The sequence below is a fragment of the Phascolarctos cinereus genome, unplaced genomic scaffold (genome assembly GCF_003287225.1).
Source record: "Phascolarctos cinereus isolate Bilbo 61053 unplaced genomic scaffold, phaCin_HiC Scaffold_2;HRSCAF=192, whole genome shotgun sequence".
NCBI lineage: Eukaryota > Metazoa > Chordata > Mammalia > Diprotodontia > Phascolarctidae > Phascolarctos > Phascolarctos cinereus.
The window spans coordinates 341,573,944-341,646,032 of record NW_027555625.1 but is presented as its reverse complement, the minus strand read 5'-3'; the positions used below and the strand labels follow the sequence as shown (position 1 = coordinate 341,646,032).

Below are 72,089 nucleotides of genomic sequence, written 5' to 3'. Positions count from 1 at the left end.
ACCACGACATCAGGAAGGTGATGCCATGATTTGCAAGTGAATTGGATTTGAGTGAAGGAGGTCTGTGCAGTTATCAGCTTCACTTTCTCTTCCAGAGCTGTCTGGGTCTAGTGGCAAGATATAGATCAGGATGATTGGAGATGGCCACCCCCCACCCCCAAGCAACTCAGTGATATTACTAGTGCCCAAGTATTAGAGAGCAGGTGTGGGTTGAGTAAATCCATTATATTGCCCCCTTTCTTCTAAAGTAATTGTAAGATGATAATCCTAGATACTTTAACTTGGTGAGAACCTTGCTTTAATGAAGAGCAACAAAGGAGCAAACTTAGGAGCAACTAAGCATACTTGGTCACACCCTAGTGCTGCTTATAAAACGATCAAGCTGTTTTGGCTTCAGAGGAGAGGAGAAAGCACTCCAACTAAATCCCTGAGAAGTCATCCAAGAGGGTAGGGGGAGGAGTAGAGCCTTGGACTGTTTTCAGTCTCCTCCCTACCTCCCACCCCTAGCAACTGATGTCAGTGTCTGAATTTGGAGCTGAGAACAGACTGGATGCAATAAGGAAAGTGGGTTCAAAGGGGGAACCAAGGTGGCAGAGTAGTAGGAAGCAGTGTGCATAAATTCTATAACATCTAGAAAACATGCTGGAATGAATCTTGTTGGAGAAATCCAGAAAAAAGTCAGAGTAAGTCATTTGTCTAGTTCAATTTGGCATAAGGAGACAGACAGTGAAGTCTGTGGATGAGAGTAGTGTTAGGCCAGGAACATTCCCATGCCCAGGAAAAGGCTGTGTACAGGTCAAGAAGAGATCCCACACCTACCCCAGGCCACCCTAGACCCAGATGGCATTGCCCTGGACAGATGAACTGGACTGAGTCACAGATCCAGGGTAGAGTAAGAGGGGGGCTTGTGGAAGCAGGAATGTTCTGAGCAGTGTCTCCAGATAGGAGGAAGTTCAGAAGCAAGCAGCAGCAGTTTGGCTCAAACTTGACTCAGAGCAGGGTCTCACTTCTAGTATCTAGCCCAGCCTATAGAGAATAACCAAGCCAGAAACCTCAGACCAAAGGGGAAACTACAGTTCTGTCATTCTGAAGCAACAGACCTTTCTAGCTAGGGGCAGAGTCCAGCAACAGTCTACTCTTCCATAGAAGAGTACCAAACACAGATCAGGAACTTCCAGAGCTCAGACCCTAAGGCAACAAACGACTTTGCCCGGGATCAGACCACTTTGGAAGCACAAGAAGTATAAAGATTTGCCCAATCAATAAACTCCCTGAAAATTAGATTGAACCAAATAGAAAGCAATGACTCTATGATGCAATAAGAAATATTAAAGCAAAGTCAAAAGATCAAAAAAGGAAGAGGAAGTGGAGAAGAAGAAGATGATGATGAAAGGTATGTAATAGCAAAAACAACTAACCTGAAAGACCAAAGAGAAAAAAGATATAAGAATCATTGGACTAACTGAATGGCATCACCATAAAAAAGAACCTAGACATCATGCTTCAATAAATTTTATATGAAGACTGCCCAGAACTCTTGGAACCAGAAGGCATGGTGGAAGTAGAATTTACTTCCTTAAAGAAAACCCCTAAATGAAAACTACATCATAGCCAAATTCTAGAGCTTCTGGGTCAAAGAAAAATACTGCAAGCAGCCAGAAAGAAAGAATTTAAGTACTAAGGAGCCACAGTTAGGATCACATATGATTTAGCAGCTATGACTATTAAGGTTGGAGAATGTGGAATATGATATTCTATCTTATCCAGCAAAATTGTATAATGCTGTAGGGGGGAAAATGGATATTTAATGAAATAAAGGACTTCCAAGCATTCTCAATGAAAAGTCCAAAGTTTCAAAGAAACTTTGAAATTTAAACAGAGGAGTGAAGAGCAACATAAAAAGATAAACATGAATGAACAATGATAAATGATTAAGCAAAAACAAACTGCTTACATTCAAATATGGGAAGAGGATACATGATGATCCTTATCATTATCAGGGTTTATAGAGGGAGTCTAGTAAGACAAGACCTGGGAGTGGTTTTATTATGTTTTGATGATCTTAAGAAAAGAGTGGAAAGAAAGGGGAAGATGAAGAGGAATACACCATAGGGAGGGCAAAAGGGAAAGGAAGGTTAAGGAAAATTAGTAGGGTGAACAAATATATGTTTATATGGAGCATGGGGTGGAGGGGAACAATTGACACTTAATCTCATCTAAACTGGTCAATGGAAAATACACAAATGTTAGAGTTAGACGGGCTCACATTTCCACAGGTAGAATAATGCAGAGATTCAAAGAACAGCAGCTCCAGGAAGTAGTACACTGTAGGTGGGCTTGGGCTTAGCCAATAAAAAGTAAGTTGATGGTTCCATAAAGACCCCCAAATCAAGATAAGAGTCAAGCCAGCTCAGACCAGTTAGGGTCAACCTGAGGACACCTGAAAAATGTTAGTGCGCCTGCTTAATGAACTTCATTACCATTATCTGACACACCCCGAATAAAATTAGAGCCTCATCAACGAGTCATAGGACGTATGACCAAGGGAGAGGGAACATACTTGAGCATATCAAGGCAAAACGTGTAAGGAAAGGTTTAACCTGGGAAAGGATGGACCAATCCAGTCCTGGGAGGTGGCGAGAGGAATTCAACTGCATAAAAGCACACTTGCCCTTGCACTCAGGGCCCACCCCTCCTGAAGAGGGGTGGAGCCCGTTTCTGGCCAGAAATGTCTAAATCCTCTGGACTTTCTCTGTAATAAACTTTCTTGATACTAAATTTTTGGTGTCAAGCCTATTTCTAACACATACAAAGCTGGGTACAGAAATACATTTCACTCAGCAGGGAAATAGGAGGGAAAGAAGAGAAGGGGGAGGACGAACTAAAAGTAGGGTTGATAAAGGGAGAGATTAGTCCTAAACAAAACAAATTCTAAAGATGTACAAAAATATTTAGGTTTTTTTTTTGAGGTGGCAAAGAATAGGAATCTGAGGGGGTACCCTCAGATTGGGCAATGGATGAACAAGTTATAGTATTGTTGCTTGTCTTTGATTCTCAAAGAGGACCAAAGGCATCAGCGGCTGGGTGATGTCTTGACCTGAAAGTGAATTGGAGGCAGAACTCTGCAAAGTCATCAGCCTCTCTCTCTCCTCCAGAGTCTTTGGAATCCAGTGGCAATACAAAGACAACTAGCCATTGATAGCCTGGATGAACTGGGAGACCTTGGTCTTTTTAAGGTAAGGTCTTTCCTAGGTCTCAGTTTGTCGAAGGCAACACCCATTCAGCAATTAAAAGCTAGGTAAGAATTGAAGCAAAAAATGGCTTACTTTTCCTTCACAAAAGAATCAGTCTGGGAGGGGAGGACTCTTAGAGAAACAATTGCTATTTACACCCACTCTGAGCCATCAAAATCTAGACAATGAGCAAGTGAGGCTTGGGTTGGATGTGTTGGCCAAACAGTAAAAGCCAGAGTAATTTGGGTTTAAAGGCATAGTCACATAGAGCCATTTGAATCATAATGGGCTTTATCGAAGCCGGGTTTTCCACAGCTATATTTCATGAAATCATAAACAAAAACTACTTGAGACAAAAGGTTAATTGTCCCAGTTTTTTTTTGGGAGAAATACCTCCAATGATAAAATAAATAGAGAAGAAAAAAATATCTAGCCCCCAAATCCCAAGATCCCAACTTATAGTATATACATGTGATGGAATACTATTGTACTAATCTACCTCCTGATAGTGAAGTAAAGGACTCAAAATGCGGAATGATACAAATATTAGGACATAGCCAATGTGGAAAAATGTTTTCATTGACTATGTGTATTTGTAATAGGTATGCTTTTCTTGTGTTCTCAATTGGTAGGGGGAGGGTTTGGGAGCAGGTAGGTGATGAGATAAATTATTATTAATAACCAATGATTTGGGGAGATCTGGACTTCTCCTTTTTCTAAAATCCTCATTTTAAGGCTCAGTCTCTGAAGGACATTGCTGATAATGAGATTGAATTAACTTTCTAATCAGTCTTGGTCAGACTGACCCAGTTGGGGAAGCCCATTGTGTTCTACTGAGGTTTGGGTGGGAATAAACTCTTGGATTAGATTTCCCAAGACTGGGCAATTTAGAACTAAATGACACGATCAAGGTCATATTCCCCCCTAGCCCCTCATTAGAATAGGTTCACCTCTGTTATAATACTCATTCTTCTCATTGTTAACCAATCAGATTTGATTGCCCCCTCTAGAACACCCATTCTTGAAAGGCATATAAACTGTGAGTGCACTGCCATGATTGTCTTTGGCATTTGAGAGTGTTACTGACCCACTTTATTGGTAATATGCTGGCACTATTAATAAAATGATTAATTACCCAGAAACTATGTCTCTCCTGAATTTTTTAAACTTCACAGTGAGAGGACAGATCTTGGCTGATTAAAACAAATAAAATTCAAAAAAAGTTTTGCAAACATTATAACACTATGTAATAAAAAAATGTTTAAGACTCTGAAATCTCCAGCAGAAGGACTTCCAGGTGATATGAGTAATCTCTTTTTCTACACATGCTTGTGGGAGAGTATGTCATAGACATTTGGGAAGTTGTTTTGTACCAACTGTTTTTACTCTACTACCTTAGTAAATATCTCTTTCTAAAGGCTAATTAAGTCTAGCTGACTGATTGATGAGTTAGGTAGGTGGCTCAGTGGATAGAGTGCTGAGCCTGAAGTCAGGAAAACCTGAGTTCAAATCTAGCTTCAGATACCCACTAGCTGTGTAATCGTAGGCAAGACACTTAACCTCTATTTGCCTAATCCACTGGAGAAGGAAATGGCAAACCACTCTAGTATCTTTGCCAAGAAAATCCCAAAGGAATCATGGAGAGCTAGACATGACTGAAATGACTGGACAACAAAACCAAGATGACTCTTTGATATCAAATGATAATTGTGGAGAGAATATCTCTAGTGAGGGCTTGTGGGCTACAGAATTAGAAGAACACCTCTGCATCTCATGGCTAATCCTAGGTTCTAATAGGACATAATATCCATACTCTGGGGATCCTACTTGTCAAAGTGAATGAGAATACTCTTGACCTTGAGGCCTGTACCTCAAACAGTCTTCCTGACTCCTGGCCCAGCACTCTATACACCATAGCGCCACCTAGCTGCGCCAGGAAGGGAGACATACATACATACACACATAACATACATACACATATATATACGTATATGTATACATTTAAAAGGAAATGCTTTGTAAGTATCATTCTTGCTATAACATTTAAGTAAATACCTTTGCTAAAGAACTGAATCCATTAGTTGATTGTTAATTGTATAGGCACACTGGTGGTGACTCATGAGCTAGCCATCCACAAAGTTATCCTTGTACCCTGGGATTAGTAACAGCTACCCCTCTGCTGACCCAATCTGCAGGTGTGGTGAAAGTTGAGGGACATTAGTAATTGCCATGAGTATTATTAAGTGATAATTCTTTGAGACTTTCCTGGGAGTTGTTTATTTAAAGTATGCATTCTTAGATCTCAGTTCTCTATAAAAGTCATTTATTAAGCCTACTGTGTGGCTTTCACAGTTTGTCTTTGGGATATAGAAGTGAAAATTGAGCTCTGTGACACAAGATGAAGCCCCTAGTGGTAAGATTAAGATTCTTCTTTCCAGAAATGGATTTTTCCTAATTGTTAAAAAGCTCCAACTATTCAACCTCCTTCTCCAGTCTCTGCTTCAGTTTATCCACTACTGAAAATGATCTGTATGTGTTTAATCTCTGTAGCAGCTGAGTCCAAGGACATTGAAAGTAGGACTTCCCAAATGTGGGCTCAAGACAAAGGTGAAACCTTTGGAATTGGTGGAAGACAGGGTAGGATTTTGTATGTAGGCATATAACTCAGCCCCTCCACCCCTTCCCGCCCCCCTTTTTGCTTTTCATGGGCTTTGTCCTTGAGGAGTATTACAAGTCTGTGTGCTGTTTCACCCAATTCTTTCCACATGGTCAATAGTAAAAGGCAAAATAGAAGAGGGTATTGGTTGGACAGGCAGCTGTTGCCAGCTGCTTGCTACCCAAAACTATTTCATGATGAAGTTAGAACTGAGACAGTTCCTGGATTGCTGCAGTGACCACAGCAGAGAACCTTGGGGCTAAGATGGGAACAAGGCATTAGTGCAGTCAGATCATTGAACAGAGACAGAAGTCCAATAGAACTAGACTGGACCAGTAGCTTTTGTGAAACCTCAACCACTGGTTGGATTGTACTGGGAGAGCAATCCCAACATTCTAATATTCCCCCACTATTTTCTCTGAGAGTATCCAGTATTAATAATTAATTATTAATAATTAATTATATTATATATAAGAATTAATAATTATCCAATTACCAGTAATCCTGGTAATTGGATAATTCTCTCTCTTAATTTATCCCATAACTATGGAGGTTTGAGGGAGATGATCAAGCTTAACAGTGGGGGTTAGAGTCATATCAATATTTTTTATAATTTTTAATAGTTCGGAATATTACCTTTTTTTTTCATACCCTGAGATCAATGTTGAACCTATGGCAGCATACCTGAGACAGAATGTATTGTGCAAGTTCAGGGCACTGACAGGGGGAGAAATGTTAAAAGTCTGTGGGTTCAGCACCAGAGAACAACTAGTGGGAACTTTGTATAAGTGTGTGTGGGTACCCTAACTATGTGCTGCCCAAACCACATGGCAGGTGGCTTGAGTGTAGCACCACCTGGTGGCCATATTTTATGCTACATGCTCTTGCTGGTTAATCAGTCTAAGGCTAGTCAGCTTCTCTTTAAGCAGGAAACAAGACATTTGTGGGCTGTTATTGATACTGCAGGTCCTCAGGTGTCACTTGGGATATCCACAGCATTCGTGGGCAGTTTGCAACACTGTCACATATTTTTCTTCAATTTTTTTGTCCAAATAGAGCCCCTTTGCTACAGTTATATTCTACCTTGTATTTACTACTTCATATGCATATCATATCCCACCTAGTAGGATATCTTCTCCTTAAGGATAGGGACTAAGCCATTTTCCTGCTTTCCAACTTTAAATTTTTCATTTTTCTATCTCCAGTATCTAGTACAGTTCTTAATACACACCAGACACTTGTCAAATGTTTGTTGAACAAATGAAGAGGCCAGATAGCCACTTATCTGATAGGTATTGATGTAGTAGGGCTTCTTTTCTACTGAGATCTTCTACAACCCTCCAGTTCTGAGGTTCCGTGGATGAATGAATGACAAGCTCATGAATGCTGGTCAAAGCTTACCCTTAAGAGGGATAAATTACTTTTTCTCTGCCCTTTAATCAGAAAAGGCTTATTGGAAGAAGTCAGCTTAAAAAATAATTTTAGTGATTAAATGGAGGTAATATAGTAGACACAAAGTGGAAAATTATCAGTAACAGGGTTTGTCACATAATGAAACGTGGAGTTTCAATTTAATTTTAAAAAATGGAAAAAGAGGTCTTCAAACTATAGACCAATAAGCTTGACTTTGATTCCTGCCAAAACTCTAGAATTTTTTTTTTTATTAATGGGATGGTTTGTTAGCATTTATAAAAGATCTTATCACTAAGACTCAGCATGTTGGGTTGTTTTTTTTTAATGAAGAACAGATAATGCCACACTGGCTTAATTTTCTGTTTTGAAAGTATTACTAAACTGGTCAGGAAGGCCTGGGTTTAGATTCTGCCTCTATTACTTGCTATCTGTGTGATGATGGGTAAAATTAAAAATGACACAATGAAGTGCTTTGCAAACTTGAAATAAATATTAATTGCCAAGGAGAAGCTTCTTCATCATACTCCTATTGGGTTAAGTAGGATACCTACTTCCTGGGAAGTCATGCTCCTAATGAATCCATACCATCCTAGGAAAGGAGAGGGCACTCCTATTCAGTGGTTTCTCAGATCCAGCTTCCAGTAAGATTTACCTGATAAAAATGGTCTACTTTTGAACATTGGCTTGACTCTATTTGGCCTTTCCTTGTTCACTCAGGCCTCTGAGTAGCTGTATTCATCCTGAGGAAGCAGCTCAGGTCCTCTTTAATCTACAGGTTTCCTGGGATGGTTCAGACATCTCCATCCTAGAAAGGGCTTGGGGGATCAAGAGATGGATGGCATTATTAGTCAAACTGTCTTGGCATAACTATGGTGAATGTATATTTATCTGGAAGAAGAATGGGGATATTCTAGATAACTTGGTAATAATACTGAGTTCCTGGCTGAAGAGAAGAGAGGAGGAGGAAGAGGAGGAGGAGGAAGAGGAGACAGAGAGAGAGAGAGAGAGAGAGAGAGAGAGAGAGAGAGAGAGAGAGAAAGTATTTAGCTTCCATGAAAGAAGGAAATAATTATTGATTTCTAATCTGTCCTCTAAAGGAACAAGGATTTGATATTACTACTCCCCCACCCAGCTACCACCCATAGGGACTCTCAGGGATGGGGATGTCCTGTATTACTTCAGCAAACCCCCCAACAAAATAAATGTTTCAATATACCAAGAAGAACAAAAAAAGAATTGTATATCATACTTCTATGTATGATTTTTAAAAAAATATATATTAAATATAACACAGCAGTAACAAAACTGCCTTGGTTGTCTATGTTCGTTTATGAAACTCTTTTTGTTCTCTTCTGTGTGTTTTTGTTAATGTTTCATTGATGCTGTTTTCTTTTCTTCCCTATCACTGTCACTATCCACCAACTCCCCACCTTATAACCCGTAGAAGTCCTCTCTTGACACAAAAGCACAGTCAAGAAAATTAACCCATTGGCTAAGTCTGACAATGTATATCTGGCCCTTCACTTCTTCACTATCAGTTTCTGAAGTTATGATTGGCTACTGCACTGATCAGAGTTCTGAAGTATTTCAAAGTAGGGTTTTTTACATTATTGTGATCGTTGTGTAAACTGTTCTTGTTCTGTTCATGACAATCACCATCAAATTCACACATAGAAACACACCCCCATTCCTGATATTTTATGTATTTGTAGTTATCTTAAATGACATTTTTTCTATTTTTTCCTGCTACATTTTATTATATTTGTTAAGTTTGGTAATTTTGTGGATTTATTTTATATTCTACTTTAAGTTATTTATTGTTTCATTTACTTTTAGTTGTTTCTCTATTTTCTTTAAGTAAACCATATCTGCAAAAAGTGATTATTACTTCATTGGGGTTTTTTTGCTTATGCCTATTCCCTCAATTTCTTTTTCTAGTCTTATTGCTATAGCTAACCCACTTATTTTTTTAAAAAATTAATTAATTTTTAGTTTTCAACAATCACTTCGATAAGCTTTTGAATTTTGAGTTTTCTCCCCCTCTCTTCCCAAGACGGTGTGCAATCTGATACATTCCTATTAAACATATTTTCACATTAGTCATGTTGTAAAGAAGAATTAGAACCAATAGGAGGAACCACCACAAAGAAGAAACAAAACAAAACAGAAAAAAAAGCATAGCTAACATTTCTAGAATTATATCAAATAATAGTGATAACTTTTGTATTTTTAATCTTAGAAAAAAGTTCAGCATTTTTGCTTTTCAGATATTTTAGCTCTTGATCTTCTTTTTCTAAATTAAATTTTATTTTATTTTCAAAGAAAATCAGCTTTTTTCTTCCTCCCCCTTCCCCCTCCTCTGCCCTGCCCCTCCAATGAGAAAGCAAGAAAAACAAAGCCTTTGTTAAAAGCATGTTTAGTTAAGTAAAACAAAATTTCTCACTGGTCATATCTAAAAAAAGTCTCAATCTGCAATCTGATCGTTACCTCTCTGTCAGGAGGTGGACAGCATGTTTTATCTTGAGTCCTAAGGACTTTTAGTTGGTCACTATGTTGGTCAGTGGTTGGTGATATAGCTACCTATACATGTGTGTGTGCATATACATAGAGATATAAAACTTGGAAACATATATGTGTATGTATGTGTATATTTCGTTTTAATCAGCCAAGATCTGCCTTCTCACTTTCTATCCCAAACCTCTCTCTCACCGTCCCCATGTAGAACAGAAGAAAAACAAATGCTATTTACACACATCAGTCAATCAATCGAAACAACTTTCCACTTTGGCCATGGCTTAAAAAACATTTGTCTCATTCTGCATTCTGAATTCTGCATTTCTTTATCAGGAGAGGTGTAGGGTGTCACCTCACTAGTCTGTGGAATCTTGGTTGGTCATTATATTGATAAGAGTTCTGTACAATAGTATTCCTCAAAATATGGGTACCCTGCCAGATTCCCATTCTTTGTAACCTCAAAAGGAGCTATAAATATTTTCATACATCCTTAGAATCTGTTTTGCTTAGGACTCTCTCCCTTTCCACCCTCTCTCTAATTCCCTCTCCTTTCTTCTCCTCTTTCCTTCCTATTTCTCAGGTGAGTAAATTTCATTTCTGTGCCGAGCTCTCTGTGTGTGTGTGTGTGTGTGTGTGTGTATCTTTATTTTGATTAGTTCAGATGAGAGTGAGGGTCAGGTAATTAACAAGTTCCTGACCTGGGTTTGGGTCTGAGCTAGAGTAGATTGCTACAGGATTAAGCCTTTATCAGCCAGCTGGAAAGCTCTATTGGCTCAGAGGGGTAGAATTGTAGGCTACCTTTTGGTCCAGGATTCTTGGATCCTGGTTATTTCTCTGCAGGCTGGGTTAGACTTTGGAAATGAGACTCTGCTTTGCCTCTGATTTCTGAGCCACACCACTGCTGCTGCAACTGGCTTCTGAACTCCCTCTGTTCTCCATCACTGCCCATGGCCTCCGTACCCCTGAATGCCATGGCCTGCACAGATCGCTTTCTCATTCCACCCTGGATCTGTGACTTAGGGCTGGTTAATGAGCAACAAAGCTGCCAGCTAGCACCTGTTCCCACCTCAGTGCCTTTATATAGGTGTGAGGCTGCCTTGGTATGAGTCTGAACCCTCTTGTCTGGGTGTACAGCCTCTCCCCAGGTGCTGGAGTACTCCAAGTGCAGTGTGCTCTTGGCCTGACCACATTTCCAGCATCTGAAGACCTTCCTTTCAGTCTCCTTAAGCCTAGATGAGCTGGACAAAGGATTCACTGTGATTTTCTGGATTTCCCCCTCAAGATTTGGTCTGGTGCGTTTTCTAGATTTGTTAGGATGAGTCACTAGAAAGGAGTTCATTGCATTGCTTCCTTTCACTCTGCTATCTTGGCTCTGGTTTTGTATAGAATATAGCTACAAAACATTTTTATAGAAAAAAACATTTTATAGAAAAAATAAAATAATTGATCATGAGTGGACTGTGTTAACATTATACAAATTACATTCCTACTTAAATTATTTAAATTATTCCTCCATATAACTAATAGCTTCAAATAACACCCTTCATTACCCATGGATATTTTTATCAGAGGTCCAATTAAAGAGGCAAACTCAACCAAAACAGATGGGAGTTCGGATGTAAGCAGGGAATGGAAGCCTACTCAAGGGATGTACAGGACAGGATGTTGAGTTGGATGCCAAGGGTACTGCTAGATGCTGGTACTGAAGCACACAGATCCTCCTCCCAAGGGTCGGGGAAGGTCCTTTTGCCTGGTTAGACCCCACTCTTGACTCCAGGAAAAATGGTGACTGTAGACTCACTATAAAGAAAACCAGAGGAGTCAGGAGTTAGAAAAAACAACAACCCAGAAATTCATTTTTAATCTGGATAGGATCAGATGCATGCACTGGCACACTTCAAGTACAGAAGTACAAGATAGCCGGTTGGTATAGCATTGTAGAGCAGTATTTAAAGACTAAAGCCACAAGACGGGGAACAAAGGGACAGTTTGGGAGAGAGGAGCTCTTGGAATGGATGGAAACCGATAGAACGAAGAAGCAGGATGTTGGTGAAGGCCAGCAATCTCAGAATCAGTTTAGGCTCATTTAGGGTGGTGTGGGTTGTTCCAGTCACAGAGTTCAGTCAGAGGACAAACCCAGAGGCATCTGGGTAAAAGCAAGACTTTGGCTCATGGTTCTATTTGGTGATTGGTCAGCTTAGGTCTTCCTTTAGAAATGGGAGTTCTGCCAGAATTGTAGCAGATTCAAAGTCATTTTGACAGAAAGTATAACAGAACTGAGAAATACCTATCTATGTTGCATTCTCTTTTAAAGCTCCTTTCTAAATTAATTGTGTTGTACAATGATGGAATACATTCTGCTTTCCAGACAAATAGAGACTCTGCAAAAGGCATCTATCTGTGCCTATTTTTTGAGCTCTGAAATTTTATTGCCCGCTTGTGGCATGAAGCACAGTTGATTTGCAGATGTGAAGTTTATAGTTGTCTTGTTTTAAAGCCTGTGTACTAAGAAGTAAAAAAAGGCTTTTCAGGGACCATCTATCTGTCTCTCCTACCTTTAGAGACACAAACTCACAGCTTGAGAAGAAAAACTGCAAATCTCTTTGATGGTTATGTACCATAGAATTCAGGGCTGAAAGAGTCCTTAGAAATCATTTGGTTCAACTCCGTTTTACAGATGATATAACTGCGTCAGAGAGATTAACTAACTCTCTTAGTGTCCTACAGGTGGCAAGTAACAGAGCTGGGATTTGAATTTGGGTCCTTTGATTGTAAATTCGAAGTATCTTTTTTTTTTCTTTTTGACTAGGTAAAAGAGGCCATGTTTTGCCTTATTTCTTAACTAGCATTACTCACCGAATGGGTAAAACTGAGACCTGGGAAAGACCCAAGTTCAAAAGTTTAGTAGTCTCAGCAAGGTCTAACTTCTGGGAAATTCCTTCTATGTAATGTTACTGTTTTTTTATGAACCCCATTTGTTGTAGCTCCTGAATGTCATCTAAGAGTTGTTTAAACTCTGCTTACTGTTCAAATAGGACAAAGTTAAGTTTCTTTAGTTTCTTTAATGCTTCCTGTTGTGCTACATGTAGCTGCTACGTATTATCCATAAAGGATTTGTATTGCCATAAATGTGTCATGTATGTTTCTCAACATGATTCTGTGAAGTGAATAAAGTTGATACTGACACTTTTTAAAAACTGACATGTATGGTTTCCTTTTGGATACAGGATATCAGCAGTCTCGAAATCATTCACCCTGCAGATGAGAAGTAAAGAATCCAAGCAAACATAATGGTAATCCAAGTTACATAATGGTAAGAAGCTTTCCATTATCTATGGGTATGTGACTTCAAAGTTTACTGGCATCATGAACAAATGGTCCAGTAGAATCTCTCGTAGAATTTGTAGGGTTTGCCTGAAAATCCTGTGTAAGACTTCAGGATTTGGATTTTGCAAAATATTTTTGGAAAAGTTTTTGCCATCAACATCTGTCAGGATTGAATTTTGGATATGAGTCACAATCTCAGCTGGATTAAGTCTGGGAAAAGCCAGAGTTTCCATTTTGGGGCTCTCCTAAAGTTTCAAACCTTCAGCCATGGTCATGTGAATGTCTAGTAGGAGCAGTAGGACAGTGGAGGCTCTCATATCCACAGCTCAGCCCTTTGAAGACCAACAAGCTTCTCCCCTGACCCTTACGACTTTTCAAATCTGCTAGGACCAGGCTAGCCAGAAGGTCAGCACCTTCCATGGGTGATGTATTCTTAACCAAATAAATAATAGAAGCAGTTGCAAAAGATAAAGCAGATAATTCTGATTACATGAACTAAATTAATCCACCTAGGATGAGAATGGGAAAAAAATCTTTACATCAAATTTTTCTGATCAGGATTTGATATCTGAGATTTCTAAACAATTGGCATAGGCATATATGTGTGTATACATTATTTATATGTAATATAAATAATTTACATATATATATATATATATACACACACACACATATATAACTAAAAGCCACTCTCTAATAGATAAGAGATTAAAGAATATGAAAAAATAGTGCTCAAAAGACATATTTTGAACCAAACACAAAATGCCCTTTTTTATTTCTCCTGATTTCTAGTTAATTAGCTTCCTGCATTCTTTCTTTCCAAATTCTGAAGATTACCTTTTAGAATATTGGTTGCAGACATTTGGGCTTTCAGGTCACTGTCAATCTTATTTACTCCCTTGCCAGTTATTTCAGAAATATTTTTCAAGAGTGCTTTGATTGGATACTTGGCCACATTCCATTGGAACATTGTTATCAACTCTATTGGACAACAGGTTTCCTGAACTTTGTACTGTTCTTTAGCACAAAAGTATGAAACACATGGTCAGCAGGCCTGTTCCCAAGAGTATTTAAATTTAATTGGGAAATATTTAACAAACTAAATAAAAATACAATAAGATATAGATAATGTTAATATGTGGTTTTCAGTCAACTTATACCCACAGGGATCCTTATATATGGTTTAGTGGCTCCTGTTTCTATTTGAGTTTGATCACCATTGCTATGTGTACCTGTTGAGCCATGTATTAGGCCGTGTTCTTGGCAACTCCTTCCACAATGCATCCAATAATCCAGCTGAACACCCGATATGCCAACCTTTAAATAAGGAGCATTGACCTTTGAACTATTAGAGAGATTATGACTTATTTCTGCATGTAATTTCTGCCATGTTTGCTGTAATGTTTTCTTCCCAGAATTCACTATAAACCAGTAATGCTTATCAAGGAAATTTTTTTTTCTTCCCAAAACAAGGATGATATGGTGCTGGCAAGAAAAAAAGAGGCAACAGGAAAGTTAACAGCTTAGCTCTGCATCTCTCTGCCTCTCCAGCTTCCTTAGTCTCAGCATCCGCCAATTAGAGTCACGTGTTAAATCCAAGTAGACAGCTGATACCCAACATTACTGAAGCCTCCTCTAGGGCTGCATGGGGTAGGGTGGGGCTTTTGGAGAACTAGGAGGTAGTGGAGAAAGAGAGAAGGTAGCAGGTCGGGTGGGGGAGTTCTTTCTTGTTTTAAACACAATGGGTGTTGTATTTTGTTGAAATTTTTTCTTTACCTATTGATATGCTCATGTACAACAAGGCCTATCTACCACGTATAGGATTGTGTGTACCTTAGGGGGAGGTAGGATAAACATCTCTAGCCTCCTCTCCCCCTACTCTTCTCCAAGAGAAACTCTAATTCCTGCCAGGAGGGGAAGCAGGAAGTTGGAGCCAGAGGCTTGGACACTTTGTTCTCTTCTGAGAGAAGGGAGTACTGGCCTAGAATTATATCAGTCTACTCCCTTAAATATTATGAGTCTATGGGATACATTTTTCAGGTTTAAGCTAAACTTACGATTTCTATTTTTTTAAGAGAGAAAGGAGGATCCAAGCTTTATATCCAAGGCTTAGCCCTTGTGGGGCAGCTAGGTGGCACAGTGGATAGATTGCGGGCCTGGAGTCAGGAAGACTCATCTTTGTGAATTCAAATCTTGTCTTAGACACTATCTGTGTGAACCTAGGCAAATCATTTAACTCTGTTTGCCTAAGTTTCCTCATCTGTAAAATGAGTTGGGGAAGGAAATGGCAAACCACTCCAGTATCTTTGCCAACAAAACCCTAAATGGGGTCATGAAGAGTCAGACATGATTGAAAACAACTGAGCAACTTGACTTCTTTCTTACCAAATAGCAGTTTCATAATTAACACACATAGCAGCAAGCAAAGAAACCTACTTATTCCAGTCAAGGCAAAAGAGAATTCAGAGAAAGTATACAAAGGAGAGTATATGACACAATGGAGAGTGAAGGAGCTCTCTCTTTGGGAGCAAGGTAATGAGAGAGAGAGACACACAGACAGACAGACAGACAGACAGAACAGAGAAAGACAGACACAGACACAGAGACACAGAGAGAGCCAAACTTCAAGGGGATGTTTCCTGAAGTCTGTAGTGTAGCAAGCTGGGGATTGGGACATGATGGAGACTGCCAGCTCCTCTCATGTTGGCTTCTTCCTAGAGTCTCATTCTCTCTTCAACGACCTGAAGTGGGTTTGGCATTGTCCACCTTCTCTCTCAAAGCTGGAAACCAGAAGTGCAACAGTGACTGCAAAGCCTATTGAAAAAAGGACTACAGCCAGGGAGACTGAAGGGACTGGAGCTCTTTTCCTACCTTCTCTCAGCAGCTCCACTCTCCTTTCATGTATGCCTAGGCCATTGATCTCCACCAGTGAGAAGAGAGTCCTCATATGAATGGGTTGGGGGACTCAGGTTACACATGATTTTTGTTGTTCTTGTTATTATTATATCCTGGTTTTTGTTCTAAATATAAAGAAGCTGGGTGTTAACTAGAAATAAACAGAAATTTAAATTAGAGCAGAAAGCCAAAACTATGACTGAATGTTAGGAATTTCCCCATCTTTTGGCTCTGAACGATTGTGGTTGTACTATTAACTTTTCACTGACTATAAACTCTATAAAACAACAGAAAAGGGAACTATGTGGACCTGGGGACCATTTGAATCTAAAGGCCTCCCCTTTACATTTCAATATTCTTTGTCTTTTAGCCTATCCAGACCTTCAGTTTTTTCTGGTCTCCCCAGTGTACTGTTTCCTGCATTTGGTAAAGTAGAAAATAGGATGGGGACAATTCTTTTTTTAAAAAATGGGGAAAACCAAATTTGTTTTGGACACCAAGTGATACAATCATTTTGAAAATGAAAAAAAAACCTTTCAAGTTCTCCTTTAAGTTCTCCATCAAAAATGGGAAGTTTCTTACAAAAAGGAAAATTGTGAACTTTCTGGCAAATACCCTAATTTCAGAATTTCTGCTCCTTTGGAAAATCCATCAATTGAATTAGAATCACAGAATCAGAATTTGAGAGTTGAAAAGGACTTCACTGTTTACCTAGTCCTATCCATACATGATATCCATAAAACCAATCCAAGGCCCTCTCTCATTTGATTTCCTCTACAACCCCTGATTACATTAGGGTTTTGAAGGGACCCTTGTATCACTCCCCCTTCCCTTAAAATATAAACAATTCATCCTTATGAAATCCTTTATCATTGCTTACGTGAATTTACCTTTTCATGTACCTCTTGACTTCTGTGCTTGTATTTCAAAGTTTCTACTCAGCTCTGGTCCTTTCAATTAGGAACATTTGAATATTGATTGCATTGAAAAACTATTTTTTCCCTTGTGGAATTCTTTACAGTATTGCTGGGTAACTTATTCTTGGTTGTAGGTCTATATCTTTTTACTTTTTGAATATCATATTCCTTGCTTTCTGTTCTTTAAAGTGGTAGCTGCTAAATCTTATGTGATTCTGACTATATAGTTCCTTGATACTTGAATTCTTTCTTTCTGACTACTTGCACTACTATTTCTTTCATCTGGAGACCCACATTTGGTGGTATGACCTAGATGAAGATCCACCAAAAGAGACTGAGTAGGAGTAATAGGTAGAGTTAAGAAAAGAGTGAGGAGAAAGGAAGTTGAGGCACCCAATGTAGATGGCCTTTCCAAGGAGTTTAGCCAGAAACGGGATTAGAAATATGGGATAATGGCAGAGATGAAAGGATCTTGTGAGGGTTTTTGATGATTGGGGAAACTTAGACATGTTGGTAGGCAGTAGATAATCATCCTAGAAATGGGGAATTTGAAGATAAGTGAGGGAATGGGGGATGATAGAGAGAATGATTTGCTAGAAAAGGCAGGACAGATTGGATACCTTGTGCAGTTAGAGGGTTTTGCCTTGGCAAGGAGAAGCACTGTGAGACAGGGTTTGTGAAAGAAGGAATAGTAGCAGAAGACATTTGGGTAATGTGAGATGAGGAAGAGCAAGATGTGGGAGCTTTTGGCTAATGGCCCAATTTTTTTTTTCAGTGAAATATGAGATGAAGTTCTCAGCTGAGAGGGTAGAGAGAGGGGGTGCCATGATGGGTTTGAGGAGGCATGAAGAGGTTTGGAGTAACTGTTGTGGCAGGGTGGGATGGTGAGTTAATTAGGGAGGAGTAAAAGGATTGCTGTGCTATATCAACTGAGGGCCCAGCTGAGGTTATGAGAGATAGATTTGTAATGTACCGAGTCAGTATGGTTTTGTGGTTTTTTTCTAGCTTCTTTCAGCGGCTGTGTAGGAACAAAGACAAGGAATGGTGGGAGTGATCCAAGGCCAAGGCTTGGCAGGGCAAGATTGATGATATAATAAAGGGACAGGGGACTCAAGAGAAAACAGTTTGGAGTTGAACTGGTTCATTAAGAAGTCAAGATAGGGAAGGGAGGAAAGTGTAGCCAGTGCAGGGGAAGAACTGAGGGGCTGAGGGACTAGAGGTCATGGTGTAGACAAAGAACAGGGTTTGTGATTGTAAGGTGGGATCAAGGACATGACCATTTTGGTGTGTGCCTGAAGTAGGTTGTATGAAATGAGTAAGTTGAGGTTAGGGTGTTTAAGGAAATATCAGCATGTACATTGAAGTTCTCTAGTATGAGGTCAGGAGTTGAGGAGGAGGGGAAGACTGTGAAAAAAGAAGGGAATTGCGTAGACAACAGTTACTTGGGTTTCAATTGGTTGGTAGATATGGATTGAATGAACCTCAAAGGAGGAGAGGGACTTCTGATGCCAAGGTGGTGGAGGGAGGTAGGAACTCCTTGGAATCCTCCCAAAGTCCCCTTCAAACAAACTTGAAAACTGCCTCAGAACTGAGTTAGGAGTGGGGAGGCGGCTTACCAGCTCAGCAGGAAAGGTTGGTCTCACTAGGGTGGGAGGGGAGCAAGGTCTGAGAGCCTCAGCAGCAGCCAGCCTCACAGCAGAGGGCCTGCAGCTAGGCTCTAAGCCCCAGGCAATCTGCCAGTGAGGCCCCATCCCCATGCAAGCCAGCAGCCCTGGAGGCAAACCAGCAGTCTGGGCAGCACCCCAGCTCCACACTAGTGGCTCCACCTCCAGCACAGGCCACCATCAAGCCCTGGTCCCCATTGCTGACCAGTAGCAAGGCCCCACACCAGGGCCAACCAGCAATGAAATTCCACCCCTGGGCCAGCCAAGAGAGAGGCCCTGCCTGCATAACCCAGCGGCAAGGCCCCACCCCTGGGGCAGGCAAGCAGCAAAATCCCCTGCACAAGGGAGGCCAGTACAAGAAGCTTGGGACAGTGCAGGACCAGAGCCCAACTCTCACATAAAAATACTGTCACAAAATAGGTAGAACAATGAGCAAAAAATCCCAATGAAACAAAAAACAAAAAAGAAATTGACTATAGAAAGTTAATATGGTGACAGGAAGAATTAAAGCACAAACTTAGAAGAGGACAACTGTGTCAAAATGACTGTATGTGAAGCTTCAAAGAAAAATATAATTTAGTCTCAGGTCCAAAAAGAGCTCCTTGAAGAGCTTGAAAAGGATTTTAAAAAACAAATTAGAGGATACTACTGGCTGTGGGCACTTATAGGAGAGCTGAGTTCTTGGTTTCTGTTGCAGACCAGAAAGGAGAACTGAAGGTTATAGCCACTGGAGGGTCCTCAGGGAGCAAGAGCATTTCCAGCATAGTGTGCTGAGGAAGGGGGAGGGGGAGGGCCCTAGCTGTGACTTGGAAGGGAAAAGTAGTGCAGAGGTTGCGCCCAGGACTAAGCTAAAACAACAACAACAACAACAACATCAACAGTACAAAAGACCTGAGGCCAGAAGCACCATCCCCCCCACGCCAGCACTAGAGGTGATTATAAAAAACAAAACAAAAATGAGCAAGCGAAGGAAAAGGAACCCAACCATAGACAGTCACCATGAGAATAGAGAAGACTGGGGTTTGTCTTCAGAGGAGGATACTGAAGCAAAAAGAAGCCTCTCCTGTCCCAAAGAGTAACGTCAAATGGTCACCTTCACAAAAAGAATTCTTAGAAGAACTCAAAAAAGACTTCAAAAATCAAATAAGAGAGATTGAGGAAAAATTTTAAAAAAGTACAATGTAAGAAAACCAAGAAGATTATGAAAAAAAGTCAACCAACTACAAAAGGAGATCCAGGATCTTAAGGAAGACAACAACTTCTTGAAAACTAGAATCAGGCAAGAGGAAACCAATGATGTTATAAGAGACCAAGAAATAATAAAACAAAATAAAAAGAATGAAAAAATAGAAGAGAATGTGAAACATCTCATAAGAAAAACGACTGATCTGGACAACAGATCAAGAAGAGAAAACATAAGAAAAATTAGACTGCCTAAAAGCTATGATCAAAAAAGAAAAAAGAATCTTGATACAAACAGGAAATAATTAAAGAAAATTGCCCTAAAGTTTTAGAACAAGAGGGAAGAAATGGAAAAAAATCCACCAATCATCACCTAAAAGAGATCCCAGGATGAAAACCTATCAGAATATTATAGCCAAATTCTGAAACCCCCAGGTTAAGGAGAAAATATCACAAGCAACAAGAAAAAAAAATTCAAATACTGTGGAGCCACAATTAGAATTATATGAGACCACCTAGTAAAGTATAATCCTTAATGTAAAAAAAAAATGGACATTCAATGAATTGACAGACTTTCAGGATTTTGTCACAAAAAGACCAGAACTTAATAGAAAAATTTACATACAAGATCTAGGAGAAATATAAGATAAACATCAAAGACCAATTACAAGGGATTTGATAAGGACAAATTGTTTACTTTTTATATGTGGAAATGTAAACACTCTGCCTAAGACTGTCATTAGTAATTGGGTAGTTCAAAAGAAAGATTAGGCTAGAGTCGAGTATAATGTGATTCTAAAAAGCAAAATAATGTAGAAAAAAGTAAAAAGAGTAATTATCTCATACAAATGAGGTACGAGAGGAAGAACTGATACAGAGGAATCAGATGGGGGAAGGAGGGCTGATAGGGCTGGAACCCTACTCACATCAGATCCTTGGGTTAAAGAGAGAACAATATATACATTTAGAAGGGTATAGAAGTCTTCTAAATTTATAAAGAAATAAAGGGGTGAGAGAACAGGGAAGTACAGAAGGGTGTGTAGATTAATGGGAGTGGGTTAAAAAGGGAACAAAATATATAATGAGAAGGGTATAAAAGTCTTCTAAATTCAGAAAGAAAAAAGTAGGGGAGAGGATAAGGGAAGGATTCTAGGAGGGGGGATAGGTTAAGTAATAGGAGGGCAAGGTAGTGGATAGAAATAAAGCAGAGGAGTGATGAAGCATAGGAATGGAGTGAGAAGAATAGTAAGGAAAAAATAGGAAGAAGGAAAATATGCAACATGTTATTATAGTTTAGAATGTGAATGGGAGGAATTTACCCATAAAAAGGAAATTGATAGCAGATTAAAAATTTGAAATCAACAATATGTTGCTTTCAGGAAATGCTATAAAAATAAGAGATATACACAAACATAAAATAAAGGTCAGGAGTAGAATTTATTATGAAGGAAAAAACCCCCAGGGGTAATAATCACAATCTCAGACAAAGTTAAAGTTGAAATCAATTTAATTAAAAGAGAAAAATAGGGAAACTACACTACATATAAGCCATATTATTCAATATTATTTTAGGCCATTTCAAATAACTACACAGTTAAGAAACCTGAGCATATACCTGACAAAACAGACACAAGAACTGTACAAATATAAACACAAAACATTTTTGAAACAAAGTTAGACCTAAATAATTGAAGTAGTATTAATTGTTCATGGGTAGGTAAAGCCAATATAATTTTTAAAGTGACAATTTTTACCTAACCTATTTATGTAATGACAGCCCAATTAAATTACTAGAAAATTATCTTACTGAGTTAGAAAAGAATAATAAGAAAAATCATTTGGAAGAACAAAAGATCAGCATCTTCAAAGAAACCAGGGGGAAAAGATGTAAAGGAACCAGATTCAGTAATATCAGGCCTTAAATCATATTATAAGGTGAAAGCATTGTTGAAGTGTACAATGGATAATTTTGATCATTTTAAATTAATTTTTTTCTTGTATAAATAAAAACTACACAGCTAAAAATAGAAGGAATGCAGAAAAATGGGAAAAAACTTTCATAGACAATCTCTCAGATAGAATGTGATTGGGGTGGACTCTTCCTATGGTGTAGGAAATGATGAGCTGGTTGATTTAGAAAAACATAGAAAGACTTAGATTTTGAAAGAAGATGTTATCCACCTTCAGAGAAACAGAAGACAAGTGGAAATAAGCATAGTATGGTCTGATATATATGTGTATGTGTGTATATATGTGTATGTTTATAGATATCTATGTATATGCATGTGTGTGTGTACACATGCTTAATTGTAGCCTTCTTGGTGGAGAGTAGGTGGGGGGTGAGGGGAAAATAAATAAAGTAAAAAGTACAGAGCAGAGAACAAAAGAAAACCTACAAGGAAACAAAGAAAAGCTGGACAGCTTTGAAAACAATGTGTAATATTTATTATATAGATTTTATTGCAGTGAACATTTATTGCTTTATATTGGATTCTCTCTTATGTTCTACTGTATATGTAGAAATGTTTTTTTTTATTATTTTGTATCTAAGTTTAAAATAAATTTTAAAACTTAAAAGAAGCAAATTAGAGAAGTAGAAGAAAAACTGGGAAAAGAAATGAGAGTGATGTGGGAGAATCATAAAAAGAAAGTCACCAGTTTGGTAAAAGAAATACAAAAAATGGAAAAAATATACAAAAATTCACTGAAGAAAATAACTCGTTTAAAAAAATAGAATTGTCTAACTGGAAGAGGAGGGACATGCATGGTTTTCTCCTCTTCCTGGAATGAGAATAATCAGGTGCTGGATGCAATGGTGCCTCTCTTTCACTCTGCCTTATAGTAATAGTTATCTGCATGCCTGTCATTTCTCTTTATTAGACTGTAAGTTCCTTATTTCATCCTCATATACCTAGTGCTACACACACACACACACACACCCCTCTCTCTCTGGATACATACAAATGTCCACATCTGACATGAATATATATGTATGAGGAGAGGGGGAGAGAGAGAGAGCAAGAGAGCTTTGCACATAGTAGGCATCTAAACGTATGTACTAAGTAGTAAATCCAGGATTTAAATACAGGTCCTTTAACCTTAGATGTAGTATGCTTTCCAGTACAACAAGAATAAATAGGTTTCTACAAAATCAGTTACATGAATAAAATGTTAATATAATTAATAAATGTTATAAATAAATAAATGTTAATAAAATAAATCATAATTATTTAGTCTGAACATTTTGAAAAAAAAGGAACTAGAATAGAATGATAAAAGTTAGTGGAAGGTATATTTTATCTCTGGAAGAAAATTCTGACAATCACGGTTGGCACTTGGCTTGGAATTAGGAAGACTTATCTTCATAAGTTCAAATCCTGCCTCAGACACTTACTAGCTGTGTGACCCTGGGCAAGTCACTTAACCCTGTTTGCCTCAATTCCTCATCTATAAAATGAGTTGAAGAAGGAAATGGCAAACCACTCCAGTGTCTTTGCCAAGAAAACCCCAAAGGGAATCCACTCCCAGAGAAAGAACTGATATATGGAAGTATGTATTGTATGGTTTCACAGATATATCTGTTTCAAATGTTGGCCTTTTCTAGTGTGGAGTTGAGAGTGAGGGAAGGAGACAGCTCAGAACCCAAAATGTGATGGCAAAAACAACAGCACCTATTAAGCTCTCTTAAGTGTTCAAGCATAGGCTATCTGATCCTCTATCAGGGATGCTAGAGAGGGGATTTATGCATGGGAGGGAATATGTACTAGAAACTTCTAAAGTCCCTTTTTGTGAATCTAAGCATAAGGTAGAAGAGACTGAGCTAAGCCGCAGTGTATATGAAAAAGATTGGAGGGTTTTAGTTGTCCACAAATTTAACATAATAGTGACATATGTCTCAAAAAAAATGCAAATGCAATCTAAAGTAATATAAATAGAATTCTAATTTCTAGATATTTTTGGATCCAGGTCTGTTATTTCTGCCCACAATGCTTGGCATCATTGGTAATTGGAATGAGATGGCATCATGGTTTACATCTGGTGGTATATGGAGAGTCCTTTAAATGGAACTCAGAGGAAGCCCCCAGTGACATTGAATAATTAGCTCAGTTTTGCTAAATGAGGATGATAGGGAGGGCAAAGAAAGTGCCAGGTCTACCATTCCCTGGTTATTACTATCATGGAGAACCTGAATTGTTAGCATAAGAGAGTTGCATGTAAATTGGCCTAGCACATTTAGCAGCTCAAGCCAGAGTTCTTAGGTTTTAAAGACTGTGCAATAAAATTAGAGAAGTCTTTCTCTAGGGCAATTAGATCCCACCTTCTGGGAGAAGCCCCAACCAAATGATGTCATGCTTAAGCTATGGGTCTTCCTCACCCTATAACAATACAGGCTTGTTCAGATCAACTAGTGAAATTTGAATCAGGAGTTCAGGACAGGTCAGCTGCCTTCCTAGAAGCTTTGGGTATTGCTTCTGAAACTCAGGGTTAATAAGAAAGGAATCAATTTCCAGCCTGAAGGTATGTTAGTAAAACTGTACAGTGAAATCCATGATGGGTAGTAGTAGGGGCTCTTCAGCCTTACTCAAGCCTAAAAGCCTTTGTGTCATTTGGATATGAAATACTGCTGGACACTGGCAGCCAGACTGGTGTCATATCAGGAGACTCCAACCTTCCTATCAGGTTCCACAGGAGCAGACCACCAAGGGAAGGGGCATCTCGGGAGCTCTTGGAAGGTGCTAACTGTACAGGCCTTTAGGGTAATCTAGATGTAAATTATTGTGGATAAGGCCAAATGGAAATCCTTGGAATAGCCTGAGCCATCATCTCATGTTGTTAATACCAAAAATTTTGGTTCCTGGGGGAGAAATCAAAGATATTTCCTTCTAGTAAAGGGGATGAAGAAGGTGGAAGTAATTCATTATATCAACTCTCCTTAAAACAACACTGTGTGTGTCATGAGGAAGGTGATAGCAATTGGCAATTTATGGTGGAATAAAGGAAATTGAACAAAGTCATCATGTCCATTGTTTTAGTTGTTCCTAAAATTGTCAATTTAGTATACCAGGTAGCTCAGGCCTGTGGAAGGTATAGGCAATTTTCCTCAACAAGGCTTTCTTCTCTCTCACTGTGACTGAGAGGAGTTTGGAGCAGCTTGCTTTTATAGAGGATTAAATCCAGTGTACCTTCACATCCTTCCTCAAGGCTATTTGGACTCCTCCCCTTATTTCTGCATTCTGAAAAAGGCATTGATGTACACCATTACATTGATGCTGCAATGGGTGGTGTTTTATGTGAAGCACAAAGGGTGGGAAACAAACCCTCGAGAAATACCAAGATCCAGTCAACTCTACAAGTTGAAGAATACAGTGGATGGGAAGAGCCCGGATGATTCTTGACATGGTCTGGAATCAGCTACTGACACATTCTACAAAAGGAAGCCCTGAAGTTTATTGGACTCTTTCAGCAGTCATTAATCTGGCAACAAGGGATGCCCTGGAGAATAGAGGTCCTGGCAAGTCCTCCTAGGAGGCTAAGCTGCATGCCACCTGGCTACCATGTGAGAGAGCCTTGAGGGGAAGGTTATATAACATTTTCTTCTACATTGATTCCTGGGCATAGCCATGGTCTGAAGTAGGATGGGGCAATCAAAGGCTTTCTGCCACTGAGGTCAGCAGTGCTTCTCACAACATGCAGTTATTTGTGGGGCATGTCAGCAGCCATCAACAGGTTGAAGCTGTTATGAGAATGACTGAGATTGAGGAGTGAGTCTATTGTCAATTCTGACATAGGAATTGTGATGTCACATTACACTGGGCATGGGATTATATGATGCACCCAACCAAGTATAATAATAACTAACATCTGTATAGTACTTACTATGTGCCCTGTGTTAAGTGCTTTATGATTATTATTTTATTTGATCCCTGCCCACTTGTGCTCCTTATGCCTACCTAACCCACATGGCACTCAACCTGTTTCCAACTAATAGGTTGGAGTCTCAGGAAAAGAGTTTTATCCCTGCTAATCAATAGCTTAACTGCCAGAGTCAGGTATCCCTACCTCTCTCAGAAACCATGTACTTAATGATTCAATACCACCCTAGGGAGGGGAAAGGCTCCTTGGTCCAACCTCTAGGAAGACTTACTTGGTTAAAGACTTATTTGGTACTTATGGACATAACTCTGGTATTGGCATTGTTTGGGAGTGACCTTGCTTTCTAATATCACAGGTTAGGTGAAACTGTTGAGCAGCTATCGTTAATATATATTTACCTGGAAAAAAAAGAATCCACTAGCTGATTTGGGTGATAAAAATGATGGAGAATCCTTTTTGAGCTCCCATTAAAAAAGGGGGCAACCCCTCAGCAAAGGTCTCTAAAGGGGCAGACATTTGGTATTATTCCCCTAGCAGGATTGTTTTGATTGGTGGGCTGGGTAATACTGAGGGTTTGATATCGACATTGGCACCAGAACAGGTTGCCTGCAAGAAGTACAATGATTTTTTGGTTACTTTACTACAGATGACCATGCTCTGTGATGTAGATCAAATCCCTGATGTGTCTGATGTTACTTCTGTTCATTGTCATCACCTTACACTAGGAGACCCATTGTGAATTTCAAAGATTTGGCATCCCACACCATGTGGACCAGATCATTGAGATTTGGGATTTGATCTTTTCAAATTGAGAAGATGGAATCTAAGAGTCTTCTTCTTCCACATTTTATCACTGATTAAAATTTTGTTTTCCTTTTTAAAAATTTTTTCTCTCTTTTCTTCTAATACTGCCTAAGCTAGGAGGATATTTGAATCCTTGAGATTAGTATTGTCTAGCAATGATCTCAAAGCATTTAAATGGTGGAAGGTTATATAGGAGAGTTTTAGGACCTTGCCACCAAGAGGTGATGTGTTTTGGGATACCAGGGTACCCTTCTTCCCTGTTCCTCCTCTTGTTAGCCCATGTTGATTAGGCTAGTTCTTTCCCTGAAAGGCAAGAAAGCCATCTCTAACACTTGATTGGCCTAGGGAGTTAAGGCTCAAACTGAGTCACCATTGACAGAGCTTCCTGGTGTCCTTGGGCTGTGCTGATGGGCTTCTTCATCATCTGTCATCTCAAACTCAATGTCTAAAAGAGTGCTCCCAGGCTTATAACCTCATATATCCAATCTCTACCACATCTATCCAATCTGTTGAAAAGTCTTGTCATTTCTACCTTTACAACATCTTTTGTATACATCTTCTTCTCTTCACCAACATGGTAGCCTGATGCAGGCCCTCATCCCCCTCATGTCTATCACAATATACTTCTGGTTGGTTTCCCTGCTTCACATTTCTCCCCACTACCGTCTGTTCTCCAAATGGCTGCTAAAGAGATTTTCCTAAAGCACAAATCTCACCATATCACTTGATAAACTGCAGTAGCTCTGTATTACTTCCAGGATCAAATATAAAATGCTCTGTGTCACTGAAAACCCTTTATAATCCACCTCTTCAGTTTTTTCTTATACTTTAACTCTCCTCCATAAACTCTACAATGCAGCTACACTGGCCTACTTGTTCATCCTAAACAATACTCCATTTCCCAACTCTACCTTTTCAGTGACTATCTCTCATGCCTAGAAGGCTTTCTCTCTTCCCCTCTGCCTCTTGGCTCCCATTTATAAGTCACTTCAAATCCTAACCTTCTGCAAGGGGCCTTTCCTGTTCTCCTTCTACTCACCTCTAAACTGTACCCCACCAAGACACACACGTCTCTATTAATGCCTTCCCTCTTAAATTCACTTCCATTTAAACTGTATCTGTCTTGTATGTATATATATGTATATATATGTGTGTGTGTGTGTGTATGTGTGTATCTATATATCTATATCTATACACATAGTAGGCACTTAATAAATTCTTGTTGACTGAATGATTAACCTAAGAGCATAAAAATACCTACCTAGATGGAGTTAAGGCCCTTCAGACTTGTCAGAAGGCTAAAGGCTAAAGTCACCACACCTTGCCCTCATGACCAGATACATTTACACATTAAAAAGAGGCTGTGATGACAGGAGCAGTATATGCTGTATCCTTTCAGTGTTATGACTTAAGTAAACTTTTTGTTAACTGCTGAATGATCTACCAGTGTTTCCTTCATTCCAATATTGGACTTAAATTACCAGGATACCAGTCTGAGTCAGGCTTGACCAATGACCTTTATAATTCTATGTATGTTGGGTCACAAGGCCAGCTAGCTGGGAATCAGAAATTTGTTGTTGAGTTGTTTTTCAGTCCAGTCCTACTCTTCATGACCCCACTTGGGGTTTTCAAGGCAAAGATACTGGGGTGGTTTGCCATTCCTTTTCCAACTCATTTTACAGATGAGGAAACTAAACTTAACAGGACTAAGTGACTTGCCCAGCATCTGAAGCTGGATTTGAACTCGGGAGTATGAGTCTTCCTGACTTCAGAGCCAGCACTCTATCCACTGAGCCACCTAGCTGTCTGTAGGAGGTCAGGAATATTTGAATTCAAATGCAGCTTAAGACACTAGCTGTGTGACTCTGGGCAAGTGACTTAACCTTTGCCTCGATTTCCTCATCTGTAAAATGGAGATAATAATAGTACTGATTTCCCAACGTGGTTGGGAGGATCAAATAAGATTAATATTTGTAAGACATTGAGCACAATGCCTGGCACATAGTAGGCACTATATAAATATTAACTATTGGGGGTAGCTAGGTGGCTCAGTGGATAGAGCACTGACTTTGGAGTCAGGAGGACTTAAGTTCAAATGCGGCCACTTAACCCAATTGCCTCACCAAAAAAAAAATGTTAGCTATTATTATTATTATTTTATGTCACTGTTTCCTGTGTTTAGGATGGCAGATAGTCTCCTCACTCATTTGGCACTGTGAGCAGCATGATGGAAATGATTTCCTGATTTAATCAAAGAGAGAAGGAGGACAAAAACATTATCTATGTATGAGGGAGTGGACCACCTGGCATCTGGTGGTGCAAGAGCTGTGGGAGTGTTAGATAAATCCACTGTTGGGATAAGTTAAGTGCCCTGCTGAATCTGGGGGGGAGGGGTGATGGGTGCAGAAGAAGAAGTGAGGGGACCTCAAGCCAAAAAGAGGTTTGTAGGGCAGTTTCCTTTTGACATGTGAGTTTGATTCTTCTAGTGTCTGAAATAGTTCAAACAGCCAGCCCTCATTTCTTTTCTGAGGAGAGAGGCTTTCCTGCTTCACTTGTTTGTTCTTTGTCATGTAGAACAAGTATAAGCTCTCCTAAATGTTTGTTTGCTGTCTGTTTTTATTTACCTTTTCCCTTTTGATCTGATCAGCAATGAGAAAATGATCATTTCTCTCTCTCTCTCTCTCTCTCTCTCTCTCTCTCTCTCTCTCTCTCTCTCTCTCTCTCTCTCCCTCTCCCTCTCCCTCTCCCTCTCTCTCCCTCTCCCTCTCCCTCTCCCTCTCCCTCTCCCTCTCCCTCTCCCTCTCTCTCCCTCTCCCTCTCTCTCTCTCTCTCTCTCTCTCTCTCTCTCTCTCTCTCTCTCTCTCTCTCTCTCCTCTCTCTCCCCTTCCTCCCCACCCCAGACCCAGGAAACTGGGAGAGAAGAATGGAAAGTTTTTAGGGATAGCTAGGGGGCAGAGTGGGTGAGGGAGTGGACTTGGATTTAAAAAAACCTGAGTTCGAATCCCATCTCAGACACTTGCTGGCTGTGTGATCTTGGGCAAATCTCTACACCTCTCTAAACCAGCCTCAGTTTCTCCTTCTATAAAAATGAGGATCAAATGAGAGGTATAGTGCTTTGCAAATCTTAAAGTGCCATATAAATGATAGCTATTATTATTTGCGTAACCTTGGTTCAAGTCTGTGAGATTAAGTTTATGCAATAGGGTCCAGATTTGTAGCAATTCTGCACTGATAAAATAGCTTGTGCTTATGCTCCTCGTTAAAGGGCAGAACTCTTTGAGCTGGGGTTCTAACTTCCAGCCCCTCTCTCCTGACTGGTTCCCATTGCTCTCCTATACTTTCACTGTGCAAACAAAAGACTTTAGGCAAGTTAAAGACACAGGTGTTTATAAAGTTAATATTTTAAATGCTGGCAAATGGAGCCTAATAAGATTTTTAAAACACACATACACAAGTAAGTAAAAGGAAGGCAGGGGTGGGGTAGGGACTACCCTTTCCTCTGACCAGTTTTTCCCTCAGCACTTCTGCTATAGGAATGAGCATTTGACAAACCCTCCCTCTTCCCTGCATTCCCTCCCCCTGCCCCCAGTCACACCCATCTCTGTTTATTCACCCAGAGATTACCTCTCAGAACTCTGAAAAAGGGAAGTGCTGGTGTCCTTATGCCTGCTACCACAGTTGTGCTGCTATCATCATCTGCCTTTTTCTCCTCTCTCCTCTCCCTGGACGCTATCCATTAGAATCCCCCTTCCTCCCCTCCCCCATGATGTCGATTCTTCCCAAACTGAGAAGAACTACAAATCACAGAAGACTTTGTGGCCAACCTACCCCTTGTCCTGAGTGCTGTGGAGCATTTAGAGCTTTGTCAGACATCAAAGATGCCAAGGTCATGCACTGTATTTTGGACCAGCACCTGTTTTGATTTTTGTCCTGCACCTAGACTTTGATGATTCCAGAAAGGAGAGTGAGATGGACAACTTTGCGCAACTCTGCCTCACTTGAATCCAATTCATGAGCAAGTCAAGAAATCACCTATGATGTCATTGGTCCTCTTCAAAAAATGAAGGATGAACAACACAACTGCATTAGCAATTTTCCAAACTTTCAAAAAATATAGTTATAATAATAAAAAGACCACGTCTTGCTCTTAGGAAGTCAGTAGTTTATAAATAAAGAACACAGAAGACACAGACATACTGGTAGCCAAAGGGAGACTGTTAATGAATGAATGAAAAAGTATTTGATAAGTACTGGTAAAACATTGTGTACACAAACATGAAAATAAGACAGTCCCTACTTTTAAGAAGCTTACATTCTAATGATCATAAGAATGAATGAATGAAGAATAAAAATAATGATGATAATAATTGTAAGAAATCAGCTTCTCTTGCCTTTTAAGGACTGAAGTAAGCTGTAAGCTATCAGCTGCTTAGAAATAATAGCTTCTAAAGGACAGCTAGGTGGTACAGTGGATAGAGCACCAGCCCTGAAGTCAGGAGGACCTGAGTTCAAATCCAGCTTTAGACCAAACACTTGACACTAGCTGTGTGACCCTGGGCATATCACGTAACCCCAAATTGCCTTAAAAAAATAGATTCTATAAGTATTGGCCTTGGAGATGGGCTAATCTACATTTCAGCCTTATGGAAGAATTTTATCATTGTCTAGGCTAAAACAAGAACTCTGTTATGTTAGACTAGTTGCAGTGACAGAGGAGGAAATACTTATATATACAAGGACAAACTGAGAAGTATATGTTGCCCTATTTTGGATTAAGTGAAGGATAGTTTCCAAGATGAAGTTACTTATGTCAGAAGAGGAAAGATAAAGTTCCCTCTATCTTTTTACTTTGACACACACTTCTCTTTGCATTCCAATCCAGTTGGTTAGATTAAGGAAAGAGGGAGTGAGAAAAGAGTCTCTATCTGTCTCTGTCTCTCTCTCTCTCTCTCTCTCTCTCTGTCTGTCCATCCCTGTGTCTCTGTCTCTCCCATTTGCAGAGGCTTATTGTAAACTAAATAGACTAAATTCATGATTCAAAAAAAGTTAAGCATAGTCTTTTAAAATGGGATTGCAAATTGTGATGGGAATAGTTTTGGCTAGGCATTGCAGTGACATTTTTATCAATGTGCTTTCTGATATTATATTTAAGTGGAGATTTTGTGGAATTTGTGTATAAATGTACCGAGGTCCTCTGCCCCAACTCTCTTGACCAGAAAATGAGGGGTGTTTATTGTCACTGCTTTGAGGTCCTCTGCCCCAACTCTCTTGACCAGAAAATGAAGGGTATTTATTGTCACTGCTTTAGATTGTGATTTTTGATTAAGAGCTTTGTCTTAAGCCTGGGGCAGCTCTCTGCTAAAATAACTCCATCCATGCAGACCCAAACCACTACCAGAGGATTTGGTTGACTCCTATTGAGCTTTATGTCAAATCTCACAGATATTGTAACTTCGATACATCATTGCTTTAAGAGTTAACTTGATTTTGGCAAAAGAACAAAAGACCTTGAATGTCTGTAAGAGTTCTGTGAAAATACACCATTTTTTCCGTACCATAAGAGAAAAAAGAAATCTCAATTTACGTAAGAATATGTGTGGGAACAAGAAAGCTTGTATTAATTTTTAACCAGAGAAATATAGACAAAAGTAATTAGAAAATTGGCTTTTGGATTTTTAAAGCTTCAGATCTAGATCTTACAAATTTACATATTTAAATGTGATCTTGTCAGAAGAATCCAAGTCAGGATGACCTGAGTTCAAATCCAGCCTCAGACCAACCACTTGGCACTTGCTAACTGTGTGACCCTGGGCAAGTCACTTAACCCCAATTGCCTAAAAAAAAAAAATCCACAGAGCCTCCCTCCCCCTGACAATTAGAAGGATGGAAGTTTAAGAGTATGGCTTGAAAGCCATGTATCTTACAGACATTATTATTGGTTAACTTTACAACTAACATTTAGGATGATAGGTTTTTTTCAATGGTTGTAAGACACTGATGTTGTACATAAAGACTTTCATTACTGGGCCTGGGAGCTGTATTCCAGTCCATCAAAGAGAGAAGCTACCCTGGAGCCTTCTGGGAAAAGACCTCACTAGGCACCCAAGAGAATCAATAGTTTTGTTAAACAACAGGATTTAAACAACAACCTTGGAAAAACAGATCCCAGTTTAAAGGACTCTTGTTCCATTAATTCATTGTTGGTGGAGCAATGAATTGGTGCAACCATTCCACAAAGCAATTCATAATTATTCAAATAAAATAACCAATGACCTTTTGACTCAGAGATTCCTCCCTAGGCATGCATCCCAAAGAAGTCACTGATTAAAAGAAAGACTTTATGTATACCAAAATATTTATATAAGCACTTTTTGTGGTATATTACATAAATGGAAACAAAGTAAATGCTCATCAGTTGGAAATGGCTAAACAAATTTTGCTACACGTGTGTAGTGGAATATTGTGCTGTAAGAAAAATTGAGCATGATAATGAGTACAGAGAAACTTTTCTGAATTGATGCAAAGTGAAGTAAGCAGAATGAGGAAAACAATATAATGACTACAACAATATAAATAGAAAGAATAGGAATCACAAAATGGCCAAAATTGAACATTGTGAAATTATGAAAGACAAGCTTGGACCATTCATTCCTCCTTGTGCCCCCTCAAAAGAAAAAGAAATGAGAAGATACCTCTTTCTGCTCTTTTGTAGAAGTAAGGATCTACAGGTATGGAACATTATGTAATATTAGATTACTATTAGTATTGGACTTGGTGGTGCCCCAGGTAAGTGTGATAGCTCTCTCTCCTCCAAACTTTCCAAGAGGTAACTACTCAATTTCAAAATTTCAGTTAGATGTTTTAGTCAGATCAAATCTAGAGCTTGTTTAGCTAGGCAAAAGATAATTATGACAAGAGTTACTATCAATCCTGACTACATTATGAAGGTAAATCTATTGCTTCATAATGAGTGAAAAGAAAACTTCACATGGAAATCTACAGATCACTTGGGCCAATTGTCAGTAAAAATTAAGGGATGGGATGAATGAGAGGTCCAGGCTTAAGGAAATAAATGATTCCCAGAGCATGGGGAGGAAAGATAAACCATGGAAAGAATCAAGCAGCTGAGACACCCAGAAATTCATAGGAGAAAAAGATTCAAGAAAGGAGCCAGTAGTAAAACTCATGGACTCATGTGTGTATCCACAAATGTCTAAAATTTAGGCAAAAAAACCCAAGAGAAACTAGAGGTCCTAATACAGTGAGACAAATATGACCTTGAAAGTATACCCAGACTTGATGGGTATGGAACTTATGACTATAGTATGGTTCTGGTAAACCCTATTCCAAAGAAACAGAATAGTTAAGATGGATTGGGGGTAATACAGAGGAGGGAATAATGACAGACAGTATTTGGATACAAGTCAAAGGCATGAAAAATAGAAGTGATTTTGTTATTGGAGTGTACAGAGCACCTGGACAGAAAGAGGAAAGAGATGAGGAGTTGGGAAATAGATCACAAACAAGTCTGGCACAGAGATGTGATAGAGTAGTGACTTCAATTATCCAGACTTCTGCGGGAGCTCTGTCTTTGTCAATGATGTAGCAACTAATAACTTCTTGCCTTGCCTAAGTGATATGATAATTGATCCTTCAAATAGAAGAAATTTTAGTTTGGATTTGATTTTCACTAAAAAAGGACTAGTTGCTGGAGTGAAAATGATGGGAATCTGGGTGAGTCATTCACTCCATCCTATAATTTGTGATAGAGAAGAAGAAGAAATCTAGGCATAGTCTCATATGAACTCTAGATTTGGTGAAATCAGATATCAAAGGACTCAGAGGAAAGATAGATTCCATGGAATAAAATGTTTCAAGGGAAGTCAGCCCAGGAGGGATGGAAAATATTAAAAAATGAAATTCTTAAGACACAAAGAAAAACAACTTCATTGAGGAGGAGAAAATGAGGTTTGTCTGGAAACCAATGTAGATTCACAAGGAATGCACAAACCAACTTAGATTTTTAAAATATCTATATTTATATCTATCTGTATGTATATCTACATCTCTCTCTCTGTTTGTATATATATATGTATATATATAAGCAAGGCCAGGTCACAGAGGATGAATGTGAGTGTGGCATGTCCTAAAAAGTGATCAATCAATAAACATTTATTAAGCACCTGTCATGAACCAGGCACTGTGCTAAGTGCTAGGAATACAAAAAAGGGGTGAAAGACAGTTCCTGCCCTTAAGGAGTTTACAATCTAAAGGGGAAGATAATATACAAGCAAATATATACAGAGCAAGCTATATGTGGTAAATGGGAAATAGCAGAGAGAAAGCCTGAAATTAAGAGGGATTGAGGAAGGCTTCCTGTAGAAGGTGGGGATTTTAGTTGTGATTTAAAGGGAAGCCAAGGAGATCAGTAGTCTGAGTAGTCATAGAAGAGGAGGGGGACAGTTCCAGACCTGGGGGACAACCAGAGAAAATGCCTGGAATGGAGCGATGTCCTTGTTTGTGAAACAGCCGGGAAGGCCAGTGTTACTGGATTGAATAGTACTGTTAAGGAATGTTAAGGAGTCCCCTGAACTTGTCTCTTGGAGTTGTCATATTTTCCAGAAACACTGGACCCAGAGTATGCAAGAGGCCTTGAATGTGTCCAAGATGAAGCCCCCAGCCCCACCCCAGCTGACATGACATGCTGTTCGTATCCCAAGCTGGACTCCCTGTGTGTCCTTGGCAGTCAAGATAGGTGTCAGTCAGTCTGCACTAGGCTGAGAAACTGCTTGTGTAGCTGGGATCCTTGTAGATAAGCAGGCTATCAAATCATCACGGTCTAGCAGTTGCCAACGGAAAAGAATGTGTCTTTTACCATCACCTTGCTCCTCCCCTTGAGGGGGGGGTTGTGCTTTCCCCACCTTTATTGTACCTTTCCCCCCATTGTCCTTTAGGTCGAGATTTGTGTTTTATCCTCCTTTCTTTGTTGCATTGTTATAAATATGCAAACTTCTGTTTGGATAGTGAACTCTTTGGGTTCCACATGCATGTTCATTCCCCTTGTAATAGACCTAGTTTTATGTAAATTTTGTGAAGTTGTGATTGTGTATTGACAGTACCTAGTGGAGAATAAGGTGTAAGAAGACTGAAAGAAGGAACTAAGTTATGAAGGTTTTGCATGCCAAACAGAATATTTTGTATTTGATCCTGGAGGCAATAGGGAGCCACTGGAGTTTATTAAATATTGGGTGACATGATCAGACCTGCCCTTTAGGAAAATCACTTTATTGGCCAAATAGAGTATGGATTGGTGTGGGGAGATTTGGGGCAGGCAGATCTGCCAGGAGGCTATCACAGTAATCCAGGTGTGAGGTGATGAGGGCTTGCGCTAGGGTGGTGGCAGGGTCACAGGAGAGAAGGGGAGTACTGGAGAGATGTTGCAATGGTGAAATAACAGGCTAACTTGACAACAGCTTGGATGTTGGTGGGGGGGGTAAATAATAATGAGGAGTCCAGGATGAGTCCTATATTGAAAGCCTGAGGGACTGGGAGGATGATGTTGCCTTCTATAGTAGTAGAGAAGATAGGAGGTGGGGAGTGTTTAGGGGGAAATATAATGAATTCTATTTTGGACATGTTGAGTTTAAGATGTCTATTGGACATTCAATTTGAGGTGTCTGAAAGGCAATTGGAGATGTGAGATTGGAGGTTAGCAGAGACTGGAGATTCATAGGTAGATTCATCAGCATAGGGACATAATAAAATCCTGGATTGCTGACGAGATCACCAAATGAAGTAGTATAGAAGGAGAAGAGAAAAGGTCCCAGGACCAAACCCTGAGGGATACCTGTGGATCCAGCAAAGAATACTGAGGAATAGTGTGAGATAGGTAGGAGGAGAACCAGGAGAGAGTGGTGTCCAGAAAACCTAGAGAGAAGAGAGTATCAAGGAGGAGAGAGTGATCAAAGGTGTGAAGGCTGCAGAAAGGTCAAGGAGAATAAAGATTGAGAAAAGGCCATTGGATTTGGCAACTAAGAGATCATTGGTAACTTTGGAGAGGACACTTTCAGCAAGGAAGGTTAAAGTTCAGAATGATCTAAGGCTTCTGGAGAAAGCTAAGGACAATAAAAAAGATTCTTTTTCAGCTATATTGGGTAAAAGAGGATGAGATGGATAGGATGTGGATAACTGATAACCTCAAGGCAGAGCTGCTCAGCACTTCTTTGTTTTTGTTTTATCGGCAAGGCACAAGCTGTACTGAGAAAAACAGGAACTGATGCCCAAAGTGAGTAAAGAGACAGTAAGAGAGCACTTGCTTGCCCTTGATGAATTCAGTTCTCTGGCCTGGATGGCTTGCATCCTTGGATCCTATAAGAACTGGCAGCTGTGATTGCTGATCCACTGTATGTAATATTTGAAAGATCATGGAAAGTGGGAGAGATACCATAAGACTGGAGAAGAATAAATTTCAAAAAAGGGAAGAGAACATGTTTGCAAATTATAAGCTAATAAGCTTGGCTTAATTGACATAAATGATGATTCTGAGGGGGGAAAGATTCTCCCCTTCTTCCCTTCTCTGTCCTTTCCTCTCTCCATCCCTGGACAAGCAGAGAAAGACATCATGGAGTTGATAGCCTTGGAAGGACCCCAGGGGTTCACTAACCAGATGCCATCCTCCATCAGGATAATAGGGGCAGTCATGGAGAAAGCCAATTTATCTCCAAGTTCCTAATCTCTGAGGGAAAATCATCTACTGTATTTGCAGTAAAACAAGTGGCTGAAAGTTGTAAGATAGGGAACAAATATGTGAGCTAAGTCTGGAAAAGCAGATTCAATTCCCTTTAAAAAATCCAATAAAGCCAGATTATTGAGGGCACTGAATCCACGTTAAGGAGTATGGATTTTTTTAATAAGCAGTGGCTAGCCATTGAAGATTTCTAATCAAGGAAGTAATGTGACAGGAGCTGTGCATTTGGAAGATGACTCTGGGAATATGGGTGGATGAAAGACAGAGAGAGAGAGAGAGAGAGAGAGAGAGAGAGAGAGAGAGAGAGAGAGAGAGAGGGTGAGAGAGAACATCTCTCTGTTAGTAGCTCAGTTACTGTAATAACCCTAGTGAAATATGAAAGGGCCCATACTACGGTGTTGGCAAGAGGAATGGAAAACAGTGAATGGATAGTGCTAGTAGTATCTTCAAACATTGCCAACAAGCCTTACACTTTCCTGTTCTGTGCCTTTCTTTATGCCTTTTCTTCCTTCTTTCCTTCTCTTCACCCACTGAATTCCTACTTAGACTTTAAATCCCACTTCAAGAGGGGATGGAGCCAAGATGGCAGAGTGAAAGCAGTAACTTGGTTGAGCTCTCCTCCAAACCCCTCCAAATACTCATAAAAAATGGCTCTAAACAAATTCTGAAGCAGCAGAACCCACAAAAAGACAGAGCAAAACAAATTTCCAGCCCAAGACAACCTGGATGATTGATCAGAAAGGTGTATCGCGCTGGGGCTGGGAGCGCAGCGCGCAGGCCGCAGCGAACCTAGAGCAGGCCTCAGAGGACTGAATCCTGGGCAACTGTGGAGGTTTCCGGACTCCTCAATCCACGAATGCCAAAGACAACTTAGAAGGTCAGTGGGAAAAGTCTGTTTCTATCGGTGCTGAGATAGGAAGGTGGGGTCTCAGTTCCATTCCCCAAAAGCGTGGCCCTGGGGGGGGAGCAGCTGCTTCCCGAGCTTCTGACCCACAGACTGAGGGGGAATCCAGTGGCTGATCAGAGAGGGACTGCAGGGATCTCTTTGCCAGTGCTGAGGCAGGAATCTCTTGCTTTCCCCCTATTTGGATCTGGGTCACAGTTCTGGGAGGCGGTGATGGGGTGAGGAGGAACGCTGGCGTGGTGGAGCTTGTAGTGGCTGTGGAGACAAAACCCTCCTCACAGTTACTGGACAGAAAGGAATACTTGTGGTCACAGGCCAGGAAAGGAGTAAACACCTCGCCCCTTATCATACCGCCTTGGAAGAACTGAAAATTTACAGGTCCCTACAAGTATCTCTGAAAACAGCTATACAAACCCCTGAAGCTTGGGACAATACATTCTCCACATTGGAAGCAGACTCTTACCTTAACAAAGAGTTTAAAACTCAAGTAATTGGCTGGGATCATGAGCAAGGGAGCACAAAAAGAGTCAGACCATAGAATCTTACTTTGGTGAAAAAGAAGATCAAAATATACAACCAGAAGAAGACAACAAAATCAAAGCTCCTACATCCAAAGCCTCCAAGAAAAATATGAATCAGTCCCAGGCCTTGGAAGAGCTCAAAAGGGATTTTGAGAAGCAAGTTATGGAAGTAGAGGAAAAACTGAGAGGGATGCAAGAAAATCATGAAAAACAAGTCAACAGCCTGCTAAAGGAAACCCAAAAAAATACTGAAGAAAATAACACCTTAAAAAATGGCCTAACCCAAATGGCAAAAGAGGTCCAAAAAGCCAATGAGGAGAAGAATGCCCTAAAAAGCAAAATTGGCCAAATGGAAAAGGAAGTCCAAAAGCTTACTGAGGAAAATACTTCCTTAAAAATTAGAATAGAGCAATTGGAAGATAGTGACTTTATGAGAAATCACGACACAGTAGAACAAATCCAAAAGAATGAAAAATTAGAAAACAATGTGAAATATCTCATTGGAAAAACAACTGACCTGGAAAATAGATCCAGGAGAGAGAATTTAAAAATTATTGGACTATCTGAAAGCCATGATCAAAAAAAGAGCCTAGACACCATCTTTCAAGAAATTATCGGGGCAGCTAGGTGGTACAGTGGATAGAGCTCCAGCCTTGAAGTCAGGAGGACCTGAGTTCAAATCCTGTCTCAGACATACAACACACAACATGTACTAGCTGTGTGACCCTGGGCAAGTCACTTAACCCCAATTGTCCAGCAAAAAGCAAAAAAAAAAAAAAAGAAATTATCAAGGAAAATTGCCCTGATATATTAGAACCAGAGGGCAAAATAGAAATTGAAAGAATCCACAGATCTCCTCCTGAAAGAGATCCCCAAAGGAAAACTCCTAGGAATATTGTAGCCAAATTCTAGAGTTCCCAGGTCAAGGAGAAAATATTACAAGCTGACAGAAGGAAACAGTTCAAGGAAACAGTATCAACAGGATAACACAAGATTTAGCAGCTTCTACATTAAAGGACTTGCAGGGCATGGAATATAATATTCCGGAGGGCAAAGGAGATAGGATTACAACCAAGAATCACCTACCCAGCAAAACTGAGCATAATCCTTCAGGAGAAAAAATGGTCATTCAGTGAAATAGAGGACTTTCAAGCATTCTTGATGAAAAGACCAGAGCTAAACAGAAAATTTGACTTTCAAATACAGGACTCCAGTGGAACATGAAGAGGTAAACAGGAAACAGAAATCATAAGAGACTTACTAAGATTGAACTGTTTACATTCCTACATGGAAAAATGATATTTATAACTCCTGAGACATTTGTCAGTATTGAGGAAAAAAATTATATGTATGTATATGTGGATAGATAGAGGGCACAGGGTGAGTTGAAGATTAAGGGGTCATATCTGGAGAATAAAATTAAGGGATGAGAGAGGATTATACTCAGAGAAGAAGAAAGGGAGAGGTAGAATGGGGTAAACTACCTCACACAAAAAAACAGAAAAGTCTCTTACAGTGGAGGGGAAACGGGGGAAGGTGAGAGAGAAGGAGTGAATCTTATTCTCATAGGATTTGGCTTAAGGAGGGAATAACAAACACATTCAATTGGGTATGGAAATCTATCTTACTCTACAGGAAAATAGGGGGAGAAGGGGACAAGAGAGCAGGGGGGTGATAGAGAGGAGGGCAGATTGGGAAAGGGAGTACTCAGAAATAAATACTTCTGAGGAGGGACAGGGTCAAAAGAAAGAATAGAATAAATGGGAGGGCAGGATAGGATTAAGGGAAATAGAGTTAGTTTTTCATAACATGTCTACTATGGAAGTGTTCTGCATAACTGCACATGTACAACCTATATTGAGTTGCTTGTCTTTTCAATGAGGGTGGGTGGGGAGGGAGGAAGAGAGAAAATTTGAAACCTAAAGTTTTAAAAACATATGCTTAAAAAAAATGTTTTCACATGCTACTGGGAAATAACAAATACAGGAAATGGGGTACAGAAGTCTATCCTGCCCTACAGGAAAATAGAAGGGGAAGGGAATAAGAGAAGGGGAGAGAGATAGAAGAGAGGACAGACTAAGGGGAAGGGATATTCAGAATGCATGCCATCTTGGCGTGGGAGGAGGGGGGAGATGGGGTGAAAATTTGGAACTCATAAACTTGTGGGAGTGAATATTGAAAGCTAAAAATAAATAAATTTATATTAAAAAAAATTTTTAAATCCCACTTCAAATGTCATCTCTTCCAGGAAACCTTCTCATCCCTGCTGTTCTTCCCTTACCGTTAATTACCTATCCACTTGGATACCATATACTACTTTGTTTTGCACCTGTCAAATGCACTGATCATGCTGTGCTGAATATTATCATTAAATGTGTCTTATCTTCCAACTAGAATGTGAGGGACAGGAGGATACGGATTATGTATCTTTTCTAGCATTATGCTGTATGGGCATCAAAAAGGCTTAATAGAATTTATTGAATTTAGAGTATTTACAACAAATAAAGTCATTATCAGTGAATGTTAACTGACCACCGACTCTGCAAATGTTTGTAGAGGTCAGTGAAGGTTTGACATGTCTCAATTTATAGTATCTTAAAGGTGTCAGATCCTCCTTGTTCCATCTCTTTTCCCCATTCTGGTTATTTTGACCTCACAGCTATCTCTGAATCCGTGCTATTGTTGCTGCCCTACAAGTACTCCTTTTCTCTCTTCAATTGCCTCTTCATGGGAAAGGAGTCTTGTGCAGAGATGGAGGCAAAGCCTGATTTTCTGCCTCTGCCCACACATAGGTTCTCAGGTTAGCACTTTTGCTCACATTGTTCTGTATGGGTGGAGTATTCTCTCTTCAAGGCCTTTAAAACCCAAATCCTACTATACTCCTACTACAAGAAGCTTACCCCTTGCTGGTGGTAACCTTCCCCTTGGCACCTCACATAAGTCTATTGCAATTAACCTGACTATTTTGTGGTGTAGAGAACAATCCCTACAAAAAAACACAGTGTTCCACAGAACAAGGTTCTTTAGATGCTGTGAAGAGAATGTCTTAATCTGGCAGTTAGACTCTCCCTGCTTCTTAGCATCATAAATTCTCCCAGAAATCTGATTGCTCTACTACAGAATTTGGGGTATCAGAAAGCTGATAAGTTTATAGGTTCTGGTGTTAACTCCTCCATATCCTTTGAATACTTCAGGTTGGTACTGTCAGTCTTTGTGGACCATTGTTTCCATCCTTTGTGAAAACGAGACAATTCATTTCTGCAGGTCTCACTGGCTAGCACATAAATGATGGGGTCTGCTATGCTGTGGAAAGTGCACAGACATAAAAATACCATCGAAGAGGTATTCATCTTGACTCCCAAAGCACACACTTTCTTCTTGTCTGCTTTATAATAGGAAAAGGCTGCAGCTTTAACAAGAAGTACAAAATGATAGGGAGCAAAACAGACCAGGAAAGTGATAACTATAGAAATAGCCAAATACTTCACCTTGGCCTTCTGGCATGCACTCAAACTTGTACTGGTTTTGATGCTCCTGAAGATCTTGTAGTTTGTGAAAATGATGATGGAGAGAGGGATGGCAAACCCTACTACAAAGCGAGAGTAATAATAACTAGCTATCTTCCTATCTACTGTAAGGGTCTCAAAACAAGTTTTATTTTCTTTCATTTCAAAAACTGGATAGTGAACTACTCCCACAATAAAAAAGATTGCTATTGAAATGAACACAGCTATTTTTACATGTCTGTACCCTCTGGATTCCAAGGCATATGTCACAGCAATGAAACGATCACAAGAAACGCAACACAAAAATAAAATGCTGACATAGATGTTACAGAAAAATACAAATGCAATTATCCTACAGGTCTGAAAACCCATTGTCCATTCATGATTATTCCTGATGTAAACAATCCAGAAGGGCAAAGTTGCCACATAGAGCAATTCACAGATGGCCAAGCAGAAGAGGTATATGGCCAACACATTTCCCTGTAGCACCTGCAGGAAGGAGAACCAGGCAGTGAAACAATTCGTGGGGAAGCCCAACACGCAGACACTACTGTACATCACGGTGAGGAATGTCTTGCTCTCTTCATAAGATGGAGTGCAGAAGTTCTGGGAAGAGTTGGATGAAGCCATGGAGGGTGGCAGGGATTTCAGATCAGTGACCTTCCCACTAGACAAAGCAAAAATGTTCATCCATGAAAATTTCCTGAAAAGAATTGCTCTTGTTATGACAAGGTCATCTTTGCAAACTCTTGAAGGTACAAAGTGACTGATAAACTAGTAACTGAGGTTCAGAGGGAAGAAATGATTTGCCACACAGATAGTAAGTGGAAAATGGTATCTGAACTTACCTGCTCTGACTCCAAATCTAGGATTCTTTTCACTATATAAAGTATATTTAAAAAAAATAAGCATTTATGTAGTGTCTACTAGATGCCAGGCATTGTGCTAAGTGCTTTATAAATATTATCTTATTTGATTCTCACAACAACCCTATAAGGTAGGTGCTATTATTATCTGTTTTACAGTTGAGGAAACTGAGGCAAGCAGAGGTTAAATGAATTGCCCAGGATCACACAGCCAGTATCTGAGGCTAGAATTAAACTTGGGTCTTCCTGACTAGATTCAGTACATTTTTTTTATTTACATAAAACTTATATATGAAGAGAGGAGGGGAAGGATGAGGGATGGAGAGGAGAGAGAAAGAAGGAAAAAGAGAGAGAAAGAGAGATGATTGGGGTGGTGAGGAGAAGCCTAGTTATTTCCTCTTTCTCCTTCCCCTCCCCACTCCTTAAGTCACTACTTCCTTTGTCTTGCACTTTGGGTGTGGTTTTCATCCCCTCACTTCTGCTGCACTCCCAGTTTGCTCACAGCCTTCTTCCACCTACCAAAACTGTTGACTCACTTGCATGAGACAATCCAGACCCATTTTTTTCCCTTGGTGTTTTGAGAAGGTATAAAATATAATCAAGAATTCTCTCCTATTGGGCCTACCTCCCCCATACCAGAGAATACTCACCCCCACAAATAAAGGAACCTATTTATCTCTAGTAAATTGATATTACAGTTTAAAAACAAACAAACACAAAAACACCTACTTTTCTCTCTCCCTGAGGTGGTCCCCTCTCTATTGTTTTTCCCTGTTGTATTTGCATAATGATACAAGGACCTATAGGTCCTATCTCTGCTCTACTTCTGGCTCTATGGATTTGTCACCATGCCTAAGCTGCGTTCTAACCCTGGAACATCCCTCTGTCCTGGTAGCCCCCTTCTCCCACCGATGAGTCCTTCCTGGAACATACATTTTGAGGAAAGTCCCAAATCAGTCATCTTTCGTCTTCTGACTCTGCTTCTGACTTTCAAGAATTTATTACCATGCTCCCAAGTGAGTGAGGATCTATTCTCAAACCCTTCTTCAACTCCCACTTTTCAGATCGCTTTTATGTATTATCTTCCTTCATTAGAATGTAAAGTCCTTGTGCCAAGAGATTGCCTTTTTTTAAATTTTATTTTTTGGCTTGTATTTGTATCTTTAGTCCTTAGTACTCTGTATGGCACATGTGCCTAATAAATTCTTGTTGACTTGACTTATTTAGTAATGCAGTGGTTAATCATGTTTTATCTTATAGAAAGTGGCTTTTAAAATGGCAGCAAAACAGAAAACAAAACAAACTCTTAAGACACATAGGTGAATAAACAAATCTTTCCCAGGAGGAAAGAGGCAAGATAGGAAAGAGAGAAAGTGAGACATTACCAGTCTTTTTTTCTGCCTCTTTATGTAAGCTTAATAGGCAGATTTTTGCTCAAATATGTCTCATGATGCTGCTCAACCTCATTGCTATTAATTCTTCTCCTGCTTCTATGGCAATTTTTTTTTTAACCACTTCTGCTCTTCCAAACTCTTGCTGTCAAATTCATGTGTCTCTGGCTATGTCTTCTGGACTCATGGTTAATTCCCTGAGTATTGAGGGGAACACTAGAGGATTTCTACCTTGATTGACAGGTGTCCATTTACAGTATCTGTATCTCTTTGGCAATCTAAGAGGACACTATAAATATGTAGCAGGTTGGAGGATAAACCCCCCAGTATAGCAAATTTATTGGAGTTGACCACACTTACTTATAATGTTTTCCCTCTACTTGTCATTTAACTTGCTGCTATGTATTTAATTTTATCATCTCAAACTCTATGGCAATCTGAGAGTGCAAATGCATATTTTCTTTCTAATAAATACATTTTGCTAGATACCTCATCTCCAGTTAATTAAGTAATGGTTATTTAATGAACTGGAGAAACCTTCATTCCCAATAATAAATACTTGACAATATCTCTTTCACCCAATTTCTTCTCTTCACTTACATTCTTTTTATTTACTCTCATCACCTCTTGACTAGTTCATTGCATCATCCTTTTAAGTGCATCATGGTTCTCACCACTCCAGTCCATCGTACATTCTACCAAGATAATTTTTCTTTGGTGCAAATCTGACCGTGTGGCTCCCCTACTAAATTAACTCTAGTGGCTTCCTAACTTATCTAGTATAAAATGCAAACTTCTCTGCTTAAAGTCCTATACAACATGGCCCCAACCTGTCTTGCCAACTTCATTGGACATCACTCCCCCTCCTATACTCCGTGATCTAGCCAAATTAGCCAGTCTCAACCTTTGCTCTGACCAGCTCCCATGTCTATAATATCCTCCTTTCTCACTACCACATTATAGTCTCTCTTTTTTTTATATGAAACTCAAACACCATCTTCTACATGAAGCCTTTCTTGATCTGTGAAATTTCTAGTGCCTTCTACCCCAAGTATTTAATGGTTTTATGTTTATTCATTTTATATTTATGTTCTTTCTCTTTCATACTTTCTCCATGTATGTATGTATCCATACATATATAATACATACACTTGTCTCCCTAGTTAGAATGCAAGCTCACTGCAAGTAGGAATTATTTCATTCTTTGTATTCATATTGCTTAGCACAGTGGCATGTATGAGGTGATTAATAAATGTTTGCTAATTGATTTTTAGATATATATATTTCTATAAATGTTGAAATTTCTAAATGTATCATTCATTAATGAATGAAATCTAACAAACACAAAGGTATGTGTAAATATAAACATATATTTACAACATTTTGCCAAATGAAAGTTCAGAGCCATAGTCACCCCAAACCTTTAGTATAACAATAGATGACTCCTCTTCACTTGTCTGAAAACAGCTCCAAACTAATTAGCTAATTCTTGATATTGATTAAAAAAAATTAAGAAACATATTTATCCTCAAGAGTTAGCTATATCTCATAAAATAAGGTGCAATTAGTCTTTTTTCCTTGTTCTTGCCTTAGTAATAACAGGAAAAAGTAATTCTAAAATACACTGTACTTGCTAGCTCCTCACAGACTCTTTATAGAATTCTCTCTCTTTTTTTTAATAAAATAATCCTTGACAGGTCTTATGTAAAAGTTTCTTCATTTCTTTTTTCTCTACAGATTCCTTATAGATCATAGATAAACACATATAATTTCCCCGAGACCATAGGGATATACATTTTATAGCAAGACATTTTTTTAATTGACCTCCAGTTGCTAGCACAAACTCTTTTTCTCAACACATTCCATTTGACTCTTAAAGATACAGTAATATTATTTATAATTTGAGGGAAAGCCAAGTAATATAGATAAAACATAAGAGATTAAAACAGTGTCATATATTCCAGAGTTCAGCATATCATTAACAGTGATATTGAGGAGAAATAAATGGTCAAAATATATTGGTGTAATCACTCGTTAGATGATATTGGGAAATCCTAACTGGTGAATGATTGTGGGGAGATGGTAACACGGCTAATGTTGGGTGGATATACTAGATGAGGGCTTGTGAATTATAATATTAGAAAGATACTGCTAATCCCTTGGCATTACCCTTAGAGGCCTCAGCAGAATAGTAGCCTTGCTCTGGACGCTTAACCAGCTGGTCAGAGGATGTCATTGGAAGATCAAGTATAGAGTTTAAATAGTTTACATCTGCTATGATATGTTTACTATACCTTTTGTTGAGCTTATTGTTGCATTAATTAATGCATCTATGACCTTATGATTCTTACTAATGCTCCTCTTCACATAATCTACATTTCAGCCAAGTTGTGTTGTCAATCTCTGCTCTCTCCTGATTTTAAAAAATGTTTGTGTGCTTTTCCCTCACACCACAGAGGTATTTCTTATTCGTTTATTGTTTATATTTATTTCTCATAAGGCCCAATTAAGGTTCTAAGCGGGCGCGCGTGCGCGTGCACACACACACACACACAGAGTTCACATTTTTCTTTTGACCTTTCCTTTGTACATAGCTCACTCTTCCTTGTATCAGACTTGTTTGCATAAGATTGTAAGCTCTTTGAGATCACAGCCCATCAGTTTCTATTTCTGTATTCCCAGCATGGATCACAGGGCCATGCACATAATTTCTTGCGCTGTTGACCATTCCTTCTCTTTACTTCATCTTCAAACTTTTCTTATCCATTGGTTCCTTCCCTAAAGCCTATGAAAATGTTCTTCTCCGTCATTCTTTAAAACAAAATAAAAAAACTCTTCATTTGTGCCCACTTGAACCTACCAATAATTGACTTATATCTCTTCTTCCTTTCACTACCAAACTTCCAGAAAAGACTGTCTATACTCAATGCACCTCACCTACCTCACTTCCCACTCACTCCTCATTTCCTTGCAAGCTGGTTTGCAACTCTTCCCCTAGATTGAACCTGGTGTATTCAAAGTTATCAGTAATCTCAATTGCTGAACTAAATGCGCCTTTCCATATTCAACTGCTGACCAACTGTCACTAACAGGTGGTTAGCACAAGAGCCCTGAGAGTGGGAACACCCTTTATGTACCAGTCCTACCTCCAGTCCAACTCTTATAGCTACCATCCAGAAAAGCAAGTTCTATGGAGAAAGGACCAGCCACCATACCAATTGCAACCAACTGCCTTTTATAGGGCAGGAGAGCCAGCTTAAATGACACTTCAAGCCTGCGTGAGGGAGAATCTAGAGGCAGCCTATATCAGGCAAGTCAATCTACCACCACTACCTCGACCACTGTTTCCCCTCAGACTCTGATAGAGGCAGCCACAACCCTGAAACCAAGAGCCTTTGGAATAGCAGGGCTTCTAGCTCAGAACCACGGCAGTTATCCTAGGAAGTAACTCCTTGTGGAGATGCAGCCTAGCAACTCACTCAGCAGACACTACAGACATAGCTACTGAAACCCAGAAAAGAAAGTTCTTGTCACTAAAGACCTTGGCACTGCCAAATGGTTCAACATCAGAAACTGAGATGATTTTATTAATGGAAATGTCATGAAAGAAGAGGCACATGCTTTGTGGTTGCCTCCTAAGGACAATGGACTTTTCCATCTGACTTGTAACTGACACCTTCCATATATGTTGTTTCCCCCCATTAGAATGTGAGTTCCTTGAGAGCAGGGACTGCCTTACTTTTCTATTTGTTTTCCTAGTGCTTAAAGAAAAGGGAAAAAAAAGGGAAGACAAGGAAAGAGGGTCATTGAAACATTTTAAAAATTCACAGCACAGAATAAAGTTCAGAAGGAAATAGACAAGTAGGATGGCTTTGAAAAATAATGTGTTGAATACACAAAGAAGCAAGCTAGACATAATAGAGCCTTCATATATAGGCCTCTCTGTTCCACTTTGTATATGAAAATCCTCATTTATTTTTGTTGAATTAAATTTGTAGAATTAAAACAAAATTAATCTCTAGATAAAGTGACCAACAGGCTCTTCTGGAGGATCTAGAATTCCTTCCTTCTAAGAGGAAGCATCTGTAAATGAAAAGGCTTTATCTTCCTTTCTTAAAAATGTCAATCATACAAGGTTTTCTTCTGTTACCTTCCACTCCTCACAATAGCTTAGAAATGTATTTTCCTCTTCTTTCCTGTACCACAGTCTCATTTCCTCACTCTCATGTTTTATTCTTGAGATCACAGAATTTGTCTTCTTCTCTCTAAATCTAGTGCTTTCTTGGCCCTCTCCAGACTTTGCTTTTTTGCTTCCCAAACCCAGATTCTCCTCCTACCTGTTACCTTTGCTCTTTTTCCCATCAAAACATCCAACATCAGTGCTCCCATGAGAGGTCTGTTCAAGGAGTTTGAAAGATGAGCCAAAGAGCTTATTTCTCAGCACTGGACCTTCTGAAGCTGAGCCAGAACAGATGCACCAAGACCATCCACACAATACCAGTTTCTTCAAAGATACTTCAGCATATGGAACCAGCTCAGGCTAACAGGACACCAAGCCAGGAATGTTAGGGCAGATTGGTTGCCAGAAATGCCAAGAAGAGTGACTTGTCCGGGAGGAAGGCCTGCAAGGGAACACATACTCAGTTCTTATATACTCAGCTCATTTTCTAGCCCAAGAGAGGTTTTTAGGAAGTAATGTGGTTCTCAAGTGGGTGTGTTTAAACTCTTCACATGTTGCAAATAGTTTCCTGTAAAAACCTGATTCTTTGCCAACCTATGAAAATTCTATTGCCAATCTGAATAATATTAATAGCTTATATTTCTATAATTTAATATCAACAATGTTGTGAAATACATAACATGTGAATATTAATGCTCCCATTTTATAGGAAACTAAGTCACATGAAGTGATTTGCTCAGGGTTACTTGCCTTTATTTTTGAATGTCAGGGACCTAAACTGAATTATCTCATAAACATCCCAAGGGCAGTGATGGAAGAGAATCAGTAGTAAAGAGTATGATGTAGTAGAAAGCTTTAAAAGACTTGAATTTGAATTTTAGCCACTTTGTAGTTGTGTGATTCTGTGCAAGTCACTCTACATTTCTAGCCCTCAGTTTCCCCATCTATAAAATTACAAGGTTAACAGAAATTCCCCAACTTCTCTGACCTACTACCCTCTTTAAAAAAAAAAAAAAGAAGTTACTCCCCTGAAGGTTCCTCCTGGAAATCTACTTTTCTTTGACCCTTTAATTTTTTTTTCTGAAATTTGTGTCATTTCTAAATATATATATATAAAATATTTTAAGTGATGCATCTTAAATTTAACAATTTATTGTAAATTTGTGGGTTTTTCTCTGTGTTGAAATTTTGATGACACAATATTGCATCATGTAATCACATAGTATTGTATTGCAATCAAGTTATCACATATACATATTCCTGCTGATGCATGCTGGACTTCCCGACAATGAGTTACAGGTTCACCTATCGACACTTGCTTGTTAAGACCTATTGATGGACTTGACCAATGATTGGTTTTAACTTGCATTTTGTGCCTTCATTTGGAAAATAATATAATCATGATGACTTTAAGTCTGTTATACAACAGATGAAGCATGTACAAACAGTTTTTCAAAATTTTCTTCTCTTTTCTTCTTTCCTTGTGCTCCATTGCCCCCTTATTTTTATTCAACACCCTGAAATTGCACCCGAGGCTACTACCACCCCCCAGGATTGGACCAGCACCCCAGGGGGTGGTATTGCCCACTTTGGGAACCTATGGATTAGATGATCTCTAAGGTCCTTTCCACTTTTTACAAATGTTTTGTGTTCTAAGGCCCTTTCCAGTTCCTGTGCTTTATTTTAAAGTTTCTGTTCAGATCTGTTCTTTTCATCATTCCTGATGAATGCTTGAAAACAATGCTTGAAAGTCTTCTCTTCTATGAACAGGGTTTCTTCCCCCTACAGGGGGAAGATTATACTCAATTTTGTAAGGAAAGTTATTTTTGGATGTGTCATTTTCTTTTTTTTTCTCTTTTTTTTTGCCTTTTGGAATATTGTATTGAAAGATCTTCTCTTATTTAGTAGCTGCTGCTCCTATACCTACCCTGCTGTGGTTCTTTGGTACTTGAACTCATTCTTTCTGGATGCTTGCAGAATTTTTTCTTTGATTTGGAAACTCTGGATTCTGGATGTGAATTCCTTATTGTTTTCAGCTTGGGTTTCCTTTCAGGAGGTGATTGCTGTATTCTTTCTATTTTCACTTGCTTTCTGGTTCTAATAGATCTGGATAGTTTTCATTTATGATTTATTGAAATATAGCATCCAGGATTGTCATGGTTCTTAGAGAGTCTTAAAAATAGTAATTCTTAAATTAAATAATAATAACTATTGAATTATTTCCCTCAAAACTATTTTCCAGGTCAGTTGCTTTTGCTAGTAGGTAGTAGACCCTTTCCTCTATTTTGTCAATCTTTTGATTTTTTTTTATATTTCTTGTCATCTCCTGGAGTCATAGAGTTCTGATTGCTCCATTCTGTTTTAAAATCTACTTTCTTCCTTAATTCCTGGCTCCTTACCCTGCCCTCTAATTCCTGTGGTCCATTGGCCTTGGCCAGTTTCTGCCTTCTTATCCTTCTACAATCCTTAATTAAGAGTTGGTTCTAGGGGCAGCTGAGTGGCACAGTGGATAGAGCACTGATCCTGGAGTCAGGAGGACCTGAGTTCAAATGTGGCCTCAGATACTTGACACTTACTAGCTGTGTGACACTGGGCAAGTCACTTAAACCCAATTGCCTCCCCCAAAAAACAGTTGGTTCTGTCCCCTGTGCTGTGATGGTACCTAGTGGGATATTGGAGAGCATGCTTATTTTGGGCTTCTTGCACAGCCCCCCAGGTGTTGGTACCTAGGTTTGAGTTGGTATGTTCTCCTGCTGAAGCTCTCAGTGCCATGAGACCAGGTTCTGTCTCCCTGGAAAGTAACCTTTGGGAACTGATTCTGTCACCTCCACTTCTGTTCTTTCAGTCCTGGGCCAGGGTCTGACATCAGATCCCTGATTACTGGAAGTACAGAACTGTTCAGAATGCTGGTTGTCTTCAGGTCTGTTTACTAATAGTTTCTGGCTGTCTTTTTATATAGTTCTGGACCAGAACAGTACCCTACTTCTGTTTCTCTTTAGTTTTCTTCATCATTGGTTTTTCTGGGATCTTTTTCAGAAATTTTCTGGCACTCATGTGAGAGTGATGGGCTTCTCTGATACTTTTCACCTTTTGGAAGTCCCTACAACTAGTCTATCTTTAGCCTGAACTCTGAAAGTTTTTTTAAAGAAAAATTATTATTTTATCACAATGTTCTCATAGTAGAAAGTATATAACATTTTACATTCATTTCCCATACTATCTAATGGGGGGAAGTGCTCATTACATTTAAATGTCTACTCTTTAAAAATTAATTCCTGACGGTCAATGAAATGTTCAATATTTATCGATAATGAAAAAATGTTTGAATTTATTACTTTTTATAAATAAAACTTAGTTGACATCATCTTTATTATGTTAATCACCTACTAGATTTCCCCCATATAATAAAGAAGGAATAGGTAGAAGTGTGATGGCTTTGAATATGTTTGGGAAGCTACTGTACCAAATTCTGTTTCCCAATAAAGTTTGTGATAGCCTTTTAAGTTTCTGTCAAAATTATATGCCAATGTTAGTTCTGCATCTAAAAGTGATGGCAATAACATGAAACACTTCAAAACAAGGTGAAGGATTTGTGACATTTTCACAATAATTCCAATAATGTTTTACAAACTGAGCAGGATAGACAACAGTCAGTTTGTAGGGCCAAAATCTCTTAAATAACCCACTCCTTTTGAATTCTGTCCCTTTATTTTAGCCAGCCAGTGTTATGAACTGGAAGGTAGCAAGCCAGTAAGAACTTTGGTAATCAGGGACCTGAAGCCAGCTCCTGGCCCTAGACTATCAGAATAGGAGTAGGGGAGCCCAACCCCTCTCCCATAGGTCATATTTGTCTCTACCAACAGTGAGATATAGGAGGATCTTATAAGCAGAAAACCTTCTAATACTTAAAAAAAATTGTATCCTGTTTTCAGTTCTGTATTTAACCACAGCATGGTTCACGTAGAAAAGAACTGGGGAGGAGGGCCAGTAGACCACAAACCCAGGATGAGTCAAAAGCAGGACTGGAGTTAAAAGAGCTAATTGAATTACAGAGAAGTAGAGGCTTCAGAATGAGGGAGGTGTTGATTTCATTCTCTCGTCTCTATTATATCATATCTAGAGTGTTGTGTTCAGTTCTGAGTGACATATTTTAGTAATAGTGCTGACAAACTGATTGTACAGAAGAGGTCAACCAGGATGTTGAGGTACTGAAGGATATGTTGTACAAGGATCCATGAAAAGAAGTGAGTATATTTAATATCAATAGAAGTCTTAGGGAAGGTATGGATGCTATCTGCAAATATCTGAAGGGCTGTCCTAAAGGAGAGGATGCTGACTTGTTCTATGTGCTTCCAGAGGGAAGAACTAGGAGAGGATGTTTCAGAGGTGTCCAAAAACAGAATGGGCTATCTTGGAGCTCTCCATCACTGGTCCAAACAGAAGCTAGATGGCATCTCCAGTAGGGATAATGGTCTACAGTGGGCAAGATGAAGGATTAGAGATACCTTCCAAATTCTAGATGCTTTGATTCTATGATCACTATGTAGCAAGAATACACCTGAAGAGCTTTTCACCATAAAGCTAACTATTTAACATGTAGAAGACAGAGGAATAGTCAAGTGAGAATTGGCCCAGGTCTTATTATCTAATGTGTAGATCCTCTGGACTCTTTTCTTAAAATCTTGAAGTTGAAAGGGAACTTGGAAGGCACCTGATTCCTGGGATAAGCATCCAAATCTACAATATTCCTGACAATTTATTGTCCAATTTTGGCTTAAACAACTCCAGAGGGCAGGAATGCTCTACCACTGTAGACTTTTCTTTCTCCTCACATTCTGGACATTTTTCTGCTCCCAGGTCCCATAAAGAACAAGCATCATAAAACCAAAAAACTAAGTTTGGATCCTAGGATTATAGGTCATTATGGGAAATGTATCATATTTGGTGTCAAAGGACTTTGGTTTGAATCTGAGTCCTGTCATAACCTGTGTGACCTTGGATAAATCACTAAACTTTTCAGTTTTCTCATCTATAAAATGAAGGAGTTGGTGTCAAGTTTCAATAGAGATGTGTGTGTGGGGGGGTGTCAGGAAGGCTGAAGAACTATACATAAGGACCCCTGCAGGTCACATATTTACTTAGAAAACCATATATCAACTTTATATTCTATTGCTTTTTAATTTTGTTTAATATTTCCCAATTTTGAACTGTTTCTAGCTGGCCTTAAGAATATTGCCAGCAATGCAGCCTGTTTGACACCTCTGGTCTACGTTATCTCTTGAGTCCCTTACAGTTCTGTATCTATAATTCTTTGATCCTATCCCTGGCTAGATGACCATGCTTGACACATATTAAGTGCTTAATAGATGCTTGACTGACTGAATAACTGACTTGTTATTGGGGCTACTGGAGAGGTTCGTCCAGTTCAAATACAGGTGTGACTAGATGATCTCCATTGCCTTGCGGTTCTGAGATTCTATCATTCGCATGGCCCATGCTATTCAGCTGCAGAGGATAACAGATGCAGGCTTAATATAAGGAAGAGCTTGCTATCCAAAAATAAAATGGGATGCCTTGTGAAAAAGTTTAGTTTTCCAGTTGTTAGAGAGTAGTGTTTAGATGGAGGTTGGATGACCCACTTCTCTTGTAACACAACATAATGTTGTAGTTAACTACATTTGCATCTTATCCCCCTGTGAGTTCTATGAATTTAAAGATTATCTATCTTCTAAATTTTGTATGCCTCCTAGTTTTTTGTTTTGCTTTTTGGTGAGGCAGTCAGGGTTGAGTGACTTGCCCAGGGTCATATAGCTAGTAAGTGTCAAGTGTCTGAGGCTGGATTTGAACTTGGCCCCTCCTGACTCCAAGGTTGGAGCTTTATCCACTTCACCACCTAGGTGCCCCTGTCTCCTAGTTCTTAACACAGTGCTCTGCACACAATAGCTACTGAATGAATGTCTCTTGAATCTGAAATAGATGCTATAAAAGAGATTATTGAATTTAGGTGGAAGGTTGAACTAGAAGACATCTCACATTCTTTTCAACTCTTTTCAGTGTTCTTCAGGGACACTTCCAAACATTAGTTCTAGTTCAGACTGCATGTATCTCCTATGAGGTATCCAGTCACACTAAAAGAACACTGTGGCAGATAGACTGCTTGCTCTCCCATGCCATCATTTGGCCTGACACCATGAGTCAAAGCATCTTTTTCCTCCCTTCCCCTCCACTTTCCTTACCTTCCCTTTTATTTATTTATTTTTGTTGTTATTGCTTAGAAGAGCTTTTCCTTATATTTTGGTTGAGTTTCTATAGCTAATATTTTGGACAAAAGCTCGTGTCCAGTGATTACTTAAGGAGACTGGACTATGATCCTTATTACTATTTTTATTTAAGTAGAACTTTAGAATCATAGAATTTATCATATTTAACATGCAAGTGATTTACTTATTTATTAGACACAATCTTTGGGGCCCTTTCATGAAGACGAGCCCTCCTCCTCTCTTACGCTTTTGGTAAATCAAGAAAAAAGTTTGTCTCTGTTTCTCTTTTATTCCTTTAAAAAATTTTATTCATTTTAAATGCATTTGCACCTGCTTCTCCCATGTTATCTTCGCCATTAAACAACAACTAAACAAGACAAAAAACTCCCCTCATTACAAACATGCGTAGTCCAACAAAATAAATTTCCGTGTTGACCATGCCCCCATATGTATGTCTCTCTCTGCATTTTTAGTTCATTCCCTCTTGGGTAGGAGGTGAGAGACTTATTTTGTCTTCTGTTTTCTGAAATTGTGGTTTGTCATTGCGTTGATCAGATTTTAAAAGTCTTACAAAGTTAATGTTCTCTATGATGCTGCAGTGCTATTTATCTCATAATTTAATTTTGAGGTCTAAAGTCATATGGAATCCCAAAGACATGTCTCAGTGGCAAAGCCCATACATTCTAGAACTAAAGGAAAATTGTAGATCATCCAACCAAAACCCCTTAGTTTACATATAGTAAGCAGATGAATGACTAGACAACTACAACCCTGGTCTCCAGATATTCAGACAAGGGCTTTTTCTTTAAACCACAGCTATTGCTTCCCATGTGAATTTTGTCTCCCATACATCTCAGAGTTCCTCCTTCTGTCTTCCCCAATCTGTGAGCTCCCTAAGTACCTCAGATACTATTGTATTCAGCAGGAAGTCTGTTCAAGGTGAGCTGTTGACGGTGAAAGATTTGGGGACAGAGTGGAAATGAAAATGAAAAGCTGGGTCCAGAAGGGAAATGAAAATTAAATGTGTACCAAGCACTTGGCTGTGAGAGGAACAGTTCCTTTAGAAATAACAAATCCATAGCGAGGTTGTTTCCTTGTGTCTTATCACAAACAGAAATAGTGAAATTGACTTGCCCTTTCTGATAATAAAGACCCAGTGTCTCCTGCCTGATCTAAGGCACTGTTTGAGTGATCTCTGTAAGGCTGCAGACCCAAGCTACTTTAAGTAGGGGCCAATGAGAATCTGGGAGGTCCTGGGGGGGTGGGGTGTCTATCTTGAGCATGGAAAGATCTGGCAGCTCAGAAGCTCTGACCCTCTGAAGGCGGCTTTGGTTTGGGATATAATGCTATGCTCCAGAGACAGAGTTATGTAGTAAAAAAAAAAATGTATTGGAATCAGGAGGCCTGGCTTGAATATTGGCTTCAACACTTGCTAGTTTTTTGACTCTGGTAAACTAACTTACCCTCTTTGTCTCAGTTTCCCCCTGTGTGAAATGCAAATCTCTGCGCTACCTTTTTCACAGGGTTGTTGTGGGCAAAGTGATTTGTATACCTTAGATCTATAGAAATGGAAGCTACTATTAACCCCAATTCATTTAAACAAATATTAATTAACTACCCACTGAGTGCAGAACTTAAACTAAGCTGAGCTGGGGGTGGGGGGGGAGGGAGAGACAGAGACAAATTAGACAAAGATCCTGTCTTCCTGGAGGGGTGGGGGTGGGGGTGTTATCGTGCCATCAGATTAATTTCTAGTTGTGCTTATTAGAAATCTGAAATGTCTTGGGGCCTAGAATCATAGAAATTACTGGATTTTAGAATCAAATTATTGATTTTATAAAAGAGGAACCAGAGGAACAGAAACAGGAAGGGATTTGCTCGACATGCAGAAAGTGAGAGGTGATTGGCTCATTTTAGGATCACATACTTTTAGAGCAGGAAGGAACCTTAGAGGTCATCTAGCCTATCCCTTTCATTTTATATGTGAGGGAATTGAGGTCTAAAGAAACAATTTGGCTAAGGTCCCACAAACAGTAGTAGATAAACAATCTAAGTCATTCATTTTTTTTCAGATAAGGAAACCAGGAATAGTTAAGAGGTTAAGTGATCTGTCTAAGATCACATAAGTCAGGGAGAACCAAGCGCAGAAACTGCCTTTAGGAGAGGCAGTTCATCAGGAAAATCACTTACATGGGACTAAGAAGTTGTTGACAATTCCTGTGCTGGCTTTGTAAGGAACGAAGCTGTCATCACTCTCCAATGGGAAGTAGCACAGTCTCTATGTTTTGACATTCTCCTGGATCCTAGTAGTGGGCTCTTTGAGTTAAACTAGGCTATTTCGGCACACTGCAAAGATATCCTATGATACTTGGGTACTTAAAGTGCACATAAGATCACAGCAATATGGACACGGCCACCATATCTTTTCATCCCAGAAGATTCTTATTGAAGTCCTTCTATAAATCCTTCATAGCAGATCCTCCTCCCCATGTGCGAGAGGCCCTTGCACACTTCTTTTAAAATTTTGTGGGACTAGTTTGGCATTTGGACATCTTTCACTTTCCCTACATCTAAACATATCCCTGCTGATGTCTTTTATGCCACTTCTTTTATACATGTTATCATTGTGAATATTATTCTAGAATAATAATAATATTTGACATTTAAATTTAAGCTACAAAAAGGAGCATTTCTATACATATAGGAGAAAACACAAAAAAATTTTGTATATGAAATAATGAATCTTCATTTCATATGACTTGCTTAAAAAATACAATATATTCTACATATTACTTTCAAAATTGTCCTGTTTACCTGTGCTTTCTTTTCTCTTCTATGAATTTAAAAAACATTACATTTTATTTTTCCAGTCAGCAAAACTCATCCTTCCATTTCTTTGTCACCCTCTCCCCCGTTGAGAATGACAGAAAAACAGAATCCCTGTTAAAAAAAAAAACACCACTACAATATAGTCAAATAAAACTAATTTTCATACTGGCCATGTCCAAATAATATTTGTCTCTTTCTGCACTCTGAATCCTTTATCTCTCTCTCAGGAGGTAGGTAGCATGTTTCATCAGTAGTAATCTGGAATCATAATTAATATTCACAATAATCAGAATCCCTAATTCTTTCAAAGTTCTTCGTCTTACTGTTGTGTAAATTGTTCTGATTCTGTTTATTTTGCATTAGTTTGTACAAATCTTCTCAGGTTTCTTTGTGGCTATCTGCTTCATCATTTCTTAAAGTACAACAGTATTCCATCACATTTGTATATCAACATGTTTAATCATTCCCCAATTGATGATCAGCCCTTCAGATGCCCATTTTTTGCCATCTTAAAAAGAGCTATATGATAGGGGCGGGGCCCAAGCCAAGATCTTGGCCCTTTGCCCCAAAGGGAATCTTGACTCACAGGCCCCAGACCCTCATCTCCCTTGAAAGCCCTAGCTTACCTTTAGATCTTATTCAGATGCACCTTCAACCCTTGCCCTGAATAGAATCTGGCTCCTGTTTGTCTACAGGACCCAGAAAACCCTTAAACCTTCAAATTTCCTAATCGGCTCCCTCTTGTCTATAGGCCCCAGAAAGGCCTTCCTTTATCTCCTTTTGAAAGCCCTAGCCCCACCTTGATTTTGTGCAGATGCCTTTCAAACTTCTGCCTTCCTGTTCCCTCCAGTATCTATTCCCATTGTCTATTCAATCTCTCTGACCTCCCCAATTAGCATTCTTACCTAGACCCTTTCCCCAACCCCCTTCTCTGGCCACCCAATGCTAACTTTAGTATTTAAGATCCACCTTGGCCCTCATTCAGATGCTGAGAATCTCAGGCCCACAAGGCTGAGAACCTCTCATGCCCGCTCGTCTTTACGGGCGTCACCTGGTCAATGTGATTTATCACTAATAAACTTTTCCTCTGGCTGAAGAAGATTTGAGTTGAATTCATTCAGCAGGGCCCGGTACCGTGATCTTGGGGTCCCAGCACCCCAGAACCCCTAGACATCTTCACTTTTATGGTGGTGGTTGCTAATCATGTGTAATACTGACTGACTCCTTGGTACTTGAATTATTTCCCTCTGGCTGCTTGAAGTATTTTTTTTTTCTTTGACCTGAAAGCCCTGGATTTTATCTATAATGTTCTGGGAGTATTCATTTGGGGGTTTCTTTCTTTGGGGAGGTGATAAGTAGTTTCTGTCTATTTCCATTTGGCTTTCTGGTTCTAAGAGATCTGGGCAGTTTTAAGATTTCTTGAAATATGATGTCTAGATCAATTGAAATAATAATTTTAAAGCACTTGTATGGTTCCTGGAACATAGTAAATGCCGTACAAATGTTAGCTGCTGCTGCTGCTGCTGATAGTTTTCTTTTTATGGTGATGACATTCAAATAGTTCAATGATTCATAATTTTTTTTTCTCTCTTTGATCTGGTTTCCAGGTCAGGATACTTTATATTTTCTTCTATTTTTCTTTTAACCTTTTGATTTTGCTGTGGTATTTCCTCTTATCTCAAGGTTTTTCTTTGGTTCAGCCTAATTTTCAGAGAGTTTGTTGCTTAGGAAAGGTTTTGTATCTCTTGTGCCAAACTGTTAATTTCCCTTCCAATTCTTTCTTCCATATCTCTCATTTCCTTTCCAATTTTTTCCTCATGCTCTCTCATTTCATTTATAAGAGCATTCTAAATGGTTATTGATTAGAGAAATAAAAATCAAAACAACTCTGAGGTACCACATCACACCTATCATATTGGCCAACATGACAAAACAGGAAAATAATAAATGTTGGAGAGGATGTGGGAAAATTGGAACACTAAAGCATTGTTGGTGGAGTTGCAAAATGATTCAACCATTCTGGAGAACAATTTGGAACTATGCCCAAAGGGATACAAAAAATGTGCATGCTCTTTGATCCAGCAATAGCACTTCTAGAGCTATATCCCAAAGAGATCAAACAAATGGGAAAAGGACCCACATGTACAAAAAATATTCATAGTAAAGAATTGGAAATTGAGAGGATGCCCATCAATTGGGGAATGGCTGAGCAAGTTGTGGTACATGAATGTAATGGAATACTATTGTGCTATAAGAAATGATGAACAGGCTGACTTCAGAAAAACCTGGAAAGACTTATATGATCTGATGCTGAGTGAAGTGAGCAGAACCAAGAGGACTTTGTACACAATAACAGCCACGTTATACAATGACTAAGATTGTTAAACTGAACCCTTCTCAGCATTACGAGGATCTAAGACATCTCCAGAGGCCTCGGGATGGAAAATGCTATCCACATCCAAAGAAAGAACTATGGAAGTTGAATCGCTATCACTTATTTTTACCTTCTGTTGAGTTTTGTTTCATCTTTCTGATGGTTCCTCCTATTGGTTTCAATTTTTACTTACAACTTCACTAATGTGAAAATATGTTTAATGGGTATGTAAATGTAAAGCCTATATCAAATTGTGCGCCGTCTTGGGGAGGGTGGTGGGGAGGAAGGGGGAGAAAAATTTTCAACTCAAAAGCATATGGAAGTGATTGTTGATAAATCAAAATAAATTAATAAAATCATTTATAAGAGCATTTTAAACTCCTAAACACAAGCTCTTGTTCCTTCTTTTCCAGGAATTTTAGTTGAATTTGTGCTCAAGCTGTGTTTTACTCTGTGGCATTGCTGGGAGATGTTTTGGAATCATTCTCAGTTGATGAGTGCTCTGTGTTTCTACACTGGTCCACTTTTTATTCTCATCAGAATTGTTTGTCTTTGTCTTCAGAATTTCATTTCTAAGATTTTCCCATGCCGGCCAACTTCTATAGAAATTTTGGCCATAGGATCTTACCTGTGTCATTCCCTATTTGGGGGCTATTAGAAATTTAATGTAAAAACTTTCCCCTACTTGACAGGTTCTCTTTTAATTCTAGGTGCATTGATTTTGTACATGCTAGATTAATTTTTATGTAATTGAAATTGTGTATTCTATCTTTTATGATTACCCCTATCCTTGATTTGGTTAAATATTCTCCCTGTAGCCCTAGCAATACTTTTTTTGTAGTAACAAAATAATATTTAAATCCTTACAGATCTGTTATCTTAGAACAAAGATTGAATGTCAGACTATTCCTGTGTTTCCTCTCTGTCTCTATCATAAATTGTAAAATACGATGGTCATTTTCCTCTAAAGTTACCATTATATCTATCTTGACAGCTAGTTCCTTCCTGTTGGTGAGAATCAGATCCAAAATACAATTCTTCTTTGTTGGTACCTTTTGAAGGATGAAATTATCATTAAGTCAAAAAATTATTTCCCTTTTTGGAGAGAGAGAGAGAGAGAGAGAGAAAGAGAGGGAGAGAGAGCGCAGTCCAGTAGATGTCCAGATAATTGAAATATTTCATTTCTATCATGTCATTCCTCTGGGAATAACATGATTTGTTATAGATTTACCAAATTTTTCAGCCTTTTTCTCTTTCTGTCCAGGTGGTTGGTGAAAACAGTATTGTTTCTACTTCTGCTGACCTTCACCAAATTATTCTCTTCATGGTTTCACTAAGAGTATTTCTTTCTCCCAGTTTTTGAAGGGAAGATTTATTTAATAAGCTTTCCTTATCACAATATACCTAAAAGGAAATTACAATACATTGAAAGACTCAAAATCAAGGCCTTAGAATTTAATATAAACATCAAGACCAAAATTATAAGTATTTGTATGGTATCTCAAAATTGTCCCCCTTAACTTAGGGAGAAAAAGCTTAAATGTATGTGCCTCACAAGATAGTGAATGAAGAAAACTAGAAGAAGCACGCCGTGCCTTTCACTTCTGAGTCTCAGACACAGCTCCTCCATTTGTTGTACAATTAAAAGTGTCTCCCAACATGCATCTTAAACAGTGTAAGAGCAGTATTTAACGTAACTGAAATGGCTTTCATGTAAATATGCTTCATGCTTAAGCACACTTTTATAACATAACTCCCTTGAGAAAAGATGATTAAAAAATACTGAACCCAAAGTTTCAAAACAACTCTAATTTTACTTACAGTAAGCATAAATCAAAGTCCATTTCCTTACTCCTTAGTAGTGAGTTATTAAGTTGTTTGTTCTTTTAAAAAGTTGACTAAAGAAGGGCAGCTAGATGGTGCAGTGGATAGAGCACCGGCACTGAAGTCAAGAGGACCTGAGTTCAAATCTGGCCTCAGACCAAACACTTGACACTTACTAGCTGTGTGACCCTGGGAAAGTCACTTAACCCCAATTGCCTTAAAAAAAAAAGTTGATTAAGAGTCAGTAACCAGGATTACATTTCCCATAGCAACTCGTACTGAATATGCCAGACCTTTCCTTTGGAATTGTCTTGGTTCATTGTATGGATCAGAGTAGCTACATTTTTCATAGTTGGTTATCGTTACAATCTTACTGTTACTGTGTACAATGTTCTTCTAGCTCCATTCACTTCACTTTGCATCCGTTCATACAAGTCTTTCCATCTCCTTCATTATTTTTTCCAGTACAATAGTATTTCATAACCATCGTATACCACCTGTTCATCCATTCCCCAACTGATGGATATCCCTTCAATTTCCAATTCTTTATCACAAAAAGAGATGCTATTAATATTTTTGCACCTATGGGTCCTTTTTCTTTTTCTTTGATCTCTTTAGGATATAGTAGCTCTTTAGACCTAGTAGCAATATTGCTGGGCCATAGGTTATGTATGCACAGTTTTATAGCCCCTTTGGTCATAGTTATGAAGTGTATTGAAGAATGGTTGGATCAATTCACAACTCTACCAATAGTACATTAGTGTGGGTAGGGGAGGGACTAGAAGGAGGGAAAGAATTTGGAACTCAAAATTGAAAAAAAAAAAGAAAGTTAAAAATAAATAAATAATAAAATTGAAAAGGCAGTGCATTAGTGTACCTAGTTTTCCATATCCCCTCCAGGATTTGTCATCTTCCTTTTCTGTTATGTTAGTTATTCTGATGGATGTGAGATGGTGCCTCAGACTTGTTTTAATTTGCATTTCTTTAATTATTAGTGATTTAGAGCATTTTTTCATATGACTATTGATTTCTTCTTCTGAAAACAGCCTTTTAATATCCCTTGACCATTTATCAGTTGGGGAATGGCTCTTGTTTTTATAAATTTGGCTCAGTTTCCTATATGTTTGAGAAATGAGATCTTTGTCAGAGAAACTTGCTGTAAATTTTTTCCCTCAGTTTCCGCTTCCCTTCTAGTTTATGTTACACTGAGTTTGTCTGTGCAAAAACTTTGTAATTTCATGTAATCAAAATTATCCATTTTACCTCTCATTAAAGGTTGTCTCTTTCTCCTTTTTAGTCATAAACTCTTCCCTTAAACATAGATCTGATAGGTAACCAATAACATTGTAATCTGTTTCTGGAAGCACTGGGAATTTTGTGGACTTTGAGACTGAAATCTGTGCTCTAAGGCACACAAGCCATTATTGACAGAGTCAGGACTATTTGGATCAATTGTGCTTCAAGACACAATACTTTCAACATTGTTTGACTTGAATACTTTGACCTATGTGTGTCCCTTAGTTTCTGTCTTTTTTCAGTGCCATTTTGACTTCATTTTCTGATTCAACAATCCACTTAGTCTACCTTCTCTGTTATAGATGAAATAAATGCCAGATGCCTTTTGAATTTTGGCAGTCTGAGAAACAGGACAGATCCTGGACTTTCACCACAAAACCTTCTCTACTTTCAGTGCTCAGCATCACCTTGTCCCGTCAACACCAGCAACTTGATACTTGACTTGGGGTAACTACAAAGAAATGACCGTGCATATGTCTTCTTTATGTACAGTGCTACCTCTCTCCTTCTTTTACCTTTCCTTCTTTTGAAGACCTTCTGAGCCATACTGCAATTGTAAAGTCTCATTCCACTCATTGTCGGTGATATCTTTGATATAAAATTTGCCTTCTGGCATTAAAATGATGGCCACAAGCTTTGGTGTGTCAGTGCTCCTTCTCACTCTGGGACTGAGATCCAGGACTGTGACCCAGATCCAAATAGGCAATGTAACAGAATCCTGTCCCTGGTGCCATCAAAGGGACCCTGTAATCTCTTTCTGACCAGTTGTCTGATCTTACCATCTATGGATTGAGAGGTCTGGAAACCTCCACCGCTGCCACTGATTAGGTCTCCCCTAAGGCCTGCTGCTGGTTTGCTGGGGTGCGGCCTGTGCTAGACTGCATTCTGTTCTCATGCTGGTGCAACAGACTTTCCTGCTTGACCTTCTAAGTTGTCTTGGACTGGAAAATTGTTTTACCCTGTCCTTTTGTGGGTTCTGCTGGTACAGGATTTGTTTTGAGGCATTATTTAAAGGTGTTTGAAGGGACTTGGGGAAGAACTTGGGTGAGTCTCTGACTTTTCTCTGTCATCTTGGCTCCAACTATGTTGTGACAATTTTAAATAAAGTATTAGCAAGTCAACCACAACAACATATCCCAAAGTTTTTACACTATAAGAAAATTGGATTTATATTAAAATTCAAGGTTCATTCAATATTAGGGAAACATGTAATAGACTATATTAATACCAAGAATAACAAAAATCATACGATTGTATCACTAGATGCAGAAAAAGTTTTGACAAGATGCAATACCCATTCCCCTTAAAAACTCTAGGAAGCATAGAAATAAATAGATCTTTCCTTAATATGGTAAGTAATATCTGTCTAAAAGCAAGAGCCAGCAATATCTGTAATGGAGATAACTAGCAGCTTTTCCAACAAGATCAGAAATAAAGTAAAGATTATCATCATTAGCATTTAATATTGTGCTAGAAATACTAAAATAATAACGTAAGAAAAAGAAATGAAGGGAATAAGTGTAGTCAAAGAAGAAACAAAATTATCACATTTCCCCTCTCCCCCAAGTGATATGATTTACTTAGAGAGCCATAGAGTGTTGACTAAAAAGCTTGTTGAAATAATGAACAGCTACAGCAGTTTCAGGATGTAAAATGAACCTGCAGAAATCATCAGCCTTTCTGTACATTACCAACAAATCAAGCAGGAAGAGATAGAAGGAGAAATTCCATTTAAAATAATTACAGAAAATATAAAACACTGGCAAGCCTACCTACTAAGACACACATAGAAACATTGTGAACACTATTACAAAATTCTCTTTAGGGGCAGCTAGGTGGCACAGTGGATGGAGTACCAGCCTTGGATTCAGGAGGACCTGAGTTCAAATCCAGCCTCAGACACATAATACTTACTAGCTGTGTGACCCTGGGCAAGTCACTTAACCCCATTGCCTATCCTAAAAACAAAACAAACAAACAAAAAACAAAATTCTCTTTATATAAATAACTATAGATCTAAATAATTGAAGAAATATTAATAACTCATGAGTAAGCTGAGCAAATATGAAGAAACCAATAATATATGACTTATGCTCTTTCAGAGAGAAGTCAATGCAGATAAGTTCCAGTGGTTTGTTAGTACTTATGTTTTCTAATTCACTGCTTATCAATCTTGACTTCTAATCAAGATGGCTACTTGAATAGAGACAAACTGCCTAGTTCTCATATGCATACGATAGTAACTACCTTCATCCCCCCACCAAATCATACTGGACTGAATAATGAACAAGAAATTTAAAGAGAAAATACATTCAGTAACTTCTTCCACCCTAGAACTGGAAAAAAAAAAGTTATCTAGAAGCCCATAGACAATAGGGTAGGGGGTTCCAGAAAAACCAGTGCTGTCTAAAGCAAGCAATATGGTAAACTTAACATGTGACTAAATACTGGCCAGAGAGATATGTATCCTGCATGGCTTTTGGCTTTGTATCTGGAGGCAGTGAAAACAAAGGGCATGGTTAAAACACATCCAGGGTTGTCAGAAACTCATAGCAAGGACTTTGGAAGCACTAGGAGCAGCATCCGTCAGAGATGCAATTGTACTCATCCCACAGGCCTTAGGGTTACCAGGTCCCTAACACTTTGTCATGAGATGCCAGAGAAAACTCTGAAGAAGGAGCATGATGAACCTCTAAGACCCAGGGGTATGCTAGAACCAGCTCATACTAGCTCAAGAAAGCTGATTGTTAATTTACACTTTCAAAATCAGGAAATATTACAAGTGACTAGACTTAAGAAAGTGAAGAAGAAAATGTTAACAACTCAGATTAAACTTAAAAGTGTGTTGTGTGTACAATTTTCTTCCTGGAGATCTGTGGTTAAACATTTACCAGCATAACTTGGGGAGGTGGAAGTCAATGCAAGAACCTAGGGCACCCAGGGCAAGACTAAGCTGGGCCTACCACTCCACTTAAAAACATGGGGGCAGCTAGGTGGTACAGTGGATAGCATTCCAGCCTTGAAGTCGGGAGGACCTGAGTTCAAATCCAGCCTCAGACACTTGACCCTGGGCTTAACTCCGATTGCCTCACCAAAAAGCAAAAGCAAAAACAGCAACATCAACAAGAACAAAACCCCAAAACATAGTAGGGGTAAGAGCCTGGTGCTGGCATAAAGGAAAACAAAAGGATTTAAAGAAGAGTAAACACAAGGAGATATAGATGACTACAAAGAGTTATGTTAGGTCTAGAGACACCCAAATATTCAATTCCAAAGGAGAATATAATTCCATAGTAATTACAAACAGTCACTCAAAGGAAAAAGAATGATTTTTCAACAAGGAATATCCAGAAGAAATGAAACAAGAGATAAAAAGTGAAGTAAAAATCTCTAGGATGGAAGAATTGGAAGGAGAATAAATAGTTTAGAACAGAAAGTTATAAATATTACACATATAATGGACTTCCTGAAAATTATAGTAAACCAAACAAAAATCAATGATTCCTTAAGATAATAAGAAAAATTAGTAAAAACCCAAAAGATTACAAATAGAAAAGGTAAAGTATCTGTTATCAAAAAATCTGACCTGAAAAAATAGGTGGAGAGATAGTTAAGATAATTCATCATTTGGCTTTGTTATCTGGAGGCAGTGAAAAGAAAGGGCACCGTTGAAACATCTCCAAGGTTGTCAAAAACTTCCTTAAAACTTAAAAAAAAAAGCCTGAATACTAGTTCAAGACATCATAAATGAAAATTGCCCACAGCTATTATAACCAGAGGGCAAAGTAAAAATAGAAAGAATACACTGATCACTTTCCTGAAAGAAACCCAAAAGAAAAAGTCCCCCCCAAAAAAATCATAGCCAATATCTAGAGTTCTCACAACAAAGGGAAAAAAAGTGCTTCTACTATACATAAGAAGAAATCTTGGAATACAAAAAATTAAAAGGCAAAAGATATACAACTAAGAATTCTACAAAACTGAGTATAATCCTACGGGGGGGGGAGGGGGGGAAATTGACCTATGATGGAACAGAAGCCTTTGAAGCCTTCCTGAAGAAATTTGAGTAGAAATTTAGAATGCAAGCATGAATCAAGAGAAACCTAGAAAGGTAAATTATTTGCTCAATTGGTAAAAAGCTGCATGATGATGTACTGCTAATGTTCTTAGAAGGAGAACATTTCCCTTCAGAACCTTAATATCTTCAAGGGATATAGAGCGAGTTTTAATTAAGAATAACAGAGGCCCTGGGGCTATATTCATTCTATTCTCAGGATCCGAAGAATCTTGGTATACCAGTTCTACACTCTACACTATTCTCCTTTCTTGAGTCTCTGGCCCCCTTATCATATGGCTGATTGCATCTCTCAAGCCTCAGCCTTGGATCACTTCCACTATCTACCATCTTCCCTCCTATAGGTGCATATCCTGCTGAATGAAGGAGGAGAAAATCACATAACTGTAGTAGACGGGGTCTACTACAAATTTATGCTGTACAACCTCACCTGGGCCCTCACTGCTGCTGGTAATCCTTCTATGCCTTCCTTAACAACTCACTATCCCACTCTCCACAGTCCTCTTCCCTTTCTTTCCCTTCTCTTCCTTTTCCTTCCTTTTTCCCTTTCCTTTCCTGTCCCTTTTGTCTTCCCTTTTCCCTTCCCTCCTCTTTCTCCTTTTCTCCCTCTATGCTACTTCTTTTGGTGATCTCTTCAGCTCCCATGGATTTAATGATCATATCTATGCAGATGATTCTCAAATCTACCTATCCTAACCTTCTCTGCTGACTTCCAATATCTCATCTCCAAATGCCTTTCAGATATTTCAAATTAGATGGCTGGTAGACAATTTAAATTCAACATGTCCAAACTTGAACAATTATCTTCCTTTCTAAACTCTCCTCCTCCAATCTTCCCTACTACTGTAGAAGACACTATTATCTTCCCAGTTCTCCAGGCTTGAAACCTATGTGTCGTCCTCAACTTCTTACTACCTCTCATTCCTCCATTCCCCGTATTTAATCTGTTGCTAAAATGTGTCAATTTTACCTCAAATATGTCCTATTCTCTCTTCTGATACTGCCACCATTTTGTTGCAGGTTCTCATCTCACACCTGTACTACTGCAATAGCCTGCTGGTGGGTCTGCCTGCCTTAATTAAGTCTCTTCCCACTCCAATCCTTCCTCCATTCAGCCACTGAGGGGATTTTCCTAAAGCACCAGTCAAATCTTGTCCCTCCCACCCCCACCCCTACCCCCAAATAGACTCCAGGGTCTCCCTATCAAACCTATTAAACCATGGGTGCCTAAAGCTCTTCATAACCTATCTCCCTTCCCGCTGTTCCCCCACCACTTTCCAGTTTTCTTCCACCTTATTCCCCTTGTTGTTCTATGAAGAAGACATTCAGTCTCCTGACTCTGGACATTGTCTCTGGCTGTTCCCCCGTGCCTAAAATCTTCTCCCTCCTCATCTATTCCTCCTAGCTTTCTTGGCTTCTTGTAAGACCCAACTAAATCCTATCTTCTATAGGAAGCCTTTCCCAACTTATCTTAATTCTAGTGCCTTTCCTCTTTTAATTATTCATTTTCTATATATCTTGTCCATAGCTTATTAATACATATTTGTTTGCTTGTCGTCTTCCCTATTAGATTGTGAACTTCTTGTGGGCAGAGATTTTTCGCCTCTTTTTGTGTACCCAGTACTTAGCACGGTGCCTGGCACACAGCGGGCAATTAATAAATGCCTGTTGATTGATTGGCTGAATGGACTGCTATCAGAGTTTCTTACCATCTGCTAATTATGTAATATTGAAAAGCAGGGCAAAATAAGGATACTGCCTCTTTACATCTTTGACTATGGTGAGTTTGTGAGTTTTTATAAGACTTTGATGTTAGGTTTAAAGGATTTTATTCTTACCCCTAGAAGATTTCAGGGGCAGCTAGATGGTGCAGTATAGTAGATGGAGCTCTAGGCAAGGAGTCAAAAAGACCTGAGTTCAAATCCAGCCTCAGATACTTTCTAGCTGTGTGACCCTGGGCAAATCACTCAACCGATTCGCCTCTGTTTCCTCATCTGTAAATGAGCTGGAGAAGGAAATAGCAAACCACTTCAGTATCTTTGCCGGGAAAGCCCCAAATGGAGTCACAAAGAGTCAGACATGAATGAAAGGGCTGAATAATAATAACAACAACAAAAATCTCAACTTCAGGCTCTTGAGGAGGGAGATATCTTTGAAGCTTGCTGAGGATACGACTTCACCAAAGACCCCAGACAATGAGAACTGCTCAATCTTGGACTCACAGACCCCATTTTAAAAGATTTTTGCTAATAATCTATCTAAATTAGCTATAACCACCACCTTTCTGGTTTTGAGCTATCATGCATATACCTTCTATGTAAAATCTTAGAATGTTATTATTTTAATAATTTATATTGGTTATTTCCTTGCATCAGAATTTCTTAAACAAAAAAGAAAAGAAAATATGTTAAAACTTTCAGAAAGATATTATGTGTAATGAACACAAGGGCGCTCATTTTCAATAACTGTTGTTTATTATGACTACTGGGATTACAACTAACCTGAGAGTCAACTTTACCCTGCTCTAATTTATTGAAATTTGCTGTTTGAGGTAGAACAATTAGGGACTGTAATTTTTATTTCCTCTCAGTTTGGGTTCAGATAAAACTGTTTAAACATTTAAGTCAGTAGTCCACCATTGAAGGGAAAATGCCAAGACCTTCTCACAAGAGAATGCTACCTGTGCCTCTTCAGATGTCACAGTCAGCCAGGTGCTGTCAAAAGCTGTCTATATCAGATTTCTGACATGGTGGAGGGGATAGTTTTTACAAAGGTAGGATCCTTTTGAATCAGTTTCCATTGTGCTGTTTTCCCCCTATGTAAGAAAGTTCCTCATTTGTTAGGTCGTAGGTCTTGAATTATAGGAGACCTCTTGAAAATATGAAACTCTGATGAATTAATTGGCTGTTTAAAAAATATTAATGACATTTACTTGAAATTTAATAGAGCTGAGTTAGTTTTATCATGTTATACCTATAATAGTTGTGATTGTTGCAACCATGTACCATATTCATAGGAAATTCCTCTATGTTGGAAGAATTGGAAATGTTTTCTATTAACTCTTTCAGTTACTATCATTAGATATTCTCAAGGCTACTGTGGTGGGGATGCAGGCATAGAATACCCTGCTACTATGGTGAATTTCTATGTTATTTTGAGGAACCTCCTCCCTACCCCAGAAAGTGGAAACTATTAGCATCCTCTGGTCAAGTGAGTATGCAAGGAACATCAAGTAGGAAAGTGTGGCTGGATTATGCAAGAGAGAAAAGTATAAGAAAACTGAAAAGATAGGAAGGGCTTGTTGGGAAAGGCTTTGGATTTGTTTCAATAACTGTTCATACATTCTCAGCATGGACTGAGGCCTTCATGTTCTACTGTTGCAAAGAAACTTTTCAGTCATGTTTTTTCCAGTTTGAGGATTCTCTCAGATAATAGCAAGTGCCAGAGACCATTTCATAGATTAGATGCTCCTGGCTGCAACACTCCTCAAGTTCTAAACCTCTTTCCTACTATCAGGTGACCCTTCACATGTACTGAGCTGATAGTGCTTGTCTGGTTTGGGGAATGAGGAGGAGGAACAAAACCAACTTGTTATATTGTGATGGCATGTACACTCTTACAAAACCACAAGGTATGAGACAAACTGTTTCAGGATATAAACAGAAACCACAGGATGTTATAACATCTTAAACACTTTTTCTACATTTGGTTCTTAACAGATACCTACCCTTCCCTCCCATCCCCATTGCCAGCCTCAAATGAATAAATGTATGTAGCTGTGCTATGTATAATGGCAATAGTGTTCAATCAGATTCTATCCTGCCTTATTTAGCAAGTAAAATCTCCATTTGCTTCATGTGACTATTCTCACACTTTTTTTTAACAGAGTATACAAGAAGAGTATATAAGCATGAAGAAATAGGTGGGTGGAATGAGCTTTGGAACTGGATAAAAGAGGGTTGAACATAACAACACATATTTATACACATAGAGATTGATGTAGAAATACATCAACTGGACTTCCACCCAAGATAGCTGCCTGAATGGGAGGCAGACTTTCTAGCTCCCGTACACTTACTTTAACAAAACTGTGAAGTTTTCATTAGCCCAAAATATGACCATGAAATTCAATGAGAAGCTACAGTAAGTGAGCACTTTCCACTCTAGAATTGCACGGAAGGTAAGCCAGAGGCCTAAGGGAAAAAGGAAAGTGGGCCATCAGCAAAGACAGAGCCAGTGAAGGGTAGCTACCCTACTTGGCTAGAAATTGGTTAGAGGTAGTTATAGCCAGCAAGGCTGTGTGTTCCATGGCAAAAGAATGGAAGGCTATTTGAAGAAAGCCCCCCAGGGTGCTCAGAAAGTCCTCCTGTTATCACAAATCTCCATGGTGGGGATCTTGGAAGCCCTGAGAGCAGCAGCTGGTAGAGATACAGCAGTGCTCAGACCAGAACATCCTAGGTCCAGGGGCTGTGAAATCCTTAAAGCTCTGTCCTAAGATGCCAGAGTAGGACCTGAGGATCTTGAACCCTGAACCCAATCAAGAGGAGCCTAACCCTGGATGGGGCCTGGCACTTAGTAAACACTTAATAAATTATTGTTGACTGACTGCTCTCTAAAAAGAAGGAGAAAGTAGCTCAGTAAAAACTGCAATTAGCAACTTAAGGGGAAAAGTGGATTTTCTATAGACACTACATTGCATATGCAGGATTCTTTCTTTCTCTTTCTTTCTTTCTTTCTTTCTTTCTTTCTTTCTTTCTTTCTTTCTTTCTTTCTTTCTTTCTTTCTTTCTTTCTTTCTTTCTTTCTTTCTTTCTTTCTTTCTTTCTTTCTTTCTTTCT

The 72,089-nt window shown here is 39.0% G+C and overlaps 1 protein-coding gene and 1 long non-coding RNA gene across 4 annotated transcripts; one reads left to right on the top strand and one right to left on the bottom strand.

Moving 5' to 3' along the window:
• Nucleotides 1-41,110: 41,110 nt before the first annotated feature.
• On the bottom strand, nucleotides 41,111-49,118 carry GPR132 (G protein-coupled receptor 132). Of its 3 annotated transcripts, none has more exons than XM_020991253.2 (2): nucleotides 48,752-49,118; nucleotides 41,111-42,860 (listed from the first exon to the last, which is right to left on the bottom strand). In XM_020991253.2, the coding sequence occupies exon 2, from the start codon at nucleotides 42,845-42,847 to the stop codon at nucleotides 41,783-41,785; it is 1,065 nt and encodes a 354-aa protein (XP_020846912.1). In that variant the 5' UTR covers nucleotides 42,848-42,860; nucleotides 48,752-49,118; the 3' UTR covers nucleotides 41,111-41,782. The 3 variants fall into 3 exon arrangements, with proteins under 3 accessions (XP_020846912.1, XP_020846914.1, XP_020846913.1); XM_020991255.2 differs by having other exon boundaries at nucleotides 41,111-42,824; nucleotides 48,759-49,112; XM_020991254.2 differs by having other exon boundaries at nucleotides 41,111-42,824; nucleotides 48,752-49,111.
• Nucleotides 49,119-52,592: 3,474 nt separating this feature from the next.
• On the top strand, nucleotides 52,593-64,311 carry LOC144455944 (uncharacterized). Its single transcript, XR_013484827.1, has 2 exons — nucleotides 52,593-52,838; nucleotides 63,480-64,311. It is a non-coding gene; the product is annotated as an uncharacterized LOC144455944 (long non-coding RNA).
• The last annotated feature ends 7,778 nt before the right edge of the window (nucleotides 64,312-72,089 follow it).

Coding starts and splice junctions, on each gene's coding strand:
- GPR132 (XM_020991253.2), bottom strand. CDS start 42,847: ATGAACATTTTTGCTTTGTCTAGTGGGAAGGTCACTGATCTGAAATCC.